The sequence below is a fragment of the Cataglyphis hispanica genome, chromosome 6, assembly GCF_021464435.1.
Source record: "Cataglyphis hispanica isolate Lineage 1 chromosome 6, ULB_Chis1_1.0, whole genome shotgun sequence".
Taxonomy (NCBI): Eukaryota; Metazoa; Arthropoda; class Insecta; order Hymenoptera; family Formicidae; genus Cataglyphis; species Cataglyphis hispanica.
This window is the reverse complement of record NC_065959.1, coordinates 9,715,481-9,787,569: the sequence shown is the minus strand read 5'-3', so window position 1 is coordinate 9,787,569 and position 72,089 is coordinate 9,715,481. Positions and strand designations below refer to the sequence as shown.

The following is a 72,089-nucleotide window of genomic DNA, read 5'->3' as shown; positions in this document are numbered from 1 at the left end:
TACTTCCCTCCATTCTCCTCAGATCTCTGCACTCTGCACTTCCTTCTCCTCTCCTCTAGTCCTTGCTTTTCCCCTTGCACCTGGCCTCCAGGCCTTTTTTCTTCGAGCACCCCTATGATCAACCTCCTCCGCCGCTCCCTCTCCAGGTCCCCCTATTAAAATATTAAATATAATATAGAAAATATTCCAATTACTGACTTCTTTCAAATTTTGATTATTTAAGTGTTATTTCAAGTTTTTGATTTTAATTTCTTAAGAAATAAGAAATCTGTTAAGTTTTTGTTTGTTTATAATAAATGATTTGTTTGTCTATTAAAAAGATATTTTATATTCCATTAAAATGCACGGCCTTATGACTATAAAATAAAACATACATGCTGCACTTTTCCTACTAATACATTATCATGTTTAGACATTTTCTGATATGTAAATTTATTTATGTCAATTATTTTCAGTTAATTTTGATAATAGATTAAAAAAACTAACTTATTTTTTCATATTTTTACTTTTTAACAGATCAAATCTATAGTACTTATTGTTAATAAATATCGAGATAAAATGTAATACAATGTATGCGTATATAGGTAAGCAAAACGCATATGATTCTGCAGAAAAGAAATTGGTGTTAGACAGATAAAAGCAACTTAAAAATTGTATTTAAATTATTACTCAACGATAATTTTACGTAAGGGCGTAGTTATTTGCACATTTAGTCACAATGCACATTTAATCATGATGCTTTAAGAGTATAGATTGATAAGCATATACAGGATGTATCAAAACAAGTATAGCGACCTTAAAGAGTTGTATTCCTGAATGAATTCTAAGACGATTTTTCCTTTACGAAAATTTGATCTGAAGCTTAGTTTTTAAATTATAAAAGGAAATAGTGAGCGAATTACGGGACGGGTACATGGTAGGCAGAGGCGCAACTAGTCGGATGCAGGCGCGAGACACTCGCTGCTGATCGAGCGCTACAGCGTACCTGTTCCGTAATTCGTTCACTATTTTCTTTTATTTATATATATCATCAAAAAAAAAATATATATATATACATTTATGATATTAATGTATATATATACTATATAATTTATTACTTTTCCATTGAAAAAAATTGGTTATGATATTTATGCGTGGAAGGCAAAGGAGTTCCGCTCCTATACTTATATTTTATGTATTTTGTGGCGTAGAAAACGAATCCCTTGAAAAGTAGAAATATACATTTTAGTTTTAAATCAGTAATAAGTTAGATTTAGGTTATATCTTTCAGAAATGAAGCCCCTCCGTAGAACTCCGGGTGGAACTCATTATATCCACGCATATACTTTACAACACGAAGAGATCCACCCATGATTATTGTGTAGATAGGAAAGTATATGCGTGTACACAGTAGATTCCACCAGAGATGGCAGTTTTGTGTTTTGTGTCTGTTGCCAGCGCATGTAAAGGGGACACAAGCGTGAATCGTGTAATACGCAGAACGATTTATACTTGTGTGCATATGGCAGCGGACATAAAACGCAAAACTGGCATCTCTGGCGGAACCTACTGTGTACATGCATATACTTTCCCATCTACACAATAATCATGGGGTGGATGCCATTTAGGCTGCGTTCGGAAGCATCACCCGAGCATCGTTTTATCTTTGTTATTTTCTATATTAAACTATATTATCTTTGTTATTTATTATATTAAAAGTTTAACAAAGATAGGATGATACTCGTGTGCACACGGGTGATGTTTCCAAACGTACCGTTACGGGAAAGCTCCACTTCCGGAAGATATAACCTAACTCAAACCAAATTTTGTAAATATAAATGTAAATAAACACTTTTTCCATGTCTATTCTACACAAATATAACAACCGTAAATAAATTTTATTTTGCTTCCTTAAAGAGGAAACTTTGTTTTCGTAACAAGATTTTTTTTCGAATTTTTTATGCCAATGTGTTCAGAATGTTCTAAAACGTCGAAAAATCATATTCCTAAAAAATGTCTGTTTGTACATATGTATGTATGTACGCGATTTGTTGTGCAATCGCTAACTTCCGTAATTTTTGAGATATATAATTAAATTTTTTTACATGGATAGATTATTATTAAAGAATAGTTGGTATTGAATTTGGTGAGAATCGGTGAAAAGGTCCATTTTTTATAAAATTTTGAATTTTTTAAGAAATATCCGTAAACATTGTAACTTTTGCAAATTTTGAAATATCAGGTTAAATTTAAAAAAAAATTTGTTTTATAGGACGAAGATAAACTTACCCTCCTCTTGCTAAAAATCGCAGAAGTCACATTTAGAACAATAGAAGAAGATAGAGAAAACTGGAAAAAAAAGTGAAAACTGTATTATGTTTCCGTGCAACGATATTATACTGCTTGTTGCTTTAAAAGTGAAGACGATTTCTAGAACGATTTCTAGAACGATTTCTAGTGCAAAAGTGTTTTGATCAACAACGAAATATTAGAATTGAGACAGCTATCAAGTCGTAGTGTGCATTACTGTCAGTTCCGTTCTTTTAAACTGTTTATCAATGTTTCACGTGTTATCTTTTTGTTATAATAAAGTTAATTAAGTGTTTCTTAAATGAGTTTTTATATTTCTGAAAATGTATAATCTATAACGTAAATATATAATCTATAACAATTATATAAAAATAAAAAAAATGTGTAAATTAGAAAATAGTATATTACTTCTTTATCTTTTTATTTTGCTCACAAAGCTTCCTCTATAAGAAAGCAAAAATTGAAAAATCCGCATGTTCAAAGAAGCTAAAACTTTGTGAGATAAAATGATAAGGAAGCAATGTGCAAGTTTCTAATTTGCACAATTCAGTTTGTTTTTTATTTTATTATAAAAAAAAGCATTAAAACTGTGAACATTTAATTTGTTATATTTTCTAAACCAATACTGACTGTCATTTGATTCTTGAAGAAAATTACTCACAGCACTCCCCTCTACACATATCTAAATGGCGATTAAAGGGATCTGTAAGGTCTGTTTTACCGATCAAAACGCGAATATTAAATTAAAATGTTTAATCTTTTTGTTTATTATAAATATCGACAAATCCTTTTCCATAATTAAAGTATATATAATAACGGACTCTGATAAATATGATTTTATATAAAAAGTGAAAAAAAATTACAAAATTACAGTTTTGTTATTGGCTTCTGCCGTCAACATTTATTTAATATAAAAGATTTGTAATCTGCACGTACTTAATCAGTATCCACATAGCGCAGTATGTCCTATAAACATTCATTGTATGTCCATTTTATATCCATATATCCCTGGATCTGAAATGAATGTCTATCATATATCCGATTTGAGACATCCATCAATAACCAATATTAGAACGTCCATAGGATGTTCGGTCTTGAACATCTAATCCATTATAACATAAGATATCGATAGAATATCCTAATTTGATCGACATTATCTCAAACTCAGACTAAATGAGTCATCCATCCAAGATTACCTGAGGATATTTCTAATAATTACATATATACTTCTTTTACTTATTATTTTGTTAAAGTATTTGTCAATTTTATTTTATCTACATTGAAAAGTAAAAAAAAATTTTTGTTTTTTATTGTATCTACATATTAATTGTGCACATGCTCGTACGCACATGCGTGCTTTTGCACATGCATGCGTGTACAGTTGTCGGCCGACTCCTATAATCAGAAATTGGATTACTAGTCGAATAATCCGGCATCATACGATATAAGTCGCATAATTTTTAATCAATTATGTAAATAAAATTATAATTACAATTTTATTAAAAATAATCCGATTTATATCATATTTAGTGTTATTTTAATCGCAAAAATGTAATTAATCCATTACAATTATTTTCAGATATATAAAATGCAAAATATAGAATTTTTATTTTCTATAGTAAGGTGACATATATACGGCAAAAATTACAGATAAAGGGCCTGGCGAGCAAGACTTCGAAACTCTTTACATTTGTCAGCTTGCTTGCTCCTTCATTCTTTCTTGCTCTCTCTTTTGTCAACTTTTCAGCATCGGGATCTTTTCTTATCTACAAAATATAAATCTTTTATAGAATAAAAACTGAAACTTGCATTTTGCATTTTATCAGTATGAATATAAATATAATGGATTAATGAGATTCTTGTGATTAAAATGATATCAAACGGCATAAATCGGATTATTTTTAATCAATTATGATTACTTACTTCATTAAAAATTATACGATTTATATCATATTTAGTATCATTTTTATCGCAAGAATGTCATTAATCCATTATATTTATATTCATATTGATAAAATGCAAGTTTAAGGTTTTTTTTTATAAAATGTTTATATTTAGTAGATAAAAAAAGAACTCCGATGCCGCATTATCCGGATACGTGCTCACATCGTTCGCTCCGGATATATACCTGCGCTAATATGTACAGAGGTACTCTTTTGCAATTTTTTTTTCTTTAATATAAAATAATTGCTAAATTGATTTTATACGTAAAAATATTATTTCTATTTTACGAAAAAATTATATAAAATTAACTATTTATATGTATATTAATATGGATTATTTTGTATAATTAATAATAATTGTATTATCTTTGTATATTAGACATTATATATTATATACAAGGTATCCCTCAAAATATCGAAATTTAAATTTTGCAATGAAATAATTCTGGAAATATTAAATAATAAAAATTCTTTTCAATTTCTTTTAGCAGTATTTTCTTAAATGTAATAACTTTTTACTTTACAACTTACAATTTTTATGATCGTCTGTGATTCGTGCGTCTAATAATTGATAACCGAGCATTTAAAGTTTTACTTACTCTACATACAATAATTAATTGATAAATTATCAAACTTTAATATCAATCTTGTTACTAATAAAATACTAATAAGCTATAAAAATAAAAATATATATACTTTTATTTTTATATAAAGTTCCCAACTTTTTATTATCAACTTGATATTGTTTAATATCAACATGTAAAATATAAATATAATAATTAATTAACCAATTTAATACCGAATTGATCTTATAGTTATTATCTGATAATAAATACCTATACGTATGTTTCCATCTTTATATACAAATTCACAAATATATATATAAATACACACACGTTATCAGCATATTATAGGTAACAAAATAATTTCGGAATGTTGATATTAAAAAGTTGATAATAATAAGTTGGGAACTTTATATAAAAATAAAAGTATATATATATATATATATATATATATATATATATATATTATCATTTTTATATGTATTTAAATCTTATTAGTATTTTATTAGTAATAAGATTAATATTATAACTTGATAGTTTATCAGTTAATTATCATATAGAATAAGTGAAACTTTAAATGCTCGATTATCAATTATTAGATGCACAGGCGATGATATACATCGTAAGTTATAAAATAAAAACTATTAAATTTTAGAAAATACTGCTAAAAAAATTGATAAAAATTTTTATTATTTAATATTTTCAGAATTATTCCAATGCAAAATTTGAATTTGGGACACCTTGTATATAACATATGTGTAACATACAAAGATAATACAATTATTATTAATTATACAGAATAATCCATAATATACATATAAATAATTAATTTTATATAATTTTTTCATAAAATAGGAATAATATTTTTTTATGAAATTAATTTAATAATATAAAAATAATGTTTTTATATTGTAAATGTTTCGGTCATAGAATATTAATTTATAAAGATAAACATTTATAAAGATTAGTTTTCATTTTCATCATTTACGCGATATCTATAGCAATCAATATGTAAGTGTGTATGTATCAGGCAGTAAAGCGGGGAGCACACACTTTTTCATAAGTGCATAACTATAAGCATAAAGAAATTGATTGGTTCATTTTCTTATGCATATATTTGTGGACCAATCAATTTCTTCATGTTTATGGTTATGCGCTTATGCAAAAGTGTGCTCCTCGCTTAAGTTAGCTGTACGCACACACATGCAACAGACGCACGTGATCGGATCAGTGCGCGGCAGGCTCAGTCTCAGTTTGTCGCGTGTGTCTTGTTCATACGCGTAACAAGAGATTATCGCATATTATTTAGCACGTTTTACACATTGAAATTTTTTTTTGTGTACTATTTTTAATATATGATGTGTGAGGACGCAATGAGACGAAAATATAATGAGAAAAGCTTGCCTCTTTTATTATATTAGTATTTTAAAATACTAGTTACCGATACAGTAGTTAGTTAGCCAGAGGCGATTTGTGAGCTGGTTGTTTTTTTATATCAAATGCGTTTTGCATGTGCGCTTTGGTTAAAAAATAAATGCCAGAGGCGATCAATTCGTGAGCTGGTTATTTCACACAAGATGCAATTTGCATGTGTGTAAAATAAATTCCAGAGGCGATCAATTCGTGAGCTGGTTATTTCACACAAGATGCAATTTGCATGTGTGTAAAATAAATGCCAGAAGCGATCAATTCGTGAGCTGGTTGTTTTTTCACATAAAATGCAATTTGTATGTGTGTTAAAAAATAAATACTAGAGGCGATCAATTTGTGAACTGGAGAAAATATTTTGGAAAAATTTCAAAATATGTATACTTATGTACTACTAATATATAAACATTCACATTTATATGATGAAAAAGTTTATAATACTGAGCTCTCGATCATATCGGTTATATCGATATATTAACGATGATAAATATTTATTATCGTATTCATAAAGCTTATCATGATATGCAAAAAAATATTAAGAAAAAATCTCAATGCGAAGATTATCTTTATTGCAGAGACAAAAAGAATATATGATTGTGTCTCACAAGAATAGGCGATGGAGGGGCCTACTCTTTATTTACAATATTCAAGATATTCGAATATTCAATATTCAAAATATTGTAAATTCATTATTTTATCGCGATTGAGATAAATATATAATGTATTGTAAATGTTTGCAAATTTATACTACAAATACATAAACATTTACATATATATCAATTATATATATATATATATATATATATATATATATATATATATAAAATATTATATATATGTATGTATGTGTACAATATATTATATATATGTATACATAACATGTATATATAAAAATATGGACACAAATGTCCAAATGGCATTTCTCTTAAAAAATATATAGAAGAGTACACATTATTATGTAAGCAATATTCAAATTGTGTTCAATACAATAAAGACACGCATATATATTTTATTATCACAAGCTTAGATATGTTTGGATCATGCCAGACGATAAATAAAGCAGTAAAAATATATTGTAATATTCTTATTTGAATATATGGACACAATGCAAAAACTGCGTCTTCTATTATGCATGTTTGAATTAATTTAATACTATTGATAATAGCGGAACTAAAAATGCCGGTATTATCGGCAAATTTAGTTACGTTTAGATGAGGGCGCTAATCGGAGTTCGCCAGTCGCTTAAGGATCCCCTTAATTGCTTCATATTGATCCATTATTATTTTTATTTGTTGCATTTTTTATCAAAAATTAACAATTCGTATCTTGTTAGCTGATAACTAACCCTTTTTTTAAATAATTATGTGTGAAATTAATTGTGTTTCGTTTGTAGATGATTGTAGTGCTTTTATTTTTGTTTGTTAGTTCATAATTAATTTTTAATTAATTATTTAAAGTTTGAAATATACCAAAGTATATTGTACCAAATATACCAATGTAACATTTACTTTGTAAGTTGTGAAGCGAGGTCTATCCTGCCTACGCGGCGAGGTAGGTGTGGGAAGGGGACCAAAGGTCCCTTTGTATTTCCTCCCCGTGTGTGTGTGTGTGTGTGTGTGTGCGTGTGTGTGCGCATGCGCGCGCGAGTGATTTCTGTCTATACATGTATTTTTGTATATTTCAAACTTTAAATAATTAATTAAAAATTAATTATAAACTAATAAACATAAATAAATGCACTACAATCATCTACAAACGAAATACAATCGATTTCACATCTATTTTTGGAATTTTATAGTACATGTTAGCTAGTTTTATGGTTTACAATTAAATAATTAATTAAAAATTAATTATGAACTAACAAACAAAAATAAATGCACTACAATCATCTACAAACGAAATACAATTTATTTCACACATAATTATTAAAAAAAAAGTGTTAGTCGTCGGCTAACATCATACGAATTGTTAATTTTTGATAAAAAATTATACATAAATAAATCATAAAAATAATAATGGAGCAATATGATGCAATTAAGGAGCAATCGTTTTATGCTGGATATAGTTGCAAAAAACTATTGAAAATATATTTTTAAGTAAAAATAATTTATTTTACATTTTTTGTAAATATTTTAAAAAATATTAATTTTAAAATGGGAGCAATTGTGGATTCTAACGGAGCAATTAGGGAGCAATCGTTTGAACTATTAATTATTAAAAAATATGAACTTCCAGTACTAACTTATTTCCAGTGGAGTTCGCCCGTCGCTTAATGATCCCCTTAAAGATCCCCTTAAGTTGATAAAATGTAATCTTTTTATTTACCGAGAGATTTTTATTAAATTTATTAATATTATAAATTGTTTATTAATTATTCATATATATAGGATGTTCCAGATTTTAAAGATAAAACCGCGCAAGTGTGTGTTCTATGAATAACAATAAAAAAAAATGTTATACAAACATAGATTTATAGAAACTTTATTACAAAGTATATACATGCCGGTAATTAGTTTCCATAAAAATTATACACTATAAAATGTTTAAGAAAGGAAATACTTTTGACGTTCCCAATAAACATGCTAAAGCATATAATTCAATATTTATTTTTTGCTTTCAAAATCACATTTCACACTACTGAATTTTAATATTTTTTTATAATAACTTTGATAACACCTTGTATATAAAAGCAATATTATTTATTACATTTTGTGATACATATTTTTTTATTACAAAATAATTAATAATTTAATTACTATAATAATAATAAGTTATTATAATTATTTTTTTATATAAATATAAGACAATTCTGTGCATCAATACACTTTCTAAAGGTAACGACGCACTATTTCTCAACATTGCATGTGGTCAAGTAAACATTCTAAGGTTGAAATTCATCAATTTTGATATTATAAGTCCGCGAATCTGTAATCGTTTCAATACGCTAATTCAAAGACATCGTTATCTGATAATGCTTGCCAGAGAACTTGCCGATCTGATCAGTTTCATATTGCTTGTAGAATTATTTCTTATCAGCATATTATTATGTACAATGGATATGTTATGTTACTTAAAATTTTTCAGCAAAATATATAAATTACGTATTCATACATAAAAGAAGATTTAGAAGATAAATATTTATTTCAGGATTTCAGTTAGTCTATGCATTAAAAGTTAATAACACCATCATGGTAGGAAAAAGTTTAATGATTTTAAGTGCTTTTATGACACAATTAACGCTATACAGTTTTATCGGAAATTATCTGAAATCTGAAATGGAAGATATAGGGATCTCTATTTATCAAAGTGCTTAGTACAGTTTTCCTAGAAAATTAAAAAGAAACGTAATCTTTATTCTTATACAGACAAAATCTCCAGCAGCGTTGCAGGCTGGAAATTTCATCATAGTCAACCTGTCAACTTATGTAAGCATTTTAAAAACCTCTTTTTCGTATTTGTCTATACTTCGTAATAATGCTCGAAGTAGGAAGATGAGATACGAATGAAAGAAATCTATGCAAATTGTAAATATTTGATATGTTTGAAATAACAGAATAGAATACTTTGAAAGTAAAAATATATGAAGAACTGTTTATTAAAATATCATGTTAATAAACTTATAGTAGTTAACCACAGTAGCCTGTTTGTGCCATTTTAATTTTTCCTATGTATTATCAATAATATATATGTTCAGCGTAATGGTCTGCACGATTTTTGAGACGTGTCCAGCAGTTTAAAAAAAAATTATATAATAAAAATTACTCTGTTTCATACAAGCTATCACATGCAATACAAAAATTTGGAAAAAAATTTGTTTCCATAAAAAATTAATATCACTTTGAATTTTTTGACATCATGTAATTATTTTTTCAAAATAATAGGAGATTTCAAGACAAATTCAACGCACAATAAGTATCACTTTTATTGATATTTAATATCAAATTTGCAGCATTATTTTGACATGTAGAGTTACTTATCCGTAACGTAATTCTCTATTAGTTAAATTTGACCTGTAGAATAAAAAAAGGAAATTATGCTATATGTATTATGACTTTTGAACAAATTGAATTTATATTATTTAGACATGAAGAAATTGAGAGGAAGTAAAATATCTATAATCGGCGAGAATATATAGTATAATAATATATAGAACGAAACATGCATAGTTCTGTGCAACATTTTGCACAATAAAAAAGAAGTTTTCTGATGGACAATAACTTAAAGAGTATAGTCATATATATTCTTAGTCAGCAATTTAACATAATCTTGCTTAAAAGCCTAATTCTCTATATTTTGTCATAATGCGTTAAGAGTGTGTAAGGACAAACTAATGATACGGATATACATCTCATTGTTAGACTGAATAAAAAATGAGTCGCAATACCTTCTTTCTATTGTGAACATATTGTGTCTTGATTATCGGCCTCAGTTACAGTCATTACCTCGGCCTGATGGCAAGCGAACGATGGAAGGACGATATCGCATACGCGATGACCCCCTTCAAATTATTAACGTGGCCCATCGGCGTCTGGCCGCTTCAAGTTTATAACGTCTATTCACTAATACGATGCGTCTTAGCTACTTGTTGCATGGTACACATTTTTTTAAATATGATTCCAACGATTTTCATCATATGTGATAGTGCTTGAGAGTATAGATAGAGCAACTTTTACATTGATATTATTATAATATTTTTAACAAAATTTTGCTCTTGCGATGAAAATGTCAAATATTTAAATTTCTGAATGAAAAGCATTCCGTCATTCACATCGTGAAACGCTTTTCCCTCAAAAATGACAACACGTCGAACAAATGAGTTATAAATATATATAGACGTAAGACGTAAGCTGTCGAGAATTGATTACCAGAAATGTTTCTTCGAAAGCTTATTTATTAGCATATAATATATATGCTGTTTACTTCATGATTCTTTCATTCATGCTAATGTCGTACTAATATGACATTGTTTTGACAATATCTCATATAAGGAACAAACTAAATGAACAATACAAAATAACAAACAAATTTTTATTATTATCAATTTCTTAATAAATTATATAATTCTTAAAGTTTAATTTCTTAATTTAATCTTATATTTTGAGGTAAAATAATTTAGGATATTTATAATTTTAATTATTTATTATATTAATAATAATTTTACATTTTTATATATATTAACATTTAAACTATATGTAATTAAATGTTAAGACATATAATTATTTAATTCTTTAATTAATCTCTAACTAAATCTAATAATTTTTTCTACATTATAATAAATGATTAACACAGAAACATTACCAGGTTTCTAAAAAGATTATTATTTATAATTAAATATTAATATTTGCAAAAGAGAGAGCAAGAGAGAAATCTTGAATTGGGGAACATCTTTTAAGACATAAAATAGGCTATTTGAATGAGAAAATATATTGTTTGCACATATCAACAGAGCATAATAGTAATCTTACCTACTATGGAAATTCATATGGGTTGTACCGATGCGGAACAGAACATTGACAGCATCATGTTGATCTTCTGCGGTATACTAGGAGTGCTGAAGACAATATGTTTTCGTATTTATGCAGAAAATTTAACTAATAATTATGGCTCAGCCCGGAATGATTATTTGACAATTAAAAACGCGAAGCATCGTGCCATCATGCGAAGACATGCCTTCATTGGGAGAATTCTGTCCTGTTTCATGGTGTGCTTCTCTTACTTTAGCGTAACGATATATTCGCTAATTCCTCTCCTGGGCGATGATAAAGATAACCAAATAAACATAACGGACGAGGACGTTGTGCTGGAATATCCAATGCCATCAAGATGCGCGTTGGAATATTTCAATGTCTCGGAGAGTTTGCATAGAATTATCTGTCTCTTCGAATTTATCGTGCTAGTACTTACATGTACCTGTAATCACGGTAACATCTATTTATTGCTTTATATGTTTATCCTTGCATTTTTCATGTTAACAACACATAACAGCACTTATTGTTAGAAAAAAATATCTCAGAATTTTAACATTAAATAATTACCTCCATCAAATAATATTTTGTATTAATTTCTTTAATGCGATTTAATTGTTTATTGTTTGGTTAAATGGTACATATATGACGGAATATATAATAAAAGAATAAAAATATATTCATGAAAGAGAGAGAGTATCTCTATAAAAAATGAGATTAGATAGTATGTTGTTAATATGAGTTGTTAATATGAGTTAATATGTAGTTAATATGAGAAATTAAATATATAATTTTATAGTTATAAAACTAATATAAAAATAATATATATAAACATCAAAATCTATATACGAAAACTATTAAAAAAATCTATTTTTTACAAAACTAATGTAAAAAATATGTGAGACAAAATATTATATTTTTTTATTACAATTATGAGATATTATAATAATAATCTGCATCTTTCTCAATAAATTTTCTTTTTGTAAAGGTAACGATTCTTTGTTCCTCAATATTACATTACACATTTGTGGTCAAGCGAAAATTTTAAAGGCCAATTTCATCGACTTTGATGTTTCAAATTCGCAAGTCTATGACCGTTTTAATGCTTTAATTCAAAGAAATAGCTATCTGATAGAAATGGCTAAGAAATTAGCCAATACTATCAGTTTTGTTTTGTTGATGCAATTATTTCTTAGCAGCATTCTATTATGTATAATGGGTGAATATTTTATGCCATTTATAATAGATTTACAAAAAAATCGTGTCATAAAAAGAAAGAGAAACAGAAATTCACATATATCAATATATAGTAAACATAAATATTTTATTTCAGGATTTCAATTTATCTTAGCGTTAAAACGGAATGATGCCGTCATGATGGGGAAAAGCTTCATGGTATTGTGTACTTTTTTAACGCAACTAACAGTGTATAGTTTCGTCGGGGATTATTTGAAATCCCAAATGGAAGATATTGGACTTTTTATTTATCAGAGCGTTTGGTATGATCTTCCTACAAAATTGACAAAAAATTTAATCTTTGTCATTATGCGGGCACAATCTCCCGTCAAGTTGCAAGCTGGAAATTTTATTGTTGTAAACCTGGCAACTTATATGAGCATTCTGAAAACCTCCATTTCGTATTTATCCGTACTCCGCGTAATGGTAGAAACGTAAAATAAAAAATAACGCGTATAATGAAAGAATCTTATAAATTACAAATTGATGGTTTGGAAGCGCGTTTAGAAATATAGGAATCTGTAGAAGCAAGAGTTTATTACAATGTGGTTTTTTAATAAAGCAACTTGTCATGATCATACCATATAACCATCCATTCGTGCCAAATCGCATCAATTTCTTTTTGCGTAATATCAAAACTATATATACTTAGAAAAAAACATGCTGTCTTTGTTGCATATAAAAAAATTGAGAAATGACTTGGTTGTACAATAATAGCAAAAAATTAAAAAAGATGTTAAAATTAAAAAAATATATCTCTTATGTTTATAGTTTAAAAAATCAAATAAATAAATTCCCTTCTCCCAAAATTATTAAAAAAAATATCACAAAATAATATGGTTTTTAATGTTTTCGTAAAAGAAAACAATCTATTTTAAAAGTTGGCTATAATACAAGAGAGAAAGTGAAAAGGTAAACATTGCCCGCAATATTTCAAGTCGATAAAACTCGTATAATATATAAAATATTTACATTATATCATACATTGTATTTGTTTCAAACAGTGCTAGAATTTTTATAATATTAAAATATCCACATTATTATAAAAAAATTATATGTACTTTTTAACAAAAATTTTTGAAACAACTACTATGCTCACAATTCACAATAGAGTTCAGTTTGAATCATTTATATTTAATTTGTAACCATATATTTGTAACGATTTATCTCTCTTAATTTAAAAGGGGATGGCCACTTTTATTTTGGAAGGATACCCTGTATACAAAGTGTCTGATAATAATCGCTCCACTCGTAATATGCAGATAGAGCGGATTAAATCAAACAGGAAATTTTTTTATAATTTTTTTGTATAACGTTTACTAAAGGAATTATTATTGAGTAAAGTCTGGTCAATCATCGCTGATCTTTAGCCGGACGCATGTCGGTGAGCCGCGTGCTTGGTAGTGTGCATGAGCATTCAGCTGTCACAGCGCGGCTCACCGACGTGCCCCTAGTTAAAAATAAGTGAAGATTGATCAGACTTTACTCGATAATAATTCTTTTATTAAGCGTCATACAAAAAAATGGTAAAGGACTTTCCTGCTTTGTTTAATCCGCTCTATCTGCACATTACAGGTGGGATTATTATCAGATACGATTATTATCAGATACTCTGTATATTAATATTAATTACAATACCTTCGACAAATGTTAAAATTAAAACAATTCATAATCGATATTTAATGCGATTAGGATTTTTTTTATTTGCTAAGTATATCTTACAGGACATATAATATTATTTGAAAGAAAATTTTGGTGTAATTTGTTTTCATTTTATATAAAATTTTATTAAGTTTATATAAAAAGCAGTTGACAAAATAATATATGATTTACTAAAATTTTAAATAGTTACATTTCTATATTATCTACATATATGTATTATCATTTACATACATTACATCAAAATAATTTAAATATTTATAAAATGTGCACTTCTTAATGCGATCCAGACACGCCAAGTTTTTATACTTTGGTGTAAGTTTTTATGCGACTTAGAGTTTATGAGAAATTTTCTTTCAAATTATACATCTTGTAAGATATCCTTTGCAAATCAAAGGAATCCTAATCGCACTAAACATTATGAAATGATATTATAGCAACATAAGTACTTAGCTAGTTACAATAATCTCATATATTTTTTTAGATAATTTAACAATTTGTTAACAGTTTAAAATTTTTTTAATTTACATTTTTTAATTTATTGCATACAAGTTTGGATATCTTTTTTTACTTGGTGTGTGTTTTTTACCTTTTTTAGAAAAGTTTTTTTGAAGGTAATAAAGTGTCTTGTGTGATTATTTCGTGATCGAAAGTGGCGGTACAAAGTATACCGCGATCATCGCATATTCGATTAATCGTAATTAACTGTGTTATATATTATATATTAAAATGTCTCTTGCTGTTTGCCGCTAGACGTAATAAATTACGTAAGTCGTTAAAGACTATCAATATAAACAGATCGAGAGCCTACAAGATCACGACAGACATTCATCATAATATTCTACCTCCAGTCTATCATCTATTCAATCATCATTCTTTGTCAGCAATCTAATAACACAATAAGGTACAGTACAATAAAAATAAAACAATAAAATATATGATATCAAATTTATACAATATTCAAATAGTACGATAGTAATATGCCGTGGAATCTTTAAAAGCTGAAAAATTATGAACGATTAAACATTTCGAAAGAATTATAAACGTCTTAATGCTTTTTTTTTAACTATCAAAAAATACTGTATTTTGTACACATTACGTTTCTCTTTTCTCCAAACTGATCCAGAATCCGCCTTCAGGTGTCAAATTGAATTCTGTCTTACTGAAAACAACAGGCTCGACAGTTTTTTTTATTCTTTTCAGGATAAATTTTTGCAAGAGATGAGCTATCAGAATCTTGGTCTCCATGAGAGCAAATCGATTGCCGATACATTTTCTAGGCCCATGTCCAAAAGGTAAATAAGTATTTGAAACAATATTATCTTTGTTTTTTTTCGCTGAATCTTTCGGGATCAAACTTGTTCGGATCCGGAAAGTATTTGGAATCACGATGTAAACCGTAAACGGATATCATCACTACGTTACCAGGTTCGACGATTATACTTCTGCAACTCGGTTGCGACGGAGGCACCTCGTAACTTTTAGTGCAACGTCTATCGGGGAGGATCGCTGGTGGATATTTTCGGAGCATCTCATTAATTACCATATCCATATAAGTCATTTTTGACAACAATTCGTAAGAGATCTCATTATCTTCGGCGAGATGCTGCTGCACCTCATCGCGCAGGCGATCTTGAATGTCTGGATTAACCGCCAGCTCATGAGCAACAAAACACATCAGCGTCGAGGATGTTTCAAAACCGGCTAAGAAAAAGATGAAAACTTGTGAAATGATATCATTCATCATCCAATGTCATTTTGTGAACGTTGGAACCATTTTTATCCCGAGCCTGCATTAATAAGTGAATCATATCTAGTCTGACGATACCTTGCTCGTCTCGAATTTTGATGGTCTCTCCAACAATTCTCTTGAAAAACTCGGCTGTAGACGATGAGCTGAATCCTGTCATACCGAGTAACTTGGCAAAATGCGGAAATATACGCATAAACATGAACTTGAACAAAGTTAGAAATTCGGAGAACGCCTTGCTGGTCTCTATTCCCCTCACGTAAAACTCATTGTTTTGATCTTTCATCGAATTCACGCTTATGCCAAAAGTTGTAGTGATTACGTCAGTGGTATACCGTCTGAAGATCTGCTTTGTCTCGATCGCAACATAGAGTTCCGGATGATCGACCAGATAGACAACGAATTCACGAGAACATTTTGATACTAAATCGAACATGATCTTCATCTTGCTGGCGGTAAAAGAGGGACTTAGCGTGTTTCTCATTTCCTTCCAGCGATCTCCGTGTAACGCGAAAATGTTTTTAATGAATAGTGGGTCTAGATCTTCGTCCAAGAAGCTGTGATGATCGTGAAAATTTTCAAAATCCTTCACCAATACATCCTTGATCAGTTCAGGATCGCGCAAAAACACAGCAGGTGGGGCAAAATCCATTGTTCCAAAATACTTAGCTTCCGGGAAGTAATTGTACAAGAAATGATTATGGTCAGTAATACTCAGACGGCGCAGAAATAGTTTCCAACCCATTATGATAGACCGTAATGCATCGGGAAAATAGGGAACACCTTTACCTTTTCAGTAAAAGTATACATGATGCATTAATGCAACAAATTTCAAGATGCCGATGATGATCAGAGTGATCAATAACAACCCGAAGGATGACGAAAAGAAACGAAAATAATTCCATCGCGAAGTGAAGATAGCGTACGAACGAATGGCTGTGTCTGATGAGACGTAATAAAACGTATAATTACGGACGAGCATAAGCGGATCTTATCATGACAGAAACGAGGAGGGGAGAAGAGGAAACGTCTTTGTCAGTATCAATTGCTGCGTCAATTTGATCGCGCGAAATACGTCAGTCATGTTTTAATTCATGCGCAATAACTTATTTAAACATATCATCACGGATTTTTATCAAAAGTCAAGATTTTTAATGAAGAAAAATTTCTCTTCAATAACAACTTATATTTTTTTCATATAAAAATACTTTGATTCTGTTTAATTCACTTGATTTAATTTGTATTACATTCGATGTCACTTTACATTTGAAGATACTTTCATGACACCAAGTATACTTTTGTATAATGATTCTATACGATTGTGAGATACAAATTGCAATTGCAAACGTATGCAATAAAAATTTTTTTTAAATGTCAATTATTTTCGAGAAAAAAAAACAAAGTAAATAATAAAAATCTATCAAATTCATTGTGATTTTTGCACAAAAAAACATTCAACCGTTGCTATCTACAGACTTATTGATATTAAATTTTTATCCTTCTTTGATATCTTCAGAAAATACTTGTGACGAGAGAAGTATGAGTAAATGTCTTATTGAATTAATATATACAGGGTGATCATTAGGATTGTGTCAAAAGTAAATGGTTATATTCCTTCTCCTCGATTTTAACGGTCATTTAACTAATTAGGTTCCTGTAATTGAGCGCTGTCAATTTTATTTGAGTCATTGTTCAAGCCGATATGTGAGTCTCAGAGTGAATGTATTAAGCCTCGAAGAAAATATATTTCTTATCGAGTGCTTCTACAATAGAAGCAAAAACTATACTGAAGTGTAAAATGAATTCCGTAATAAATATGGATCTAAAAAGATGTGTTTCCTCGGTGAAATCGCGCTATAATCCACATTATGTTGGTGATCTGAGATTTTATTAATTTTTTGATATTTTTTGCTGGTTTATTGATAATTTTAGTATGTATGGCATTTTAAATGATTATAAACATGATTTACTCGATCCATCTTGTACAATGGATAACAACAATTGTTGAATTGATTTCTACAGTCATGTTGGGCAACATATTTGAAAGTTTTCGAAAACAGTTGCAATTTGCCGATGAAAAAACAGTTTAAAAACATATACCATTAGCTCATATAATCAAGTTAATTTTTCGTTTTTTTAATAATGTATTTTTAAATTATTAAAATATTATATATTTGTTTCATACCTAAGGTAATAAAATTTGACAAGTCTCCTCAACAAAATGGCGTTTTATTTATTTTGTTCGGCCTACTTGTTGCGCAGTAATAATCATTTACTTTTGACACAATCCTAATGGTTACCCTGTATAAATACAGGGTGTCCTAGACCACTCGTACACCCGTTTTCTTTCAAAAACTAAGCATTTTAGAGAAAAACGTTTTGAACAAAAATTGTATGGTTTTGAGGGGAACATAAGATGGTGTCATTGGTTTGATCTTGGATGGCATCGTTAAGGTCAAGTTAAGGATACCTTTAATTTCTTAAATGGAAACCCTCATAGCTTATGTCGAGAGCTTTCCAAAACACTATAATAAAGTATTTTTTCATTATGAATTTTTTGAGTTATTTTGTATCTTAATCTAACATATTTTAGTATAAAATATAAAATATCTCGAAAATTATTTAGTGTTGGATAATTGTATCGTAATACTTTTATGTACAGAATAATAAAATGAATCAATTGGTGTAAAGAAAAAATAAAAAATTGTTATAAAAAAATTTATTGCAAATAATTGCATACTTTTTTAAAAAAACAATTATTTTTTGTGGGTGTAGAGAATCGCATAAGACAAACTTACATCAAAGCAAAATATAAAAACTTGCCCGGGTTGCATTAAAACATATTGTCATAAATTTATTTGTATTGGTTCATATTATGTGAAAATTAGTTGCATCAATCATATAATAGAAATATTATTATATTGAATATTTATATATTATATTAAATTTTATTAAGTTTTGTACAAATATATACAAAGTTACTATTATAAATACATATTATGTATATATATTATCATTCACATTTATTATATTAAAATAATCAAAATAACGTACATATTTATAAAATGTACACATTTTAATGATATTCGGGCACGCCAAGTTTTTATACCTTGCTTTGATGTAAGTTTGTCTTATGCGATTTAGAATTTATGAGAAATTTTCTTTCAATAATTATATCCCAAAGCCTTAGATGCGTATATTGTGCATTTAGTTATTTAGAAAATAACTTTTATTTTAGCTATACTATTACTTTAATTATAATGCCATTTATTAAATATAATTTTTCTTAATATTGGAAACAATAAAATAAAAATATTTTATAGGATAAATTTTTATGCTTTTGGCGCATTTTTTGATATCATTATTTTTATAAGAAATTTAAATAATTATTTTATACAAAAATATATTTATTTAAAATGTTATTATTTAAATATAATATTTTTTCACATAGCGCATGTACTTAGCGCTTTTTCTTAAAACTAAAATTTATACTTTTACTTAAACTTATATAAATGCTTCATAACTTTTGAACGGATCGTGACCGCCACTTTTTTCAAGGTTAAGGTCACTCAGGGTGATGACCTTGACATGTCAAGATCAAGGTGAGATTGCCCACTTCATGCATATTTACAATTATATATATATATATATATATATATATATATATATATATATATATATATATATGTGTGTGTATTATCATTTCTTTATTCGTAAAATTGTCCCTATTTTAAATAACTAAACTTGTTATGAAAAAAAAACATAATTAGCTTTTTGAAAAAAATAGATTAAAAAACAAAGTTCTAAGCTGAATGCAAAATTAGCAATAAAACTCTGATATTAATCTATGTATCAATCACAGATAAAAATTTTATAAATCGTAAATAAGATAACTACGAATATCGTTGATTCATTGTTTTCAATTCATGATTGATTGTTAATTGATTTTGCTGACACGCATTTTGCTTACGTATGTATATACATACATACTGACCACGTTTACACTTAGCAACCTAAACGCAATCTGACCTATACCGTGATCTAAAGTAGGTCTTGTCATCAACCGTTTATATCGAAAGAGACTTAGGTAAAATAGAATAAACAAAAGAATAAAATATAAATAATATAAAATTTAAATTTATTTTTAGATGAATTTAAAAAATTAAATTAAAATTATTTTTAGAGATAATAAAATAAAATTTATTTTTAGGAAAACTAAAAACTAATTATAAAACTAATTATAAAACTGAAAACTAATTATAAAAAAGTTGTAGAAAAATAAAAGTTAATTATAAAAAGTTTTAAAAATGACAGACAGATTCAAAAATTGAACATATATTTATTATATTTAAAATAAAATGTAATACATGTGTGTTACATTTTATTTTATTTAAATGTATATACATTTATTATATTGTATTTCGCTGGTTTAACCTAATTTGATAGTTCAATAAAACAACAGCAAGCAAATAAGCTTTTAGGTCACATCGCGAGTGTTCGCGCGTTTACATCGAAAAAGCAGATATCCTTCAGGTCACGTCACTAAAATACAAAGCCTGACCTGAAGTCAGTTCGAGTCGTCTACCAAATGTTTACAGCAAACGGCCTAAATAATAATTTAGGTTGAATTTGAGGTATAGGCCGCAGCCTAAATGCTGTAAACGTAATCACTCTTTCTTTTTTTCTCTCTCTCTCTCTCTCTCTCTCTCTCTCTCTCTCTCTCTTCTTTTCTTTATTTATTCTGTCTTTAGATGATAAAAATAAACTAAAAAATTGAAATACATATATTTTTATACTCATTAATAAAGACAAAGATCTTGTACATCTTGTCATTGTAACATGTAGTAGTAAATACAAGTAACATAGTAACATCAAAATTAATACGTCTGAAACATAATAAAGAACAAAGATCTATTATTATATTCTCGAATACACAATCATAATTTTTGACTATATAAAATCACATCGCAATTAGCGCAAATGTAAGTGACGTTGATTAAGATTATCAATCCGCAAATTATGAATTATGTATTGTCTGTGATACTTTGGCAAAGTTACAACGTAACTCGCAAATAAATTGCAAGCTAGTCGCTCGTAATCAGTTAGAGGGTTGAGCTAATGTTAAAATTGAATTGCAATCATATTGAACCAGCACTTGACGCCCTCGAAAATAATCCGTTATTTGCAACAAATAACGGAGTTAGTAACTAGAAATAGTTTTAGTAACTGGGTTAAGTTGGTTCTATCTTATATACGAATGCGCAAATGTTATTGTAAAGAAGGAACAAAATAGAGTGAGAAAGGTAGATAAAGAGTTAATAAAAATTATTTGTTATCAGTTTTTCCCTATAATAGAATAATACCGATGTAGTCAAGCTTGACAATTTTTTTTCGCTCAAGCAAAATATAGAAGACAAAGCATAGATATACGGATAAAACATTTTTTTCACAAATTAAAATAAAAATCTAATTTGAATACATTTCTATTTCCGTTAATAACACTAGTTTATAAGATTTTATGCCAGAATATTTGCTGTTTCTAGAAATCTAATTTTAAACGCTGAGCCTAAAATTTATTATCAATAAAATTTCTATCAACTCAGATTTTTGAGAAAAAAAAAGTTGAAATCCTCCAAAAACGCGTTTTCTACCCTTTTTGAGAATTTATAGCAGACGAATTCGATATGCAAAAAACATCAGACAGGGCTTAAATGGAAGCTTGAACATTGTACTTTAGTATAAAAATATCGAATTTTTCACCGCAGGTGAAATCGAATCCCAGACGCGCTTTGTTTTTAGGTATAGTCGCATTGTGTCAAGTAAAATGATTGTTCCATACAGTCCGATTGCAGGTAAAAAATACAATATTTTTATATTCAAAAATTTGACCTGATAAATCATTTTGCTTTGCTTTTGATTCAGAGCCGTTAAAAAAAGCTGTTTCCATTTCTGGCATAAAAAAAATGTGAAATTTGTAAACTAATATACTTAACATTCCTTTAAATTTATCATAACTTCTTTTTACACCGTGACTAATAGATATCTCTTAGCAAATCTGACTATTTATAAGGTAGACAACCTTAAATCAGCTTTTTTACAGAAAATGTTTTATTTTCATTTAGTGTTAACTCTCTTATATTTATAATAATAACTTATTTCTACTATTTTATTTCTACTATTTCTACTATTTTATTTCTACTATTTCTACTATTTTATATTTCTACTATCATTAAATTACGATGAATGTAATATATCATTGTACTTATCATGTTACTCATAAAATATATCGATCAGTCTAAATATAGCGATAATTACCTTTCATACTCCAATTTTGATCATTACTCAGTGTAGCATCAATATCACTTAAGTTATAGCACCTAATAAGATATAATGATGTATCGCAAATGAAGGTACTATAAAAATTACACTTGTATAAACGAATATTTTGACTTTACATATTAATCATATTGAGGCAAATTTTTTACAATTCATAATATATATTTTTACTACAATTTTTGCTACGATGCACCCATTTCGTGGTCATTCTATTCCCGCGATCTTTTCTTTACTGTAATACGTTTCTATTACTCGTGACTACGGAACAGTGAAAGGTACAACAGTGTATAGACATATACATTACCCCCATTTCACGTGTTTATCCTATCATCATTTGCGAAGTCCCACATAAAACTAATAAAATATGAATCTAGTGAAAGTAATTGTTTTACTCATCGCGGTTGATTATCCACGATAATAAAGACGATTTTCGCAAATTCGCTTAGAATTTGCAAGATCAAAAGACCTTTGTCCATAACGATCGAGCAAAACAGTTTTGCGAATCGTCCGTTTAGCTCGTACAACTACTATAATGTCTCCGCATGATCTTTGGAATGATGATATCGCGTATGTCTTCTCTACTCATAGAACGCTCATGCAAAAACTCGGTATATGGCCGTTGCAAAAAAAAACGGTATTCACGATCATGCAATGGAGTTTAACAACAATACTGCAGGTATGTTAGCAGCAGGAAAAAAAAATTATAAAAACATATTGCAACAAGTATATAAATATAACAATTCTCAATTTGCAAGAATTAATGTGTCTAAAAAAATTATAAAAAATTTTCATATAAACAGTTATTAAATTTCTAAAATAAATATACATTTACAATATATAATATTTATATATTATTTGTGATAAAGTAAAAACTATAGATTCAACAAGATCTTTTTATTAATTTTGTGCTTTATTATGGAATATTAAATTACTAGAATTCCACAGATGTATTTTATTGATTTTTTTTTGTATATTTACAAACTACATACGTACAAACCGTATTTTCTAAGGCAAAAAGATCATTATTAGTTGACGATATTCAGCTTCCTATTTATGGAACTCCCTGTAAATCATCGTGACGCCAGTACAAGCATAGAAACTATATTGTACTTCACATGCACAATGATTTTGATATTGAAAAATCTCTGTATTATTGCCAATCAAAGAAAGCTTGCCAGGAATATTGACTCTGCTATCAGCGATTGGTTGTCCGCGAAGAATGATGAGGAATCTTATAAGATCATGAAGGAATATGCATTTAAGTCCAGAATGTTCACTTTGGTTATACTATACTCAGGTTTCATATGTACTGCTATTTATATGGTAGCTATTATAGTCATGAATGCGAAACAAATATTTCTACAAAACACAAATATATCAGGTAATATATAATATTTATGTCTGAGAGACCCATTTTGTTGAATCAAAGAAATTTCTTGTTTGGATATGGGCAAACAAATTTTTTAATTGATATAACAAAAAAATTTAGTTGGAAAATTTGGAGAACGTGATGAGATAAATGAGTTTGTTATCGCAACAATAAAATTTTATTCAGATAAACAATTCCATGCAAACAAAATTATTTCTTAATGGAACATTTAACTTTTTTCCTAACATAATTTTCATTAAATAAATCCAAATTACATGTTTAGCCAACAAAATTGTTCAATCAAATAATTTTGTTTTATTTAACGAAATGAGTCCCTCAGTGTGTATTACATTTGTTGAATCATTCTTATATGTATAAATAAAAGTGTGATTTCAAAATATTAACTCACAAAAATAATAATAATTATAAATACCGATTTTTTTGTCTGTAACATTTACATAATAAATCTTATTTTAAAAAGCACGTGATATTATTTTTTGATAAATTTTCTAAAATTATATACTAAAAATAAATCTGTTTCACATTATTATGTGTTATTTTATGCTACTAATTGAATTGCTTTTTAAGACATATTGGGAAATGGAAATAATATGTTCATATGTTCATATAAATCATTATCGCTACTATTGCACTACTACTATACTTTTCAATTTTTTAAAATTTTTAAATCATTTTGAAAAATTTGAAATTATTTTTCTATTAGTATTTTCTTAAATTTTTGTATTTTTTATTAAAAAATATTTATAAATTATGTATATTTGAAATTGTAGTATATAAAATTAAGATATCAAAATAAGTGCCATTTATATTATATTATTATATTTATTATATTATTACTATTATATGTGTTGTTTATTATATTATTTTGCATCTTTTAATGCATTATTTTCTACTTAAATTTATGAAAAGTAACTATATATTAAATTATAATATTGTTATTTTTAAGATTTGTCATTTTTATCTTGTACAGGCAACAACAATACAATAGAATGGATGTTTTTAATCCCATCTGGTGATTTAAATAAAAAGATCACCCGCTCGCAGTACGCAATCCTCATTCTGTTTCAAATTTTTGAAGTAGTCACATTATGTTTAATGCAATGTGTTTCGGATAGTTTTTACGTTAACATTACATTACATCTCACTGGTCAGCTGAAGATTCTTAAAGTGAAATTCAAAACATTTGCAAGCAAGCCCAATACCGTGATAAATAATCGGAAGTATTTGTCCACATTGATTGACAGGCACTGCAAATTAGCGGAACTCAATCAAAACATAGAAGATACCTTTCATCTGATTATACTATTCCAACTCGTCATAATAACACTTTTGCTTGCATTGCTGGGTACTGTATGACAAATTTTGTATCAAGTTTATATTACATCCACTACTCAAAAGAAAATAGGGAACACTTTTTAACCTAAAAATTTGGCTATTTTCAAACCGCTGAAACTCGAATAAACATCGTAAATAAAAAATTAAAAAAGCATTTTAAAGCTTAAAGTTTTAACTTTAATGCACTATCTGTGATGTTTTAAATTTTTATATTTTTCTTGTGTTATGCTTTAAAAATGAACACATTGTTTTGTTCCTAAAATTAAGTACATTTTTACACTCTGCAGCTAGATAAAAAAATTTCTCTCGAATAATTTAATTTAAGCTCCACAAACTACAACATTTTATCTACAAAATGCTTTTTTTAAATTTTTTCTACAATTTTTTTGGACCGAGCTATACAATTTCGAAACTAAACCTTTTTTTTAGGAATAATGTCGATATTCGGAGAAAAATCATTGTAGACAAAAAATTAAAGAATTTTGAAACTTGAAATTTCATCTTTAACGAGCTATCAATGTTTTTAAAAAATTTTTTTATCTTTCTTCTTCCACGCTATAAAAAAAAATACATTGTTTTGTTTCTTAAATTACCTTTTTTTAAATTATCTTTGACACTCTGTAGCTCGATAAAAAAATTTCTCTCAAATAACTCAACTCAAACGCCACAAATTATAACATTTTGCCTACAAAATATTTTTTTTTAAATTGTTTTATGATTTCTTTTACCGAGTTACATGACTTTAAAAAAAAAGTAATTTAAGGAATAAAACAATGTATTCTTTTACAAAGAAGAAAAAGAAAGATAAAAAAATTTTTTAAACCATCGATAAGACGTTAAAGTTGAAACTTTAAACTTTAAAATGCTTTTTAATTTTTACTTGTCTATAATGATTTTTTGCCGAGTATCGACATTACTTCTAAAAAAGACAAGTTTAGTTTCAAAATGTATAGCTCGGTCAAAAAAAATTGTAGAAAAAATTTAAAAAGCATTTTGTAAGGTAAAATGTTATAATTTATGAAGCTTAAATTGAATTATTCGAGAGAAATTTTTTATGGAGCTGCAGAGTATCAAAGTGTACGTAGTTTTAAGGAACAAAATAATATGTTCTTTTTTAAAGCATAACACAAGAAAAATACAAAAATTTAAAAAAATTACCGATAGTTATAGTTGAAATTTCAAACTTTAAAATGCTTTTTTAATTTTTTGTCTATGATGTTTATTCGTTGAGTTTCAGCGGTTTGAAAAGCCATATTTTTAAAGAATAAAAAGTGTTCCCTATTTTCGTTTGAGTAGTATATATTATACGAGTGATTAAATTTTAGAAAGTTATATATTTATTACGTCTAAGGATGACGTTGCACAATAATTTTCATGTTTCTATACTTTAAGATATAATTTTTTTAATGTAATAAATCTTAATTATACAAAATAATATAAATATAAAAAATATTTTAGATTAAAATAATATATTTTTATATTTTAGGATTACGTATAATATTCTGTTTACAAAATAATGATTACATCGAATTAGCGAAAAGTGTTCTAGTCTTGAACTTTATGTTTATGGAGTCGCTGGTGTATTGTTACGGTGGTGACTTTATACAGAAAGAAAGCGAGGATATATTCCGTGCAATGTTCATGATTTCCTGGTTCACGCTTCCTGCTGCGTTGATGAAGGATCTGCACTTTGCAATGATGAGATCAAGCTATCCGTTTCGTCTCACTGGCGGAAAATTTTTCTACGTTAATCGTGAAACAATAATATACGTTCTAAAAACGGCGGCTTCGTATGTCTCAGTTTTAAGGGTGGCACTCAGAAATTAATGTAGATCAATGAGAAAAGAATTTGAAAAAAATATATTATATATAAAAATTATTAATACTATCTAAAATATATGCAAATATATTAAATTATTTTTAAGCGTACGATTTTATTTTTTTACAATTATTGAAATAATTTTTCAATCATCAATCGCTTAAAAATATTATAAATTTTAATCGCTACTTCAAAATAAATACCGAAATCGTGTGCAGCAGCATTATCCGTATTTATCGAGCTTCTGAAATCTTTTTTTCCTTTCACAACCAGTTTCTTCTATTTTATCATTTGTATTGTAAACAAGTATAACTTCATTCTTTTTTCTATTTTAGCTGTTTGTCTTGCTCGATGAAATGATGATAGATTAGAAAAAAGAAGAGAATATTTGCTCGTGAAAAAGAAGATCTGCTATATTATCGTACAATTAAATTGATTGTGAGCATCTTTGCGCTGACACACAATAATATTACATATAGAAAATTGTGCGTATTATTGAATGTTTGAAAGAGACGTGCAATAGGTAAACTTATCACGTCACTTATCTTACCACCCTAACAACCGATCATGATATGGAAGGATGCGAGTAAAGACGATAGCAATTTTTCTCGAGGGGCAAAAGTAAGCCATCGATCCAACCAAATAATATTCAGCACGACCACAATCTTTTTTTTTCGAGGTCGAAACTATCAATCGCCGAACATGAAAACAAATTGGAACAGTGGTATAAATTACAGTTTTTCTATCATCCGATCGATGATACTTGGTTTATGGCCTTTGCACATTGATGCAATTTACTGTTCAATGGCTTGTAATATTTATGGTAGCGGTAAGATAACGTAATTTAACATAAAATAATGTAACATACAACATATAAATTAATTGCCGCCTTAAATGTTAAAAAAAATCATTTACATGCAAATTTCTTACTAGAAATCAATAGAACAAAAAAATTATAATAATTTTTTAAAATGTTTTTCAAAACTACCTTGAGAATTATAAGCCTTTATATGTAAATTTCTGGCCAAAAGTTTGGCCAATACTTGCCTATACACCTACAATTTTTATATTTAACAGGATCATATTACTCCCCAGAAAGCTTTTTTGTTATTAATCGATTAGGTTAATTATAACTTATATTAAATGTTTAAATCTTAGCCGATTTTGGTAAATATGCATATTAGGTTGCACCTCATCGATGACTTTGACCTTGACATATGTTGTCAAGGACATGACCCTGAGTAACTTTTCCTTATAACTTAATCGGCGGTCTCTTCTAAATTTTGAGATATTTAATGTTAAAGTTTGACTTGAAACAAAAATGGATAAAACTCCTGTTTAGGGGAGGCAGTTTCAATAGCCTTGACTTTGACATATGTTGTCAAGGACATGACCCTGAGTAACTTTTCCTTATAACTTAATCGGCGGTCTCTTCTAAATTTTGAGATATTTAATGTTAAAGTTTGACTTGAAACAAAAATGGATAAAACTCCTGTTTAGGGGAGGCAGTTTCAATAGCCTTGACTTTGACATATGTTGTCTAGGTCATGATCCTGAGTAATTCCCAGAAGATTTTAGCCGTCGCTCGTTAGTTATTAAAAAGTTATTAACAATCAAATTATACGATAAGATCAAATAGATAAAACTTTATCAAAGCAGCTCCAGCGCCAATGACCTTAACTTTGACATATGTTGTCAAGGTCACTCTTCTGAGTAACAATCAAAAGGTTTTAGCCGTAGCTCATTATTTATTAAAAAGTTATGGTAATTATTCAGAATCACGACTCCACCGCAAATGGGCTGCAAATTTTTTTGATAACTTTTTATACTGAGTGAATAATGTAAATAACAATTTTTAATCAGGGAAGATCCAACAAAAAAGTTATTAACAATAAAAGTTTGAAATATATCAAAGCGCATGGACAGGAAGCATGCGCACGCGCGCACACACACGGGGGCGAGTGCAAGGAGCTTTTGATCCCCCTCCCACACTCACCCCCCAGTAAGCATGGTGGACTTTGCTTTACAATGTAGCATGTATTTTGTAAATTGTAAAACAAGGTCCAACTTGCTACCGGCGGGGTGGGCGCCGGAAGGGGGCCAAAGGCCGTACTTGGATCCCTCCCGTGTGCGCGCAGGCGTACTTCTTGTCCATACATGTACTTTGGTATATATTTCCAATTTTTATTGTTAATAGCTTTTTTTGGACCTCCCGCAATTAAAAATTTTTATTTACATTATTCTCTAAGTATAAAAAGTTATCAAAAAAATTTGCAGTCCATTTGCAGCTGTGATTCTGAATAATTACCATAACTTTTTAATAATAATAATTACGAGCGACGACTAAAACCTCCTGGGAATTACTCAGAATCATGACCTTGACAACATATATCAAAATCAAGGTTATTGAGGCTACCTCTCCTAAATAGGAGTTTTACCAAATTTACTCAGGATCATGTACTTGATAACATGTCCTTGACAATATGTCAAAGTCAAGGTCATCGGCGAGGTGTCCGCTAATGTAAATAATTACCTTAAATTGCGTCAATATTAATAGCAATAGTGAGTTCAAAGTTTTAACAAATAATCTTGTTCTAATTCAAAAAAATGGGAAAATATAAAGAAATTTCTATCGAAAAACGAAGTGTTATAATCACTTTACATAATAAAGGCATATTATATTGAGAAACGGAAAAATTTTTTTATAATATTTAGTATATTTTACTGCTGCATCCAAACTTTTGGTCGACAATGTATAACTAATATTATAAAAAAAAAATATTATTTTAGAATATTATATATAAAAATATTTTAATATTATATAAATATAAAAATATTTAAATATTTACATAAATAAAGCTATTATTAAAACAGAAAATTTTTTATATTTGATATTAAAATAAAATTTTATATATATTATATACACCTTTACATACATTTTTATAATATAATATATACAATTTTTACAATAAATAAAAAATTACACACACACGCGCGCGCACATATATACATGGTGTCCAGTAATTTTTGACACACTCAAAGTATGAAGATTGAAGATTGGATCAAACTAAAAAAAGTCTCATTTTTTTCTATAACTACTTAATAAAAGAGTTATTATTAAGTAAAGTCTGCTCAATCATCGCCGATTTTTAGCCGGACGCACATCTACTAGTGGTACCATTGTAAAATGCTCACGCATAATAACAGGCGCGTGGCTCACCGATATGCGTCCGGCACAAAATTGGCTCTGATTGACCAGATTTTACTCAATAATAACTCCTTTATTAAGCATTATAAAAAAAAATGGTAAAGAACTTTTCTGTTCAGTTTACTGTGCTCTACCCACTCACGAGCGTTGGTACAATCTTTATCGGACACATGCCTAAATACATAAAAATATAGTAATGTTTATATAATAAACAATTGAAATTTTTATTATTTTTTAAACAGTGCAATTTTATATTTGCTATCCTATAGCCTCTCACGATGATGAACTTGCTGATAGAACCTCTCAAAAACTGCAGTGTTCCCAGATATGATTTGGAGATTCTTCGTTTAATAGAAAGCTACATGCATGCATGGATGAATATCATTTTCCCACGAATTCACATGAGAAAACTCGCAGTTAATATCAATTCTGCGATCAATGATTGGTTGTCTTCGTTCACGAAAAAAGAATTGCATGTGATAATGATAGGATATGCACGTATGGGACGATTAGTCATCCTGACTCAGTTGATCGCTGAATCACTGGGAAGCATCTTATGGTTCGCATCCGTCTTCCTCAGTAATAAAGATAAGGTTGTCTTTAACCGTTATAAAATTATAATTAAATAAGATTGATCAAAACATTGTTTGCTAGTAATAGAAAGAATATGTCATCTTTCGAAAAAAATTAGAATATTTGTTATATTTTTGTCGACATTTCGATAAGTCGTTAATATAGATAACAACACAGCGTAGAATTTCGTCCTTCCATCAACGTGTATATACAAAGGAGTTTCATATTCCCCGTATAAAACAAGTATTAAATGCAATAATTTGAAATTTTTATTTATACAGAAAAAGGACTTCTATATGACCTTGATATATGGTGTAATATAAGCAGAAGCAGAAGCATAAATTTTAGTTTTAAATCAGAAATAGGTTAGGATTAGATTACATCTTCCGGAAGTGAAGCCCCCCTGTAGGAGAGAGGAACATTGTATCCACGCACTTGTACACGCATTGTGTACATTTTCCCATTCACACAATAATTGTGGAGTGAAGCTCGCTTTGCGTTGTAAAATATATGCGTAGACACAGTAGATTCCGCTCTCCATACGGAAGGGATTCCACTTCCGAAAAATATAACCTAATCGAAACCTATTTCTGATTTAAAACTAAAATTTATGCTTTTACTTAAACTTATATAAATGCTTCATAACTTTTGAACGGATCGTGACCGCCACTTTTTTCAAGGTCAAGGTCACTCAGGGTGATGACCTTGACATGTCAAGATCAAGGTGAGATTGCCCATTTCATGCATATTTACAATCATATATATATATATATATATATATATATATATATATATATATATATAGAAAAGAGGATGTACGGGTGGTCTAGGACACCCTGTATATATATATATATATATATATATATATATATATATATACAGAGTGTCCTAGACCACCCGTATATCCCTTTTCTTTCAAAAATTAAGCATTTTAGAGAAAAACATTTTGAACAAAAATTGTATGGTTTTGAGGGGAACATAAGATGGTGTCATTGGTTTGATCTTGGATGGCATCGTTAAGGTCAAGTTAAGGACACCTTTAATTTCTTAAATGGAAACACCCATAGCTTATATCGAGAGCTTTCCAAAACACTATAATAAAGTATTTTTTCATTATGAATTTTTTGAGTTATTTTGTATCTTAATCTGACATATTTTAGTATAAAATATAAAATATCTCGAAAATTATTTAGTGTTGGATAATTGTATCGTAATTTATGTACAGAATAATAAAATGAATCAATTGGTGTAAAGAAAAAATAAAAAATTCTTATAAAAAAATATATTGCAAATAATTGCATACTTTTTTAAAAAAACAATTATTTTTTGTGGGTGTAGAGAATCGCATAAGACAAACTTACATCAAAGCAAGATATAAAAACTTGCCCGGGTCACATTAAAACATATTGTCATAAATTTATTTGTGTTGGTTCATATTATGTGAAAATTAGTTGCATCAATCATATAATAGAAATATTATTATATTGAATATTTATATATTATATTAAATTTTATTAAGTTTTGTACAAATATATACAAAGTTACTATTATAAATACATATTATGTATATATATTATATATTATGTATATATATTATATATTATATATATTATCATTCACATTTATTATATTAAAATAATCAAAATAACGTACATATTTATAAAATGTACACGTTTTAATGATATTCGGGTACGCCAAGTTTTTATACCTTGCTTTGATGTATGTTTATCTTATGCGATTTAGAATTTATGAGAAATTTTCTTTCAATAATTATATCCCAAAGCCTTAGATGCGTATATTGTGCATTTAGTTATTTAGAAAATAACTTTTATTTTAGCTATACTATTACTTTAATTATAATGCCATTTATTAAATATAATTTTTCTTAATATTGGAAATAATAAAATAAAAATATTTTATAGGATAAATTTTTATGCTTTTGGCGCATTTTTTGATATCATTATTTTTATAAGAAATTTAAATAATTATTTTATACAAAATATATTTATTAAAATGTTATTATTTAAATATAATATTTTTTCACATAGCGTGTACTTAGCGCCTTTTTTTTACCTTTTTTTTAAAAAGGTAATTTTTAGGGTATAGAATAAATCTAGATTATTTCAAAATTATTCGTTCCTACTTCAGAAGTCAATATCTTTTGAACGAATCGTTTGCGAGCATACTTTCAGAAGAAAATTTTTTCTTTGTTGTAAGGTCCTAAATTCATATTTTAAATTTGGCCATTTAATTCGAGAACACCCTACATATATATATACATACATACATACATATATATATATATATATACATACATATATATATATATATATATATATATATATATATATATATATATACATATATAAAATATATTCAACACGTGATTTTTAGGAGTAGGAATTATCCTGTCATTTAATAGTAACGATTATAAAGAAATGGTAAAAATGATGGTATTTATTCAATTTTATTTAATACAAACCTTTTTGTATGCCGGCGATATCTTTCAGACTCAAAGCAAATCGATCGTTTACGCCATATATAGCTCCATGTGGCGCCCATTATAGTGAAGGATTTGATATTCATTATGATGAGAATGAAAATCTCTCTTCGGATAAGTGCTAGAAAATTTTTCTATTTCGCACGAACTACTATGATGGATGTCCTGAAAACCACCTTAACATACATATCATTCTTGACATATCATTCAGATGACAGTTGATAAATAAAAAAGTCTTTGCTACTTTCTGCGTTATTGTAAATATAAAAAATGATGTATGTAGTTAAATAAAACAGAAAAATATAATTATATTTCAATATATTATTGTTTAATATTTTCATAGTCAATACACATATTCATTATATATATATATATATATATATATATATATATATATATATATATATATTTTAAACAAGATTAGATTCGCCTCCCTCTCCCTCTAATAATTTAATTTAATTAATATAAAAATTGTGAAAAATGTTTATATTGTTAATTAAAAAATGACACACTAAATTAAAAATTGGATCGTATTTTATATGATGAAATATGTAATAAAGTATACAATTTCAAAAAAAAGTTACTACAAGTCAGCTACAACTGAAACCGAAAGAAAAATAAAATACTCTCTCTTCCCTTTCGTTCTTCATCCTTTCATACAAAAATACTTCCCTCATGTTGAAACAACTGCATTTTGGAAAATAATATAGTATTTCGATAGCATGTTAATATAAGCATCAAAATTGCATCATAATTTCAATAAGATATGAATCGCGAATGCAACTTCTCTACTGCAATGATCGATCCGTATTATGAACAAAAACCAGCATTAGGTAGTAACTATCATGCAACAGTCTCAACTTATAGTTGCAATCATGGAATGGAAGAATGAAATGGCGTACGCTATGACCCCTCTCAAAATCTTAACTGTACCTATAGGTGGTTGGCCTCTGCAAAAATACAATAAGTTTGCTTTAGCTCGCCATATCTTGTCTACTTGCGGGTTGGTATGTTTCTCAATTTTAAGTTTACAGTATGAACATCATACTAGAGCTTCTCTTCTGTTTTCAATATATAAAAATTAATATATAAAAACAATATGTATTATATGATTTTATCGAAAAATCAAGGTTGAACGTTCAAACTAATATTGACGTAAAAAAACGAATATAAAGCAACTTTGCAAAATAAATCGATCTGATACTTTCTATGCAGAGCGTGATGGTGATCGTACAAGGTCTCGAGCTCTATTACAATTGTACCGGTGCGTATGCGAATCTTGATGCTCTTACGCTTTTGGCATGCGGTATTCTTGCTTTGTTAAAAATAATATGGTTCCGCATATACGCCGATAATCTGATTTGCAATTACTCTTCTGCTATGAACGATTATGTCGCAATCGACACCGAGGAGAAGCGCGTTATCATGCGAAAGCACGCCTCTTGGGGAAGGATGATCTCGATTATCGCTTTGTTGATTACTTATATCGATTCACTCATCTTCATCGTTGGACATGTGTCAGTGAGCAGCGAGGAAGAGAAAGTTAATATAACCATTCTAGGTCATCAAGCGGGATACGCTGTTCCGTCGACATGTACTTTGGCGCATTTTCACATCTCGATGAGCATGTATTTAGTAATTTTCGTGCTAGAATATATCTATCTGATGGTCATGTGCACCAGTAATCATGGTAAGACATTAGCCATAATATTATTACATATATGTAAACAACAAAATATTTATACCTCTCCTAAATATTATTTCAGATATTTTTTAAATTACTCATCACACACACACACACACACACACACACACACTCACGCGTGCACGCGCGCGCACGGACACACACACGCACGGACGCACGCACGCACATATACACACATGCACACACATACACACGCACATACACGTGCACATAGGTGTACATCTCGTAATAAATTTTCGAAATTCTGCATTTCTGTTTTAAGTGCATGGTAAATGTTTATAAGAGGATATCAAACTTGAATTGACTTTGACATATATCAAGGTTACCATCTTGAATAAGCACTAAAAAATTTTAGTTGTTGCTTGTTGTTTATTAAAAAGTTATAAACAAAAACTGTTTCACGAATTATACGTAATTTTCTTAGCAGATTGATTGATTTATTCATGCAATAAATTGAACGCATGGGCAAAAGAACTCTTTCTACACTCCCTTTCCGAAAAAAAAACCTAACCTAACTCAATCCTTTTCCGAAAGACATGAAAGAAACATTTTTTGCCTGCGCGTGTAAATTATCACGTTTCAAGAAATGTAAATAAATTATAAAAATGTTTTAAATATCAAAATAGACAATTCGTTGAATAAGAAGTACAAAATTAGATCTTCTATTTTTTTTGTTTAGAAATTTCCACGTAAAATTGTTATACTATTGTGCATGTAGTAAACATTTTCCTCTTACTTAGTAAACTTGTGGCAATATCATTAGACACGTAGTCTCTATTATGAATTCACAATCTTAACATATACTACTGAGCCTCTCTTATGCCTCTTAAAAAAGACTTGGGTTAGATTAGATTTTTTTCGGGAAAGGGGTGCGAAGGGAGGCGCAGAATCTTTCCCCTGTTCATGATTTACTACATGTAAATGAATAAATCTGCTAAAAGTAAGTTCTATTAAATATACATTTTGTGTCCGAAAATTACATGCAATTCGTGAAATATTTTTTGTTTATAACTTTTTAATAAATAACGAGAGACAGTTAAAATTTTGATACTTACTCAGGGTGATGATTTTGACAATATACAGGGTGTCCGATAATTCGCGGATCACCCTTTAAGGGAAGGTAGAGAGTGTTATTCTGAATAGAAAAGTCCTGTACCATTTTGTGATTTTCTCAATATTTAAGAAAATATTAATTTTAAAAGATCAGCCAACGAAGTGCCGCGAAAAGCTCGCGACGCGAAGATGCCTCTCACTGTCAATTGATACTCGGTCCGCGGAGAAGCAATAGGAGGAGCGGTTTGCAAGCGTGCTTCGCTATGGCAACCGAAAGAATTACACACATAATGAAAAGATCACATACATAAAACGGAGCGCGCATTATGTGTGTTTCTTTTGGCTTCCATAGCGAAGCACGCTCGCAAACCGCTCCTCTCGTTGCTTCACCACGGACCGAGTATCAATTGACAGTGGGAAGCATCTTCGCGCCGCGAGCTTTTCGCGGCATTTTGTTGGCTGATCTTTTAAAATTAATATTTTCTTAAATATTGAGAAAATCACAAAACGATACAGAACTTTTCTATTCAGAATAACATCCTCTATCTTCCCTTAAAGGGTGATCCGCGAATTATCGGACACCCTGTATATCAAGATCAAAACAATTTGCGCAAGCTTCTATGTTGTCCTATTTATCTAAATATGAAAGATGTTATTAACCACAATTTTTTTAAGGTAGCGATTCTCTGTTCCTCCACATTACATTGCATGTTTGTGGCCAATTGAAAATTTTAAAGGCCAGTTTCATCAACTTTGACGTTACAAGCCCGGATGTTTACAAACGTTTTAGTGCATTAATTTTGAGACACGATCATTTGATAAGAATGGCTAGAAAGCTTGCTGAGATAGTTAGTTTTGTTTTAGTGGTACAACTATTTATCAGCAGTATGCTTATATGTATAGTAGGTGAATATGCTGTTAGTGTTTCGATATATTTGATAACATACTGCATCGACAAAAAAGTACGAAATGCTAGAAAAATTTATATTAGATGAATATATATCTTTACAGGATTTCAATTTATTGTTGCATTGACAACTAGCGATTTTAGTATGATGTCAAAAAGTTTTATGGTACTTAGTGCTTTTTTGGCACAATTAACAGTATATAGTATTGTCGGAGATTATTTAAAAACGCAGATGGAAGAAGTCGCGCAGTCTGTTTATCAGTGCGCTTGGTATAATCTTCCTGCGAAAGTGACAAGAAACATAGTGTTTATCATGATGTGGAACCAACTTCCAATTAAGTTGCAAGCTGGCAATCTTATTGTAGACCTCGGAACTTACATGAGCATCCTAAAAACTTCTGCTTCATATTTATCTGTTCTACGTGTAATGATGGACACATAAAACTTCTGATACATGAAAAATATTTTATCAATTAAATATTTAGAAAAACATAATAATAGAATTTTAATAAAATTGCTAATTATATGATCAATATACATTCAACTATAGTATTTATACTAAATTGAGAATCGCTACTTGTATAATAATAAAATATAAAATATACATCAAAAACTTTTTGAAATTATTTATTGTTTCAAAAATTGCATTAACTTCTAAATTGTATATATTCTCGCGACAAAGGAAGAATCATTCCAAAATAAAAAATGTTGCATATTAATGTGATAAACATAATTAAAAAATATCAGAATAAAAATAAAAATTTTTTTTTCTTATTTAATGTTTGACTTTTTAGCTTTCATAATAAAAAACTGTGTTTCTTTCAATTTTTTTAATGATAATATCTTGGAAAATAATAGATCATGTAAGTATGAAAATTGTATAACTTTAATAAGATATAAATATGAAAAAATATTGCAAATGATCGACCCATTTATAAACAAAGACATTAATGACTACTATATTCCTAGTTAATTGTGATAATGTCATGGAAAATGATGTATCATATTTTATGATCCCTTTCTTCAAATTCTTAACTACATCATATAGACCATTGTTTTTTGCAAACATATAATAATTTTTTAATTTGTTTGCAATTTAGTACTTTATAATTTTCATAAATGCCAATAATACTTTCTTATAAATGCCAATAATACTTTTTTTCTATATTTTTGATCAAATCAAATAGAATAGAATCAAACGAAACAATTAATGTATCACAAAATATAGTGAAAACAAAAAAGAAGAATAAAATGACTATTATTAAGCAGACCTGTTTATTTGTATAAATCATGTTTTCTCGAAATCTTTACAAATGCAGATGCGGATGTTTTTCCAAATAGTATTTTAGACAGCACTATGACATTCTCTGAAAACCCGAAGGATATCCAGGATGGACATTACGGGGATATCTTATGCACATCTAAACTTTATCTCGCGATACTATACTCAGGATGTCCTGAGGAAGAGCAAATGAAAGCTGAACACTAGTTCTTAGACATCTAGAAGATATTCTGTCAGACAGTTCTCAAAATGTTTTGAGAATTTCTCTAGATGAACATGTTATAGATTCTCTAGAACATGTTATAGATTTTCTTAGACGTCTGAAGAGAAAGATTCTAAAAGTGAAATCAAGCAATTAATTTGATTTGCTAATTCCATTTTAGAAAAGAATCGAGTACTCCCTTTTCCTTATAATAAACAGAAAAAACAAATATATGTGAGTGGGAGGACATAGCTCTATATATCGCTCTATATGGGGTGTCTAATAATAATCGCCACCCGTAATGTGCAGATAAAGCGGATTAAACCAAGCAGAAAAGTCCTTTACCATTTTTTTGATAACACTTAATAAAAGAATTATTATTGAGTAAAGTCTGGTCAATCATCGCTGATCTATAGACGGATGCACGTCGGCAAGTCGCGCGCTTGCTAGTGTGCATGAATGTTTAATTGTCACAGCGCGGCTCACCGTGCGTCCGGCTAAAGATCGGCGATGTTTAGTCAAATTTTATTTAATAATAATTCTTTTATTAAGCGTTTTTTTTATTTAATTCTATTTAATATAATTAAATATATATATTTAATATAATTAACATAATTCTAATTAATATAAGCAAATTCTATTTCCTTAATATTTTATCTATTATTTTTCTTATATAATTATAAAAACTTAAGACCAATTTATATTAAGAAATTTCTAAAAATTATTTTTAATTTTTTTTTAAATATTTTTTTTAAATAAATATATTTATTAAAAAAAATTATTTTTTTAATATATTTATCTTTCTAATAATTCTTCAGGGTGTATGGGATTCTCTGTAGAGATAGCACCTCTTGCCGCAACGGTCGCATCAGCTAGCTAGGTGATCGTTGTTGATAATTGGTCTTTGTGGCGGGTTTAGCTCTCACTTATGGCTATACTCTAGCTCCCAAGGCCACATTCCGGTACACTGCATCGACCTGCAGGTTAAACTAAGTGAGGGTAGCCAGATATGGTACCGAACAGCATCTGTCTCAGATTGAGCGGCTATGAACAGCGTCTGTTCTCCAGATTAGAAGTGGCTGAATATTATCTGAAGAAGGCAACGGGAAAGCACTTCGGACATTTGATTCCCAGAAAATCGCTATGGCGAGGAAACAAGATGGCCCCCAGTCCCGGGCAGCCCTTTGATGGGCAGGGGATCCGAAGAATCTCCCGGCTCAAAATAGTGAAATCCAAATTACGCGTGTCCACCTGGAACGTTAGAAGTCTATTCGCAGCTGGAAAACTTGCGAATGCAATAAAAGAGATAAAGAAGACGAAAATCAAGTTCATGGGAATAAGCGAGCCAAGATGGCCAAGAGGGGGCGCTGTATTACTCGGGGAGTGCTGAGAATGACCGACACCATAGAAATGGAGTGGGGATATTCGTCAAGTCGGAATTCGTCAGGTATGTTAAGAACTTTGTGCCCATCTCAGATAGGATCTCATGCTTCATGGATATCTTTTCGACATCTTGTGCAGATATATGCACCGACATCGGAAAGTGAGTATCACGAAGAAGTCGAAAAACTGTATCAGACTATCAAAAATATACTTGACAGCGTTCATAATGACAGCATCACCATGATTATGAGTGATTTCAACGTTAAAGTTGGACAAGAAAGAAGATCCGATTTAATTGGGGAATACGATTTGGGACAGTGCAACGAGAGAGGCGATAGACTTTTTGAGTTCTGCCAAGAAGCGGAGATGGTGATAGCCACCACATGGTTACTCCCAAAACGTCGCTTATATACATGGAAATCGCCTCTTGAAACTGTAGATAGTCCTACACCAATTAGGAACCAAATTGATTGTGTTAGTGAATAAACACTTCAGAAACGTCATAAACAGAATTACAACTTATCCACAAGCGGATATCGGCTCAGATCACAATCCACTTGTGGCAGATATAATATTAACGCTGAAAACTGTTAGAAGAAGGCAAGTTTGTAAGAAAATTGATACTTTTAAGTTGTACGCTGGCGTAAAAGAGAAAATTAGAAGGGACCTCAACAGCAGGCTAAATCAAATGTCTAAGGACATTAACAATAACAACGTTGATACTCAATGGAACGAAGTAAAACAGATCATTCTCGATGCTAGTACACATCATTTAGGGACACCAGTACGAATGAAGAGGAGACTATGGATGACGACGTCCTAGATCTAATGGAGAGGTGTTGATTGCTTAAGAGCAATCCAGTAGAGTATGGGAATTTGCAAAGCACAATAAGAAAAGAAATCAAGCTAGCAAAACAACGATGGATGAACGAAAAATATGAGGAAATGGAAGATCCCAAAAAAATATACAGATTATCGTCTGAATAGCCTTATGAATCATATATATCATGCTAAGAACATTCCTGCGCATCATTTATGCGAATACAAAATGCAAGATGGACCTAAACTATTCGGATTCAGGAGCGCCTTTGGCACACACTCTTTGACTTCAACATTCTCTTACAAAAGTGCCGTGATCACCGACAGGATGTTTCGTGGACTACGAGAAAGCATTTGACAGGGTGCGACATGACAAACTCATTGAACTCCTCATTGAGATCGGAGTAGATGTGAAAGATGTCCGAATATATACAGGGTGTCCGATAATTCACGGATCACCCTTTAAGAGAAGGTAGAGGGTGTTATTCTGAATAAAAAAAGTCCTGTACCATTTTGTGATTTTCTCAATATTTAAGAAAATTAATTTTAAAAGATCAGCCAACGAAGTGCCGTGAAAAGCTCGCAGCGCGAAGATGCTTCCCACTGTCAATTGATACTCGGTCCGCGACGAAACAATGGGAGGAGCAGTTTGCGAGCGTGCTTCGCTATGGCAGCCGAAAGAAGTACATACATAATGAAAAGATCACATACATAAAACGGAGCGCGCATTATGTGTGTAATTCTTTCGGTTGCCATAGCGAAGCACGCTCGCAAACCGCTCCTCCCATTGCTTCGCCGCGGACCGAGTATCAATTGACAGTGGGAAGCATCTTCGCGCCGCGAGCTTTTCGCGGCACTTCGTTGGCTGATCTTTTAAAATTAATATTTTCTTAAATATTGAGAAAAGCACAAAATGGTACAGGACTTTTCTATTCAGAATAACACCTCTACCTTCCTTAAAGGGTAATCCGCGAATTATCGGACACCTTGTATATATATATATATATATATATATATATATATATATATATATATAAATATATATATATAATAAAGAGTTTGACAACAGAAAGCCGAATTGCGAATTGGTAATTCCATATCACCAGAAATGGATATACGGAGAGGAGTTAAATAAGGATGCATTCTCTCTTTCCTCTTGTTCAAATTATATGCGGACAGAATTTTTAAGGAGGCTATTGACGAATTGGATCTCAATATCAGGGTAAATGGAATGCGCATCAGCACCTTCGAATACGCTGATGACACAGTTATTTTGGCTGAGAGTATCGAGGATCTTCAACTACTCCTGAATCGAATCTCCGTAACTGGTCGGGGAACAGGATTAAGCACACTTTGACACTCAACTCAATAAAAAAATTTCTCTCAAATAATTCAATTTAAGCTCCACAAACAAGATTTTACCTACAAAATACTTTTTTTAAATTTTTTGTACAATTTTTTTTGACCGAGCTATACAATTTTGAAACTAAACCTGTCTTTTTTAGAAATGATGTTGATACTCGGCGAAAAATCATTGTAGACAAAAATTAAAAAGCATTTTGAAGCTTGAAGTTTCAAATTTAACGCGCTGTCAATGGTTGAAAAAAAATTTTGTATCTTTCTTTTTCTATATTTTAAAAAAGATCTCATTGTTTTGTTCCTTAAATAATCTTTTTTTTTAATTATCTTTGACACTCTGTAGCTCGATAAAAAAATTTATCTCGAATAATTCAACTCAGGCGCCACAAATTAGAACATTTTGCCTACAAAATACTTTTTTTTTCAAATTGTTTTACGATTTCTTTTGACCGAGTTACATGACTTTGAAATCATTAGTTTTCTGAAAATGACGTTTACCATCTGGTGGAATTTCATTCTAAATGATTTAATCCAAAGATGCATAAATATGCGAGAGCAAGCGATAATTCGGCAGAGAGGAGATATATATATATATATATAATAGTAGAGATAATATATAATATTAAATGCAGACACAATATTAAGTGCGCGCGCGCACACACACACAGCAGAATAGATTGGAGTCATTAAATACTCCTGGAATGATAAACTGTGGGGTTCTTATATCTGCTATAACACACACACGCACGTACGCATGCACGCACGCACGCACGTTTGTCTACGATGATTTTTCGTCGAGTATCCTAGACATTATTCCTAAAAAAGACAGGTTTAGTTTCAAAATTGTATAGCTCGGTCAAAAAAAATTGTAGAAAGAATTTAAAAAAAGCATTTTGTAGGTAAAATGTAGTTTGTGGAACTTGAATTAAATTATTATTATTGAGAGAAATTTTTTTGTCGAGCTGCGGACTGTCAAAGTGTACGTAATTTTAAGGAACAAAGCAATGTGTTCTTTTTTAAAGCATAACACAAGGAAGATACAAAAATTTAAAAAAATCACCGATAGTGCGTTAAACGTGAAACTTCAAGCTTTAAAATGCTTTATAATTTTTTGTCTACGACGTTTGTTCGTCGAGTTTCAGCAGTTTGAAAATAGCCAAATTTTTAAGATATAAAAAGTGTTCCCTTTTCTTTTGAGTAGTGTATATATAATTAATTCATCATATCGTATTTTTACAAATATTTCTATATCAGACATAATATATCTATACTCCGTCCAACGAGAGAATGACGACGGATCGGACGAAAACTCGTCTATTTTGCGCAGGTCTCCGAAGGAGAGAGACGTATTTACAAATACGGTACAGAATAGCACGCCACTCTCTCCCCACTTTGCCTGTCTATGCGTAGACTATAGTCATTTTCTCGTTGGACGGAGTATAGTATAGATCGAATATTGAGGAATGGGGTAAAAGTGCACGTAGAAAAGGATAAACTCTGTCCCTTGCGTTCTCTCTTACTCGCGCGTAGTGTAGCAAAAAAGAGCGCTATGCACGAAACAGAGTGTATCTTTTTCTATGTAACCTTTACCTCCCACTCCTTAAATAAAGGCAAACGCTTATGTTTATATTCTATATATGATTAATATATAGTTATATTTATATTAAATTATATTTATATTGTCATTTATATTTTTATTAATATTATTATACTATATCTGTACATATTATTTGTATTATTATTATTTGTGTTATTTTTACTCTTATATTATTATTTATACTTATACATTATTTATTTTATATTTATATTTTTTTCCTTTATTTATGTTTATATTAAATTATTTTAACATTTCACAGTTTTGTACACATATATATATATATATATATATATATATATATATATATATATATATATATAGTATATACTAATATAATAATTTTTTTCTCAAGTAATTGCATTTTTTGTTATTATTATTTCTGTAATTATACTTATTATTTCTTATTTTGACCGTAGTATTTCTTAAGAGAGTGTTAGCGTACAATGGAATTTGAATTACGCAAATATTTCCGTAAGGCTGGCGATCTTTAATAATATCTTATCAGTGCTTGTCTTATCTATGCTTATTACAATGTAGTTTACATATTTGTTTTTATTTTCATTTGAAATGTTTCGTTAGTGGTTTGTTATAGTTACTTGAGAATGACGATGTACGACGATTTATGAAATTATCATGCATATTTGTGATATTGCTATCTATACATTTATGAGAATTATTAATTTAATTTTATCTAACCGAATTTGTTAGGTAACAAACACGTGATCTGGTTTCAATAAAATTGAATTTTATATTTGCATATGTTGATTGTGGCTCGGGATAATTTTTGCAAGTCTAAATAAATATTTTAAATGCTGAGATGGCACAACGATTAAGCAACAAGGCAAAATTTAAATCACTTATCACTGTGACAAGCAGTGCCATTGCTTTGTTTGGTGGTATTTCACTCTATCAAGGCAATGAAAGATTTTACAAGGAAATAGTTATTCCTCTAGCTCAGTTGTTAGATCCAGAAATTGCCCACAATCTTGCAGTGAAATCTCTAAAATGGGGTCTTGTATCGAAGCAGACAACAGAAGATTCTAGTTTACTTCAAACTACTGTGCTGGGTTTGCAATTTAAGAATCCAATTGGCATGGCTGCAGGATTCGATAAATATGGAGAGGCAGTAAAAGAATTGCATCAGATTGGTTTTAGTTTTGTAGAAATAGGTAAAATCTATGTATAATAATTATAAATAATATGTGTAATAAAATAATTATCTTATAATTTGCAGGATCTGTGACACCTAAAGCACAGCCTGGTAATCCAAAACCCAGAGTGTTTAGACTACCAGAGGATAATGCAGTTGTGAATAGATATGGCTTTAATAGTGATGATCATGATATTGTATGGGAACACCTTAAGAAACTGAAAGAGACAAATTTTGATGGTATTATTGGAGTGAATTTAGGAAAAAACAAAGAGACAAAAGACGCAGTCCAAGATTACATTGACGGTATAAAAAGATTTATGGATGTAGCAGATTACTTTGTGATCAATATGTCTAGTCCTAACACACCAGGCTTAAGATCCTTGCAAAACAAGAATTTAGAAGAAATACTGACCAGAATAAATGCAGCAAGAGAACTGATTGGTAGCAAACAACCATTGCTTTTAAAGCTGGCACCAGATTTGTCAGATCCTGAACGACAAGATGTAGCAGATGTAATTTTAAGAAAGAAATCTAAAGTTGATGGTTTAATTTTGTGCAATACAACAATCACATGGCCAAATTTGATTAATCCAAATAAGGAAGAAAGTGGCGGTCTCAGTGGTGCACCTCTTGCAGATATTTCTACCGCTATCATTTCTGACATGTATAGACGAACACATGGCAGCATCCCAATTATTGGTGTAGGTGGTATCTTTTCTGGTGCTGATGCTTATGTCAAAATAAAAGCTGGAGCTTCCTTAGTACAACTTTATACTTCGTATGTGTTTAATGGACCACCAATAGTAGTCAAAATAAAAAAGGAATTATGTAAGATACTTGAAACTAATGGTTTTTCTTCTGTGGCTGATGCGATTGGTAAGGATACCAAGAATAGATGAATATATCTTATTGTACATAATTCTAATGCCTTTATATACATGAATAATATATATTGTTCAATGTAATGTATATAAAATGTGCAATAGATAAAAAATATTATATACAATTGATTATATCATAATAAAATAAGATTAATTAGTTATGTTTGATTAAAGTCAAAAGATATGTATTGTCAATATTATGTATCAATCCATTTATATTTTGTGATATATCTAACTGTTGTTATATTAACATCATTTTTTATATACACAGGCTATTTTCCTCTTTATAATTTATGATTTATAGAGACAAAATTCGTTCTCAAATAATTATAAATTATTTTAATAGTAAACAATTAATTAATCATTTTAATAGTAAATAGTTAATCAATTATTTTAATAGTAAATAGTAAATTAATTATTTTGATAGTAAATAATTTATTACTTTAATAGTAAATAATTATTTTAATTTCAATCCTTAAATAATTATTAATTATTTTGTTATTTATTATTTTAATTATAATAATTCCTTTATTTTAATAATTATTCTACTAGCATCGTATATGTCCGTGTCACTAATTGCACCGCTTCTGTCATTTGAATTTCTTGGAGACATATGTAATGTTGATCATCGCTGCTTGGTGGCGTTACCAATACGCATCCTGAATCGCGGTTGTGCGTAGCTATCTCAGTTGATTTCAAGTTCTCTCCCGTATCACCGTCGCAAACGGAACAGTCAGCTGTTGTGTCAAGTGAACATCCTTAACCAACAAATTGCAAGGATATTCGTGTAATCCTGTGCGATTCGGGTATCCCACAAGATATCGCGGTGCCGTGTACATCTCGGCGGGTCCAGCTGGCTAGATTCAATAGCGCGATAAAGGTACGTGTTCCCGCTCCGGTCGCGCACAAGTTGTCTCTCGTCTCAGGAGAGACTGAGTCACGACTCATTCGCACCTGCACAAGTGCTGGTTATCGACGCGCGAGATATCCACGGCACGAGACAAAACGCGACGAATTTGCCGCGCCTTATCTCGCGCATTCTTTTCGCGAGAAAAAAATCGTTCGTCCTTGCAGCGCTCGTTGACGCAAAGAACGACGTAATGCGCGTTTTCCATTGGTAAACAGAATCCTCGATACATACTATTCTCGTTTGTGTACTAATGGCGATTATTCGAAATGCGATACGTGACAGCGAGATTTTTTCACGTTTCTATGACAGTTGCAACACATTTTCGTTGCGGAGAGTCATCGCATACTCTGCGTCTTCGGCGATAAAACTCTCGCGATGGACGGTGCCACGTTTTAAATCATGCACGCAGAATAAGGAACATCTAATTGACTCGCGTCATATCTAATTTATTCGATACGATTGTGCCATTTATTAATTCTAGCTATCTATTAATTCGTTTGAAGACGAACACGTTTTTGTTATTAATCAGCTGATTTTATAAGATCTGCTTTAAGAGCTGTTCGATATAAAAACTCTAAAAACTTATCTTTTTAAAAAAACGGTTAAAAAGGGCATCAAGTATTAGTTGTGAAATATTATTATATGTATTTATAAAATAGTTATTTTAATTTAATCTGCATAAAAATAATGTTATTTTAAATTACTGAAAATAAAATAGAAAAGTATGTAATATTATTGATGTAATCTGACAAGAATAGTCCAATTTCGTATTAATCTTAGCTTATTTAGAAAGGATACTGAAAAATTGAAAAACATCAATTATAAAAATTACATTATCGTTTTTTTCTTTGGATATAACTTCTTTTTATGTATGTAGGAAAGCTTATTTATATATTTAAATTTATATTATATAATTGAATTATTTAATTTGATATATATTTGTTATGATTTATCTCTTTTAGTTTAAAAGACAAAAGGAGGTGGTCACTTTTGATGAGATATCTTGTATATACATATAATTACAAAAGTATATTTTATATTAATTTTGAATTATTTATTTGAAATATTACAGCTTATAAAAAAACTTTGATAAATTATAAATTATAAATATAATTTAATAATATTAATAGATAATAAAATTTTATTTTTTCAATAATATTCTCAAGTGGATTTTGCTTGAACAAATACTTTTTTGTTGTTTTATTGATCACTCAATCACGATAATATAATGGAGTAGTCAGATAAATAATTCATACTTGTAGTGTAAAATGTATTTTATGTATTTCGGGAACTGATTTAAGTGAGATAATGAATGATCATATTGAAAATCTTTATATTGAAAATACCTTACGGAGAAGATACAATCTCTTCTTCGAATCGAGTGTGTCGAAACTGTCGCGTTACATGACTAAGATTTGCAACACACACACACACACACACACACACACACACACACACACTGATTATTCATACGTATTATAATGGCGGTGAAATCGCCAAAGATCATCGTGTTTTGTTACTAGTACATATCATTCCGTCAGAGAAAGCAGCGAATTCGTTTCGAGGAAAAATTTACAAGATATCAACGAATGCGCAACTGACGTGCGACGCCGTGTCTAAAATAAAACACTGCCGTCATTATTTTAAAAGTGTCAATGTGCATTGTAAAACAGGTGAGAATACAGTAGCTACTACTATGATAAAAACAAATGTCTTGCAAACGATATTTTCTTCGATTTATTTTTCAATAAAGAACATTCTCAGCTGTTACATATTTTTATATTAAATTAATATTATTATATTAATATATTTTATAATAAATATTTTTATATTTTTTTCGAATACTAAGATATTTCTTGAAATTCCTATCGGCAAATCTGTAATTTAAAATGAGATAATTTTCTCGTTCAGTTTATACACACGCTTGATTTTAATTTATCGTATATTTTGCCTTCTCTCAAGGATTGCTTTTATTTTTGTAAATATCTTGATAAGCATATATATATTTAGTAAGTATAACATGGTATGAAGGTGAGCATCATTCCAACATTTTCTGACACAAATTATGATGTGCGTTCATCAGGTTCAATTATTTTTATGAATCACAGGACTGATGAAACAAACAGTAGTGAGAATGTTATTATCAGTGCCGTCATATGCGTGTTGCAAGTTTGCCAGAATTACTTTTATTATTTGATTAATATATTTGCGATATTTTGTTTATATTGCGTATTATATATAATTTTATCAATCTTTAAATTTATATAAAATGTATATAAAAAGCAGAACAATATATATTTTCTAAGCAGTATAATATCTTAATTCTGTTTAATCAGCTGTATATTTATTGAAAATTCTATTCAATTCAATTTTTGATTGAATTATTTTCACAAATTTATGTTTGATAATATAATAACATATAAAGACATGTGTTACACGATATAATATAATAGTGTAATAAAAATTTTTTTTAATAAATTGTGCAATTTAATTAAAATTTCAAAATCCTCATTTATTTGCAATGTATAGTTTTATCGCAAAACGTATCATTTTAAATATTACGAGGACTTGTAATAACGTCGTAAGTAATATTTCTCAATATTTTTCAGGATGTTTAAAGAAAGTGATAATGGATTGGGAGGTTGTAACGGCGGACCACCTCGTCCTCGGAGGATATTTCCCCGATTTTCTCTGCGAAGATTATTATATTCCAGCCCGCTCATTGGCCGACGTATCACAAGAACGCCTAGCGCAAGTAATAGAAATACAAAAAGTAATTTCTGGATTTTATTAAGCTACAATGATAATGAAAATGAACTTAATTTTTCAAGATTGAAAATATTTTTTGCGCAGCTAAAGATCAATCAAGCGGCAGGATAACGGACGTCGAAAAAGGAGAGGCTAGAGTAAGCAATGGTTCAAGTCATTTCCAATTTCACAATATAGATCTACAACGTGCTTCCAGCAAAGGTTCTGTACTTTCATCTGCAGGAAAGGTATTAGCAAAATCATAATCATATATATTTTGTAGAGAGAAAAATATATTTCAGTAGATTTATTTGTTGACAAACCATTAAACTTGTTTTACATAATATGTTATTTCAGAGTAATGAGAATGGGCTAATGGAATGTCCATTATGCTTGACTGAGCTACCAATAGAATTCTTTCCTGTTATCCAATCTTGCCATCATCGCAGCTGCTACGATTGTTTTCAACAATATCTGAAAGTAGAAATCTCTGAGTCCAGAGTCAATATTGCTTGCCCTGAGTGTTCAGAACTGCTACATCCAAATGGTGAGTATATTATTCTATATATATAATTTTTTTGTAAATCTTGTGTTTTTTTTATAAGATTTGTAAGCTCTTAACATTCATAATTCTTTGTTACTTTTTCACGTATACAGATATTCGGATGATCTTGAATGATCAAACACAATTAGAGAAGTACGAAGATTTTATGGTTCGAAGAGTCCTTGCCGTAGAACCTGATGCAAGATGGTGTCCTGCTCCAGATTGCAGTTTCGCTGTAATCGCCAGTGGTTGCGCTTCGTGTCCAAAATTGCGTTGTGAGCGACCTGGTTGTGATTCATACTTTTGCTATCATTGTAAAGCACGCTGGCATCCTAATCAAACGTGCGATGCTGCGAGAGCGCAACGTTCTCAATATTACGAGCGTAGCTCTTCTTTAAGTTTCAGTCAAAGTGATTCACAACATAGTAAGTAATAATCGCACATTACAACAAGTAATATTTATTAAACTTTGATATTATAATTATAATTATAATTTGTGATCTGTTTAGGAGATGATATAAAACCGTGTCCGAGATGTCAAGTTCTCATTGTCAAGATGGACGATGGAAGTTGTAATCACATGACGTGTGCAGTTTGTGGCGCGGAATTTTGTTGGCTTTGCATGAAAGAAATAAGCGATCTTCATTATCTTAGGTATTATATTTCGAATAAAGCTGTAAATGCATATGCAACATCCAAACAGACAGGTTTAAACATTCTTCTGTTCTGCTTACAGTCCTTCTGGCTGCACTTTTTGGGGTAAAAAACCGTGGTCTAGAAAAAAAAAGATCCTTTGGCAACTTGGAACTTTGGTAGGAGCACCAATCGGAATTGGTCTCGTAGCTGGTATAGCATTTCCGGCCATGATCATAGGTTAGTTATAATATTTTAAAGAGTCAATATACATATATTACGCTAATATAAAAATATGTTGCCAATGAGTGGATGTGAAAGAAGTATCATAAATACATCTTTCTTTATCTTAGAGTTCGAGTACTACTTGAAAAGATTCGATTCTTTATGAGTATTATTTCAAATCTTGCAGATGCTCAATTTAAAATTCGAATATAATTGTCCTAAATTCGATTACTTCGCAAATATAATATATTAAATATTATTTCTTATGAGTATTATTCGAATCTTAGAAAATGAAACTTGATTATTGGATTCAATTCGGATTTTTAAGTACATATTGAATTTGTTCCCATCACTAGTTGCCACATGAAAATCACACTGAAAAAAAAATATGTTTACAATTAAATTATATGTATATATATATATATATATATATATATATATATATATATATATATATATATTTTATACTCAAGGTATACCAGTATGGGTGGGACAAAAATTATATACGAGATACGAGAAGGCTAACAAGCACAAAAGAAATGCTTTTATTGCTGGGGGAGTTACTGCATCGGTAAGTTTATTATATACTTTTTATAATAATTTAAGAGAGAGAGAGAGAGAATCTGTGTGTTTCAATGTTTGCAAAATATTAATTAATAATCATGTATCTAGATATCATATGATTTTCATAATTAATAAGCATTGCCTATTATTCTAAATAATATAAAATTCCTCTTATTCTTTGAAAAATCTTTGGAAATTCTATAAAATATAAGTAATTCATCGCATGAATACCATTTTTTGTTATTAAAAAAAAAGAAATTGTTTTTTATTGATTTGTTATCTGTACTAATATAAGGAACTATAGGAACTGCATTTGCTATTCATGATAACATCAAGGTATATTTTATCCATACATTTTATACAGAGAAAATGGATAATACTTGATAATAATTGTATATAGCGTTAACAAAACACCGCGTTCTCGCTGGAATAATTGTCGGAAGAAATTTACGGGACGTGTATTCGGGCGGATGAAACATAATTGTTTTATGTTTCATGTACATCTCGAAAATACTGTAATGCATGTACTATAATTTCTTATAATCACGAATCTAATTGATTTTATCTTAGTAATTGTATCACAACTACTTGCCTAAATCTTTAACGACTTGGCACAGTGTAGACATTCATCAACAATTTCTATGTGAATAAAAAACTGAATTGAAAATTCACATTCACAGGAAAAACCTATATCTGTTGATAAGAAATCAATATTTTTATGTAATGCAGTTTCTCTTAAAAAGTTTGCTTCCGATTTTATCTTACTTTCATCGAATAGCAAGCGAATCTTGCACCAGTCATTAAAATATCATTGTAGCTTTTAAAGAGTAATAGTTGTCAAAGCTTACACTAATGTATAATCGAGACATTTATGGTTAAGCATCATTTGATCTTGATCAATCATTTGTCCCGCTTGTCTAGATAGTCTCGTCGCAAAGAGAAAGAAACCGAAAGAATATAAATTATAGCATAAATAGATAGCATAAATTTCTAACGTCCATTATATTCTTCCGACATGCTTTTTTTGCAACTATCTTCTTCGTCGCCCGCTTTTGTTATTGCTGGCTTAAGCCTCCTTTGGGTTGGAAATACAAAGATTGCATCTTTAAGCTACGTATGGGCTATTGAAGTATCTATTGCTTCATGTGAAACTCTTCGCTTCGAGTCACAGCCCTGATAGAAATATTAATTTTTCGGTAGATACGTTAATATTGTAACGGCAGCAATAATTATGGATCGGTTTCGTTTGTCGCGACGACAGCTTCGTCCGTCAGTACACCATCATTATATAGATCTTCAAGGACATCAATTAGTCGTTGCTCTGTGAGGGGATCACCGAGCGCGACATCCACCGATCCGATACAAAGTAAAAGCGCCAGTAATTGAGACTTTCTATAGTCTTTGTCAAGATCCTCTCTGGTATAACCCAAATCCTTAGGAATATTTAGGCCAAGATGCGAGCATGTCCAATTCAGCTTATTCCAGTATGTGTTTAGAAGTGATTCAGTGTGCTTGCGGCGTAACTCGGTGGGCACTGAACTCACCAACAACAATGCGACATCGTTCGTCGGTCGACTGTAAGTAACCATCTGCCAATCGAGAATGTAGCATTCCGCACTTCCGCAAGTATCCCTGAAGAGTAGATTATTGCTCCAGAAGTCGGTGTGGGTTATCAATGCCAATGGGCCCTCCGGAGCGAGAAGAGCCGAGATTATGTCTTTAGTGCGGGGTCGTAAAACTAGCAGAGTCTCGAGGACCGCTTCTAGTCCTGGTCTGCTTTCTAGAAAGTGCGCCAACTGCGGTAAACCGCGCTCCACCAATTGTTGATATGAGTCTGTCGCTTTCGCCGTTTGGAAAAGGAATGGGTAACGCTCGGATAAAGATTCCCCGTCCACGACTTTTATTGATAGGGAATGAGCGTGTATGCGAGCGATGGCATCCAACGCGACCGTCGCTTGATCTAACGTTAGTCCCTCCGAGAATTTGACACTCTCAAAACGCGAAGCGCCTAAGTCGTCCAACACTAGTATCGATTCCGGCGGCACCGGGCTGTCGTCAGTTCCGCCTGCAGGACTGTAATGAGCGTGGTAGCATTCTGGAACCGGTAATATAATCGGTTCCTCCGGATTCGGTCCTAATTGTCTTCGATTGAACTCCTTCAAATCTGGCATCACCTGATGTACAAGTGCGCGATGTCAAGAACACGTCAAACAGAAAAAAAAATTCCATCACTTTGTCGCTTACCTGTGTATAAAATTTAATCTCTCGGAGATCGAATTGACCTTCCGTTACGAAGAAGCGGCTAAACGGATCTCTAGGCAGTTGCTTTATGATAATGGATAATCTGCGCTTATCCGACGGTTTATCCGTCGGATCCGTCGTCGATGCTAACAAATAATTCCCTGTAACGCTGGTGATAGCGCTCAGCACGCTCTCGCTAGTCGTACATCCGGGGCTTACATTAAACTTTAAGATTTCAACCTGAAGAAATTGTTACAGCGATCAGCAGTGTTCAAATTGAATTGTTAATGCGTCAATCATATCTAAGATTTATCGAAATTATATCTAGAGCGCATCGTTATGTATATCATATATTATATCAACATGACTAACCGCTCTTCCATCGTGGTACTTCGATAATACGCTCTCGAGCCACTCCTTCTGGACCTCCCAATCCGAGACAATTTGCTCCTCCCCGCATGAAGTATCGGTTTCGTCATCCAAGTCTGACATGATTCCCTCCTAGTTCGTTGTCCCTTAGGTTTTATTCTATTCTCCTTTGCAATTAGCGCTGGTCAGTATTGCTCGGGCGTTTCTTCACTCAACCAATTGGTCTACCCTCTCAGCCAACATTAACAAGGCATGTGCGCTGCCGAATGACGATATTCCATCGATGTGCAGCGGACTTTATTATATATACATTTGCTCAATTATACTATACGCGTACGTATATGTGTGTCTGCCACACCGTGAAATCACCGTCGCTGAATGAAACCCTCCTCGTTTCGTGTCGCTGCCTCTTCCCGGTTACGTCCGCCGCCGCCGATTCTGCGCCGATTCGCGACGGACTGGCATAGTTCGACGACCCGGCATGAGAGGAGTGCGGCTACCTTGACTCGACACGCCCTCGGTACCGCTTCTTTCTAGATCTAAGCGCCTTGAGCGCGCGCTACTTAATTGATGCGGTGCGACGTGGACCTCAAGCTACTGGCCGACGCGACGCATGTTCTATTGTCGCTTACCTTAGGCTTGCCTGCCGCCGCAGCAGGGTGGGACGAAGAGAAGATAACGACATACGCGCATGCCTACTCCCGATCAATATCCTCTTCCTTCTGCCCCTCCCGGATCTCTTCTCTACGTCTCTACCCGCGTGTCTCCTCTCGACGCTGCGCGTCTCTTCGTTCCGGAATCTGTCAGAAAATCTGAAAATCGCGCCTTTCCCTGCATTCGCGCTATCATCGGCTATGTCGATGACTGACAACGCCATTGTTCTATTTCTATCCAATTATAAGAGACAAGACATGACAAGCGGGGAAATGTATACAACATATGGAAATGCATCGCGCATATAATGGCTTAGTTTTCCGTTTATGCTCTATAGCTCATTGATAAATGAAAATTTAAAACCGTGTCAACGAACTAAGACAAAAATTATAATTTTGATATTCTACTTATAAATATAAATTATATACATAGTTATATACTTCTAGATATAATGATACGATTAGTTATCGTTCCGTTGTGGATAAGACCGGATATATTATGTCATAAATGATCTATTTAAATTGATTACATTTTTTTGTCGATAATAAGATTCATAGTTTTATCGAGTAACATTAAGTGAGATAGATTTTTATCATCGGATTTTCTTACATCGTAAAATTACATCGACCTTCGATGTATCCAATTGCTTCTATTTATATTACTTAACGGGTATCGGCTACATTATTTACAGCACAAGAGAGAAGGAAGTCTTAAAGACATTAACAATATTATTTCTATATAAACACTATACTTTGATCGTAATTTTTTGTTGTCATGACAAGCGACGCGTTATGAGAGAGTATAAAAGTTTTTCCAACAAGAAGAGACACTTATAATTTATCGCTATAATTCTCCGCAGGTTTTAGTATCACCAATATTGGCAGGATTAGCTGTGGGTATCGGTGTACCCATTTTATTGTTTTACGTCTATGGAGTGGTTCCAGTATCGCTCTGCCGAAGCGGAGGCTGCGGTGTCTCCACGAGTGGTACCGGAGTACGTTTCGATTTTGACGATGAAAACGAGTTGATGGGGGCTTTAGGTGTCCGCAACGGTGGAGGTAAGCATGCAATATTTGTCTATGTATCGTCAAATTAAATCTTTAGCCACTATTCATATCTTCTGTCGAGACCAAATTATCAGATCCCATTTACAAATCGCTGCAATATTGCAGATGCGGCATCGATAGACGTTGCGAGTCATCGCGGCGGCAATCCTTCAATAGGGGAAGCCTCGCTTTCATTGGGTAGCGGCAGTCAGTTGGAGAAACTGGGTCGAGAAAATGATCGCGAAAGTGCTAGCAATGTAGCCCTCGCAGGCACTAGTCTTGCAGGAAGTATAGCTTCTAGCGTACTTCCTGGAGGTCAAAGGTATGTTACTCTTCTCTCGCGCGGATTATGATAATGTGTCTTTTTGTTTTTGTAATATAATATATTACACACAACATATCTGATTACGTATACAGATTGGAGGTCCAGGCTGACGTCACGTCTACGCAACGCTTCAGTTCATGTAGCGAGACCGCTTCCGCAGCTACTAGTTTATCAGAAAAATCCGTAAACGCTTCCATTGCTTTAGACGATGGCGCAGCCTCCACAAGAGCCTTGGCTGGTTCAGTTCTTAACTTTAAGGTTTATTATACTTCATTTTCATATATTAAATTTGATTTAAACAAATTAAAGTAATTTATAACTGGCACTATATTTTTATTATCATCTCTCTTTTACACATATATATAGATCGATGGCAGTTCAATCAGTGGTGGCAGAAGCACAGAAGGAGAACAGGCAGTTAGCTCTACTAACGGCGGTCACATGGACTCTGCTGGACAAGCTACTTCTTTAAGCTCGTTAGAAGAAGTGGCACCTGGTTTAGCAAAACGCACTCGTCGTAAACTCACATTTGATCGTCAGTGCAGCGATTCGAGTAACTGGACCATGTGCGGGGAAGATGGTGGTTCAGAACGAGTACGATTCGATGATCACGTCAGTGTAATAGAAGCGGATCAAGAGAGAGTAGTAGGTGGCAAATTGGAAAGTTGCGGAATGAATAATCGTTCAATGGGAGGCCGTAAGCGAAACAAAGATGCAGAACCAGAAACGGATTCTCAAAAGATATCCAAGTACGAATCATGAAATTAAATGTCACAGTTCGTGAAATTATTGCATTCGTTTATCAATAATGTGTTTGTTTAGGAATTTGAACGGTGAGTTAAACGTCGAGAGTCCTGTAGAAGACACTTCGCGGGAGCGCGTCAACGTGGCCACTTTAAGAAACGTATTTTTTCATACTTCAGCGGTATCTACGGATCGCGAGAAACGATTATCTGTTATAGAGGAGCCGACATCAACTGTATCGCAAATTTCCGGCAATCGAATATTCACGCCTTATGACGAAGGGCAAAGCCTTAATAGTACAGACGAAAGCTTACATTGCTAAAAAATTTAAGACTGAGCCTGTGGGTGTCATGATATACACATATTTCTCAAAACGTCACGACGTATGTATACGTGCGTATATACATTGTTGAGTGTGTATATATGTATTAAATTACATAATATTGTATAAGGCGCTGAATGAACGCGATAATTGTACATAACGACGTACACAATATGCATATACTTTGAATATTACGAGGGAAGAAATAAAGTAGGGTAAAGTAATTTTAGTGATCGTGTGCATTTGCGCTGTGATTATACATATACTAAAAATTGTGAGCATACTATATATATACGTATTGGCCTCCAATTCGTTATAAACAATGAAAAAAAAAGATCAAATATACAAAATTTTTTTCTCGCAAGTTAATTTTATAAAATGATGTTTTATAATATGATTTAGATTTTCCGGACTATTAAGAATCAAACGCGAATGATAGTAATAATAGTATAAGTTTCAAGAAAACTTAACTTTTCTGAAATTAAATGATTGTGTTCAGGACACAAATGTTATTTGGTACGACACCAAGTTCTTAAATTAAATCTCTAAACTAAGATCCATTTTTAATTCATTTTAAATATCTCATAACCTGCTAAAGAAGCATAAGCTAGAAAAATATTGGGAGAAATCGCTGAATCAGGAATTCGGATACCAAGTAAAATTTATGCCCTGCACACAACCATTTAGTTTCAAAAAAATAATTTTTCTTGAAATTTGAACTATTATGTATTGGCTCTTAATAGCCCAGAAAATTTAAATTGTGTTTTTAATTTGAGAGCCTTATCAATTCTTTAATATTTATACTTTGATATTTTATAATTTATGAAGATATTGTTACTATGCAATAGAAAAAATAATTATATTATCTCTATGCCTAGAATAATATTAATCTTATTTAATCTTATTAATCTTATATTATTTAATAAATATTATCAAAATCTGGTTTGTAACGAGCGGGCGGACGATACAAGCTAGGGAAAAAAAAATATACAAAGATGAAAGTTAATGTCGCAGATTATCGCTGCATTTTATAAATCGAATTCTGCTCATTATGTCTTTAAGTATTAGGCATTCTTATTTAATCTATCGGCCAATATACATATAAAAATATTTGAATATACATATTTCACAGAAAACCTGTCTGTCCTTGCTGTATGAAAATATATGTAATATGACAAATAGCCTTACTTCTATCAAACATCCTGTCACACAAACATCAGTTTTATACATTTTATTCTTATAAATCGAAAATAATATAAATCAATTAGTAGCTTTGCAGAAAATAATTTTGGATATAGATCCGCACATGTAGGAAAATCAGATTTTAAATTGACACAAACTGCCGTACTTCTTTACACATAGATTACAATAGTGTATTAATTATATTTAAACAAAATTTAAACATTTACAACATTTAAATATATTTGAAATCAGTTATGTATATATTTAAATAATAAGTAAATGTATTTGTAATATACAATGGTATTCGCATATTGATTTCAAAAAATTACATAATTATTAAATTCTTATTTTTTTTTCCAAAAAAGTTATGATTTAAAATATCTTTACAAAATTATATATATCATATTTTGTGTATGAAAAAATATCCATTCAATATTTTATTAATTATACATGGATATGAATATAAATTTCTAGTCCAAGACTTTTTAGTATATTTTCATTAAAATCTTATATGAATGTGTACAAATGTATTATAATTCAATATTATATCATGCAAAGAGATAATTATAGTTTCCAAATATATTTCTTTCTCCTTTTTTTTGCAAATATTTATTATCTAATTTTTTTTAACTATATATATATTCTAGTATAATAGTTGTTAAATATTTGTATTACAATATAATATTGTTTCTTTTTTATTAAAACAATCAAAGCATGTGCAACCAAATTAATTGAAAAATAATTTTAATTTGAATTACAATATTATTTAAGACACTTAAGCATTTGCAAGTGATAATTAAATATAAGTATGATTCCTGTCTTGTCTTTTATACTACTTTTATTGCATAAAAGAAACGCAAATGTTATTTAGAATTATTATCTACTATATCTTTTTTTTTTAAGATGGTAGTATCTACAAATATATAAGATTATATAATTTAATTTATCTGTATTTGCCTATATCATTATTATTATACAAAACAAAAATATTTTTTAAATGTACTATTATTATGATTTACATATATATAATAATTGTATATATTTCTCTAAAAGCCAAAATAAACTAGTATGACAGATTAAAAATAAAAATTTTTTTTTTCCTATAAAGAATTCAAAGTATTGCTCTAACTTGATATTAAATAATGTATATTTTTAGGTTAGGTATTTTTAAGATTTATCTAATTTAAATTTAGTATTATTATATATATAGACATATTATAGATAACATTTGATATTATTCATTCAATTATTAAAAAAAAATCAACTTCTTTTGTATATAAAAATCTTATATATTTTTTATCATTTATAATGATCGACTTAAAAATAGAGGAGATTTTTTAAATAATTCATCTACTTTTATTTTAAATAATTCACTTTGTATAGGTTCATTTAATTGGCAAAGTGGATTTTTTACTACATATTCCAAATATACCTAAAATGAAAAATATATAATTATATATATAAATATGTATTTTCTGTATTTCCATTAGAAACAAAAACAAATATAAAATCTTACTTCTCTATATAATTGTTGCAACAATTCTCTGGCATTCTGGCTTGCATTATCAGTATTTAAGACAAACTTAAGACTTGATGGTGTTTCAAAGTAATGAAGTGTATATTTGCTGGTCTTGTAATATAAAAATCCCTCCTTAGGGTCCAACGGAGAGATTTTATTCACAAATGATTTTATGGAAAACAGCATTCCATACATCAATTTTGCTTCCTAAATTTTATAAATATATCTCTGATAATTGTTAACAGGATTATTATATTAAAGTTCACAACACTTAAGAATATCACATAATTGATATTAAAAGAATAGTAAAATAGAAATGCAATATATTATTTTTTACATTTGTACACATTTTTTTTTCTATCATTGTTTAGTCTTTGCAAGTGCTTCAAAATTTAAGATTTTTAATATATAATAATAACAAATAATATAAGTTGCTATAAATTATAACAATTTATTATTAAGTGTCTATAATGTATTAAATTAGATTAGATTTTAATTAAGAGATATAATGATTACATCTTCGATCCCATTACCTCTTCTTTCGTTATTCCTGATTTATTTAACCTATTCCATTCAGCATAGTATAATAACATTCCAGTTTTCGAAAAGATATACAAGTTATGAATCGTCATGGCTGCCTTCCTTTTATGCCGGAATCCATTAACAATCCAATTTCACTCTTTAATCATTGTTTTGACGTTTCGATGAAAATATCTTTCTCTCTGATCTTAGGACCAATTTCACCACCTTCGGTTAGATTAACCGACGACAGGGTGACAACTGAAATGATAAGAATACTTGGTTTTCATTCACCTCTATTTTCTGTTGCCACCCTGCTGATTTTAACCGTCGGTTAACTTAACCAAAGGTGGTGAAATTGGCCCTTAGCATAACAAGTCCTCTAGCAGCACAACAGATAACAGATAGCGAATGGGCCCGGATGAAGGCGCGACCGGCAATTCCGTGCAACACTTTGCCCCTTACCGACTAAATTTGCCCCTGGTTTGAGTCTGGGCTAAACGTTGACTTTATCAAAGGACTTTGCCCCTGGTGCGAGTCCAGATTAATTCATCATGAAACAAATAAATGACCGGAAATAAGTTAGCGCTGGAAGTTCATATTTTTTAATAATTAATAGTTTAAACAATTGCTCCCTAATTGCTCCGTCAGAATCCACAATTGCTCTTATTTAAAAATTAATATTTTTTTAAATATTTACAAAAAACGTAAAAGTATTATACATAAAAAATATTCCTTGTACGCAACAAAAAGTTGAAAAAATGTGAAAGTTGAAAAAATATTTATCTCTAAAAAATAACATAAAAAAATTGTTCTCTAAAAAATAAAAAGTTTAAAAAAATAAAAACTAAATGGGAAATCAATAATTAAGCCAAGTAGAAAGAATTTAATTTGTGAAGATTTATAATTTTAAATAATATTTGTCATAAAATCAATTTTGCATTTATAGAAATATTATGGATTCTCTCAAAAAAAATTAAAACGCATTTTATTTTTATTAAAAAATTACATTTATGTTTCAAATAAATATTTTGTATAATATAGAAAATAGCATTATTGTATTACGGTTTTTATTAAAGATAGTAAATCATAATATTACTTAACCCTTACTACAATAATGTTGATCACATCGATCACCAATTTTGAATTTAAAAGTCCATGCCAAATATAGATCGATTTGTTTTAAAATTAATCATAATCTTTCGTTTGAAAATATCAAACAAATAAATCCGAATTATAAAAAAAATTAAAGTATCACAAAATAATATGGATTTTGACATCTTCGTAAAAGAAAATAGTTGTAATTAATATTTTTCTAAATGGCAAAAACTTTTGATTATGAACATTTCCTGAAATCAATTGCAAGAAACAAAGAAAAACGAGTAATTTGCAAAAAGAAACAAAGAAACAGATAATATTATTCTACAATTTTTAGTAAATAATTTTTAAATGAATAAGTGGATCTAAATTAAGTTTTGTACAAATATTTATTATAGAGTTTTTTTAATATATGTGAGAATTTTTATTTCATTGGTAAAATTTTTTCAAATTGTCAAATTTGTCATAATAAATGCGATTTTCCATAAGAATAATAATTTTAGACTTAAATAATTTCCAAACTGTTAAGATAATTGTGTTCAGTTTTTGCACAGATATTTAGAAGAAATAGTAGAACAGTCTATGAAATTTTCATGCTTATTTTGATATATGACACATACATCCTTAATTTGCTGCAAATTAAAATGATCATAATTCTTGATCGCTTCAGTGAATCAATTCAGGATTTTTTTATAAGTTTTTGAACATTATGCAAGAACATTCTGTAAAATTTTGGTTAAATTCCTAATATTTCAAAAATAGATACGAAACATCCTCAAAGATATATGCTTGACAATTGTGAAAAAGATAAATAAGCTATTACATGTAACATTAAATAATGATTTTGATGAAACATTTTATTATTTATTTAAAAATGAAATCAATAATGTAACGAAACTTTTTTTCATGCAAAACGATACAGCGAAGAGGTAAAATGCTTTGCTTTCACTTTGCATTCATTGGCTTAAAACATATGACTTTTATAGGTTGGTATTTACTCTTTTACTTTACTTTTTTTCTATAATCTATATTTATTTTGTATTTTAATATTTCTGATTCTATTTTCTCACTTATATATAGCATATGTTTCGTCTAATGATTAATTAAAATAATTTATTTATTATTACTTTATTGCACATTCTTTAAATTTAATTGATATATAGTTATTAGAATCCAGCGTTATGTATAGGTATACATACCGCTCGTCGTAACCGTTATCATTTGTAGAGTGCTTCTGTCAAAATTCAAAACTTTGTCGCGTCTAGCAACCGCAAACTTTTGGGTTGTCTTTTCTCGTTGCGCACTTATATTTGCTCAATGTTTTTTAATTAATTTCTCAATAATTATTATACAAATCGCAAAATGGTACAGGACTTTTCTTCTCGATTTTATCTGCTTTGCTTGCATATGAGAGATGATAAGGTTATTATGAAACACTCTGTAGATATCTTTGGTAGAATCGTAGAATGGCACTTTAGAAAAAGATGAAGAATAATCACGCTATCCTTACTTGTTACTTTTATGCTGATGAGATGACGTAGTATTAATAGATATAAAGTATTAATAGAGACCTTGTGGTATTGTAACAATTTAATTAATAATTCAACTTTACAAATTGTGTCGGATTGCACTAACAATTAATGATGAAAGAAGAATAAGCAAGAAAAACATTATTGCTCCACAAATTTAATAAAATTTGTTTATTACACTCTTAAAAAAAAAATTATACATAGGAAAAAATTTTGTCTTAAGTAGTATTTTTTTATAAATATCAAATTGGAAAATATATTAGAACAACATGTAAACAATTATTAAATAAATTCATGATGACTGAAATATGATTTTTATTTTTTTCAATCAACTTCTAAGATTATTTTAATTAAGATTTTTCCTGCTTTGTTTTTATTAGTACAATTTGGCACAATTTGCAAAATTATATTATTTGTTATAGAAATGCAAATTTTTGCATTTCTAAAATATTTCAAATTTTTATTGCACAAAGACCAATAATCTGATAACACTTTCTTTTTAGAATAAATTGTACTTATATAATTCGATACAATTGATGAAAATTCAAAAATCGCAAAAAATTTCTTTTATTTCTTTTTTCTTTTGATATAAATTTTTTTATTCCTTTTTTCTTTTGAAATAAATTTTTAAACAATTTTCACAATTATCTACACTTTCTTGTTTATACGATAGTTATAATGATTAGCACAATCCCAGACATCACAAAAAGACCAAAAGATAAAAAAATGTCTGAAGGACCATAAGTCTTTAAATTCATTTGTTAAACGTTTTTTAGGAATATGTGCTGTCTGGGATATATCACAATTTACAGAAATTTCATAAACGTATTACAAGATTATATATTTATTATTATCCCAATTGTTTCCAAATTTTTTTTTAACTAAACAGAAGAAGATATCAAGATTTTTCCAATTTAACACAGCACAAATTTGATTTGTCAATTTATCTCTTCCCTCCCTCCTCCCTCAAAAAAGTTTAATCATGAAAAAGTATAATTTAATTTATAGTAAAATTTAACTTTTTTTATATTTTCAGTGATGTACTTTTATTTATTAACCTCACGTTTGTGGCATAATTAGCATACATTTTAATACAATATAATACAATTAATAGAATAATAACAGCAATAGGCTCAGAGTACTAACAATTAAATGAAAAAACAGGCAAATAAGAGCCAAAGGTATTGATGTGCAAATTTATTATCGTTAAATTTTAGTAATAAATGGGTTTTAAAAATATATGTTTTGGACTGTTTCTGGCCCATCTTCAGCATAGATATAAATATATGTATAAAAATTATATTGATATTTTAAAAGATGATATAATATTTATTATTGCAGGAAAATTTTAAAATTGATAATCAGAAAGAAAGACTCATTAAAAACGGAGAGTCTGTATAAATTAGTAGACAAGACGTCTAAACGTCATCGACACACATATATTCATCAGTGGTTTACAATATAATGATGGGATGACGTAATAATGACCAATATTGATCGGTCGATGCGGTCACAAAAACAACGGTCATAAAAAAAGTCATAAATAAAGATCAAAAGAACGAAAACCATACTAGAAAGACTGGAAAAATACGACTTAGTTGAGCTTTGAATTCAATTTAAGCTTTAAATTCAAATTCAAATTTAATTTTGTAAATCAAATAATTTTTAAATTTTTGGTACGTAGAATTGCATGCACTAATTTGTACGGACTCTACGTGGGTTTTAATGAATCTTCCTTTCTGATCAATCCTTCCTTATCAATTCTTATTTTAAATTTGTCTTTCATATGTCATACCGTCCTGAACGCAAGTTAAACGTTATCAAAAATTGCACTTTTTATACGTGTCGCATATGTAAAACATACGAAAATTTCATATTTTGAATTTTAATAATTAGAAAAAATAATAAGAAAGTGATGCAAAATTAATACAAAGTAGAAGAACACTTTAGGAATTCTATTTAAAAAAACCAAAATTATTGATTATGGATTAATGATTGTTTAGTTTTAGAAATACAATAATAAAAAGATCTCACGGTATTATTTCATTCTTGTTGTTCACCAAAAGTTAAAGAAAAACATGATGCTTGCGAACGTTGCAGGCGATTTGCGGTTGATTTGGTCATAGCGTACAGAATGTCCAGAAGTTTTTAATCGGTAGATAGTGGGATGTTTTAATTAGATTTTATTGATTCAGAGTAAATTTTGGAGTGTTGCGAGACAACTACCTTAATTGACAATTAATAGAAATTTAAATATAAATAGTGCGAAACTAGTGAGTACAAATTTTGCTTTGTTTTATTTTCCAAAACATACTTTAAATTATTGAATTGCGGTTTATGATACATAAACCAGTAAAAATATAACATTTGATATTGAAACAAATATAGCACAAAAGATAATTAATAAAAATACAAAATTCAAAATTGAGGAATAACTTTTAAATTCATATCTAAAAAGATTCTTAATCAAAATAGAAATATATATAAAATAATTATAAAAAAGAACACTATTATATCATTAATAATATACGCAAAACAATGGTTAACACTATTCCTACCGACACTTCACGTATACCTATTCCTACCGCGGCCGGTCAAATGACCGGTCTTTCACAACTTATATTTTTCAATATTGAATGCAGACCAATAGCCAGTTTACCAGTATAAAAATATATTTTCTTTTATTCAAGAGTACATAATCTACATTTTATTCTTTTTCGTCGCATTTTTTACAAATGGGCTTCTCAACTGTACATTTTCCGCATACGTACTTTTTACATTTTAGACAGATTTTGTTCGTCTTATTATCTTTACAATACCTTATCTGACATGTTTTCCGTTCACGGGAACCTGTATTTGTACTTGCGATGGGTATTGGTTGATTTTCTTTGCCGAGCTCTTGTTGGTATTCGATGGCAAGTTCTTCTGCCAATTGGAATAGAATATTACGTTTACTATACCCAGTCGGGCCTGATGTTTCCCTAAAAATATTATGACCAGGTGCTCTTCCAGGATTAGACCCTATTTTTACTTCCTGCCAAACAGTTCCGTCCATCGCAATTTCGCTTGCCTCTTCCTCATTCTCACTATCGGAACTAACTAAAAATCTCCTTCTCTTTCGTCGTCTACGTACGTTCGAAATATTCTCTTCGTTCTCATCGGTGTTCGAGTCGGTTTCAAATGGATCATAATTTTCCGTATTGTCATTTTCCATATCCAGAATTTCCTGATCATCTTCAGAACATTCTGCATCGATATCATTTATTCTCTCTAATAATACATTCGCACTCCTCAAACGTCTTGACATTTTGGGGTAAATATTCAACGGAGAAAATAAAAACTAAAATATGAAAATGTAAATCAAAATAGATAAAAAAATGAATAAAAGATAAAATGTGAAACTTACTGCGACGTATTGTTAGTCTTGTTCACTATTTTGAAAATTGCACTTATAACACGTAATACGATATAAAATATTACAAAATAATAATAAAAGACTGCCAAGTATGCTCTTTGTGACTTTCACGTTTCGATGCACTCTGTTCGTGTCGCAAGACTATACTGATTTGAATTCGTGAGAAGACGTCTATACATTTCCTTCAGTTATAAGTTTATTTATTTTACGTCATAGTAGATAAGATGGCGTAAGAACATTCGAGGATCTGGACCGTATCGGATATCAATCAAGCAAATAAACACCGCTAACCCGATAGTCGAGCGAGAACTGTAAACACTTGGAAGTGCCGTAAACCATTTTCTGGAAGGCACTTCTCGGATAAAATCGTGCCACAACTACATTACCTTTCGTTTGTAACGACTTTATAGTTTTGGCATTGAGTCTTAGAGAGAAACTATTACAAAAATGTATAAATCGTACTACCGGTCAAATGACCGGTCGTGGTAGGTAAGACAGACTACAAATATTTCTCAGAAAATAAACAATAAAAAAATAAGTGAATATTGAAAAATGTATCATACATATATATGAGGAAAAGTCGTAAAGTTTAAAGGCGATTCACTTACGTTGAATGTAGGAAATTCCAATTGAAAATTTAAAAACGGTCATTTGACCGGTCCTGGTAGGAATAGTGTTAAAACCGGTTTAGAGTACCATTGCGTAAGACACACTGACGTATGAAACTATTTTTCATATTAAGAAACTTAGTTGTATTTTTAGAAGGTTACTAGGAAAATAATTGGTTATTATTTGAACCTATTGTTTTGGATATTATTTTAATCAATCGATTGTTCAATTTATCAATTTGAATGTTCCATAGACATATAATGATATGTCTATGTAATGGAATATCTGTGAAAAATGGATTGTAAAAAATTAATATTAGGATTCTTATATAGCATTTTTATTTGAATATTATGTGCAAAAAAAATCTTTATTTATGTTTATTTGTAAATAAATAAAAACGCAATATTTTATATGAGATATTTTTTTGTACATAGCGGATGAAGTCGTTGTTTCAAGTCTCTTTTCTTTATTTCGAGAATAAAAAAGATTACATAGACAAAAAATAAAAAATACATATTTCTTCGATTTCTTAATAATTTGTTGTGATAAAGTTTTGCAAATATGCTTAAAAAATTTACGAAAATGTGATTTTAAGATAAGAAAGAAATTATTATACACAATTATTGCTATATTTTGCACTCGAGATCACTGTCAGAAATTCTGGCAAACCGGATACATAAAATAATTATTTTTGGATAATTGATTCTCATTTAGAGAAATGTGAATAACAATTGACAGTTACAAATAGCCAATGTATATGACATCCTGTTATAGGATATTGCCCGCAGGATCACCATGTAAGTTAACAAAAATTACAAAGTAAATCTCTGTAACGAATAAAAAACAAAAATATGAAAATGAAAATGATGTCTGAACTAATGACATTTCGTAGAATCTTCCACGATATGTTTGGCTAAATTTAGGCATTACTAACGTTTCCTGATACTATATAGGGTGTCCCAAAATCATTAAATATCCTTTTAATAACAAATTTGTTTGAGTTTGCTGATTTAAAGTTTATTTTTTCTTAGCAAAAGTTGAAAATTATTATTTGCAGTTTTCCAATCTTTATATCAGATATTTTTATAAGTAAAATTTAAATGAAAATTCTATTAAAATAAATTTCTCTTTCTCTCTCTGTCTGAAACTAACTGAATAATGTAGTTTTATTTTATCTAGTTCCTTGGAATTGAATTCAAGATTTCTTTTTCGTTTAATTGCTTATAACTTATAACTTATTAATATTCGATAAAAAAATTGAAATCTTTAAATTGACCAAAAAAATCATTGAAAATACATTCGCTTTTAGAACATCCTATATATTTTTAGAACCGAAAGAATATTGAGTTATATTTTGTAAAACGTTTTATATAATGATACGAGACATTGTATAATGACTCGTTGTAAAAAAATATAATCATATATTATTTATATTTAAATATTTAATTATATATTAATTATATATTAATTATATATTTAAATATTAATTATATATTTAAATAAGAAGTTATAAGAATTTTGGTATAAAAATTATAGCACATTTCTAAATTAAGATATCAAAAACAAATTAAGTTATTTTGCAATCATGATCTTATTTGATTTTATTTTCGTGACTTCGCACAATACATCCGCACGCTCGTTTACTATTACAAATAAACAAGAATTTATAAAATCTAATTTTCATGTAACATACTCGATCGAGTTATTGAATTTCCAATTACTAATATTCTGTCGATAAAAGTATTGATAACTAATTCTGTCGAGAACAGATTTTATAAAGTGTCTGCTATGAATTATATTGACAAAATATAGCTACAAAAACTTTTTGAAACAGGTTTTGTTATTTACATGATGTTGCCAAAAAACATAATAAAATTTGCGAATAAAACATGACCATAAGTAATGGTAACTCTCAAACAGACCTTGGCACACTTTTAATATAATAAGATAAAAATTGGAATCACTTTGCATTTAATTTGGGAGCTTATTTGATTTCTATCAATCGAATGTTAATAGATTCTGCAAACAGAATGTAAGCTTATTAATGCGAACACATTTGGTGACACAATCTGTTGTCATTTCTGTCCAAATCTGTTGACAAACCGCTGCTAATATTTTTCTTATTACAATAGTAAAATGTTAAATTGGTTAGGTAATTTTTTTATATATGGCGCGAAGGACATTTATCCCGATTATCTGGTTAATATCACGTCAGGAAAGGAAATTATATAAAATTAACTAGGATGATGTAGTATCATCACACATTATAAATTTATTCTCAGAATAATATTTTAGTCAGCGTAATCACAATAATTCTTAGAATATCCGATTATATTGCAATATAGATTTTTGTGATTTCCGCAATAGATGGTACTTATCTTTAGATAAAATATTTATTCTGAATAATTATAATATAAATATGAATACTTATATTTATTATCAAAAGGAAAATATCACGCATAAGTTTTATTTACAGGATATAAATTTTACATAATAATCTCCAAAAGACCGCGTATTTAATTATATATCTAAGAAAATTAACTATTCACGATTTTATTACGCGGTTGAAATAAGACAAAATTAATGCTCAAGAATACTAACATTTTCTCAATGGATGTCATTAAATGATGTCAGTTTTATTCTTTATTATCGCTTTTATGTAATATAACGGTCAATGTATCAAATGAAAAAAACAGAAGCAGAATATTAAATCAGAAAATTTATTTGTTTGTTGAATTTTTGTTTCAATTTGCGATTTAATAAAAAATAACTTAATTTTTCTTCTCTCTCCCCCCAAAAAAATTATTATTTTTCGTAGATATTTTTATTCTATATTCGGTTTCTAAATTATTTTATATCATATTACAATTTTAAATAATTTGAGATTACAGTTTTAAATAATTTGAGATTACAGTTATAATGAATTTTTTTTTTAAATGTCAAAAATTTTAATAATATAGTTAATTTTGAAAGTTTTAATAGTTTATAATTAATTTTCTCTCTTTGGATTTCTTTTTAAAAACTGTATTATAATCAACAATTAGCAAACTTTTCAAATAATTTTGTAGAGTAAAAAATTTTTTTTAATAGTTTATCATACAAGTATTACTTATTGTTAGTAACGAAGCCCGAATTAGCATTTACCATTGAACATTAATAACAAAATTTGAAGATTTAAAAACGTTCATGTATTTTGGAAGCATTTTTTATCGTTATTGCAATTATCTAAATTAGCAACTATTACATAATAACGTATATATTGGAGAGGTATAGCGTATATATAATTCCCGAGTATTTCCCCACTTTGTGGTCCGCCTGAAAAAAAAAAAAAAAAACATTGAGTGGAATATATATATATATATATATATATATATATATATATATATATATATATATTGGTTGCGTCATTATATCTCCTATAAAAGCTCAGAACATCTCGAGAATACCAGTATTTACTTGATTGCAAATCTAATCTTCGTCCCGTTAAAGAAACAAAAATCGAATATGAAGGCAATCATTTTTGTACTTACTATTACCATTGTTGCCGTTCTGGTAAGATTACTTTTTTATTAGAAACAATAAATATTTTTTATTTTTTATAGATACACGCACACATAACACATAAACACACACAATTTGAAAATCATTTTTCTTAAATAACTTTTATATTATATTTGTCGATTTTAATGATTTGTAATAATTTTTTTTATGTTAACTATAAAGATCTTTAGTGTGATAGTTTTTTTCTCGATAATACATCGGAGAACCAAGAGACCATCTATAAGCTTTTTAATTTATAAAACTTTGAAGCCGGTAGATCTTTTTTATTTTTATATATATTTTTAGATCTTCTACATTTTTTTCTAAAAAAGATATTCTTGTTTCATTTTATAAAAATTAACTGTTTTGAGAACAACATATTTAATCGCTAGTAAATAAACTTTTATTATCACTGTAAACAAATAAGAAATGACACTGGAATATTATGACGGGTGCAGCAATTGTTAATCATGTGTACGGGAATAGAATAAAGGGAAGTCGTATAGAACATTTTTTTGTAGCTTTGATTAATTTTTAATTTTTGAAATTTTGTTCTATTATCTGATTAATGGTTTATTTTTTATCGATCAAATGTGTTTTTTCGAAAACAATTAGTTTTCATAAAATAAAACAAAAAACTTTGAAAAAAGATGTGAATTTAAAAACATATTAAAAAATAAAAGAAATTTATCGACTTCAAAGTTTTATAAGTGAAGAAACTTATAAGATGGTTTGCTCCTAGTTCTTCAATCTGATATCAAGAAATTTATCATACTGGCTATTTTAAAGAACTTTACTTAGCATAAAAATGTTACAAATTATTAAAATGTACAGAATAACATAAAAAGTTTAAGAAAAATTTAAGAAAAAAACTTCTCAAATTTTAAATTTAAAAACGAATATCTTGGAGATAGAGAGATACGTTGTAAAAAAAGTTTTATAAGATGTTATTTTATAGAGTTATTTTTACCTGTTCTAATTGTCCATATTTATCGGGACAACCTCTATATAAATCTTTATTATATATACATTATTTATTTTATTTAGAATATATGCTTCAAATTTCCATCTTTTGCTTTTCAGTATTGTTGTATATTGTTGCAAAACAAACGGATCGCAAGAATGATCATTTGTTGTGATATATGCTGCATCAATAACTCGTTGCTTTTCTTATATTTTCTAATTATAAGTATAGTTTATAATAATAATAAACGGTATTTTTTGTGTTCTGATAAGAATTTTCTATAAAAATAATCTAATATTATTAAATCTAGTTATCGGTCAATTTATTGACCCATATTCATAATATACATGTTCCATTCATCAATTTAGAAAATGTATAATTTAGATGTTTCTATATAATTGAATAATGAATAATGTGATGATATATTATTATGTTGGAAATATCCATTCTGATATTAAAAAGTTTATTTTACATATTAAAAAATTTATTTATTATTTTATATTAAAAAAATTTATTTGTTTAAAAAGAAATAAGTAGATAATAGTTTGTTTTGA

At 29.4% G+C, this 72,089-nt stretch overlaps 9 protein-coding genes and 1 pseudogene across 11 annotated transcripts in view; 6 read left to right on the top strand and 4 right to left on the bottom strand.

Moving 5' to 3' along the window:
- Positions 1-10,674: 10,674 nt before the first annotated feature.
- Positions 10,675-13,362, top strand: LOC126850691 (odorant receptor 9a-like). The gene is made up of 4 exons (XM_050593939.1): positions 10,675-10,815; positions 11,670-12,144; positions 12,677-12,907; positions 13,022-13,362. The coding sequence occupies exons 1-4, from the start codon at positions 10,675-10,677 to the stop codon at positions 13,360-13,362; spliced, it is 1,188 nt and encodes a 395-aa protein (XP_050449896.1).
- A 2,310-nt stretch (positions 13,363-15,672) lies between these two features.
- LOC126850682 (cytochrome P450 9e2-like) lies at positions 15,673-17,442 on the bottom strand (annotated as a pseudogene).
- Positions 17,443-23,201: 5,759 nt separating this feature from the next.
- Positions 23,202-25,415, top strand: LOC126850605 (uncharacterized). The gene is made up of 3 exons (XM_050593747.1): positions 23,202-23,345; positions 23,699-23,966; positions 25,030-25,415. Exons 1-3 carry the CDS (start codon positions 23,202-23,204, stop codon positions 25,413-25,415), a joined length of 798 nt encoding a protein of 265 aa, XP_050449704.1.
- An 8,954-nt stretch (positions 25,416-34,369) lies between these two features.
- LOC126850693 (odorant receptor 13a-like) lies at positions 34,370-37,601 on the top strand. The gene is made up of 4 exons (XM_050593941.1): positions 34,370-34,501; positions 34,710-35,184; positions 36,928-37,158; positions 37,264-37,601. Exons 1-4 carry the CDS (start codon positions 34,370-34,372, stop codon positions 37,599-37,601), a joined length of 1,176 nt encoding a protein of 391 aa, XP_050449898.1.
- A 6,564-nt stretch (positions 37,602-44,165) lies between these two features.
- LOC126850690 (dihydroorotate dehydrogenase (quinone)-like) lies at positions 44,166-45,866 on the top strand. Its single transcript, XM_050593938.1, has 2 exons — positions 44,166-44,970; positions 45,036-45,866. Exons 1-2 carry the CDS (start codon positions 44,619-44,621, stop codon positions 45,851-45,853), a joined length of 1,170 nt encoding a protein of 389 aa, XP_050449895.1. The 5' UTR covers positions 44,166-44,618; the 3' UTR covers positions 45,854-45,866.
- Positions 45,867-46,379: 513 nt separating this feature from the next.
- LOC126850674 (E3 ubiquitin-protein ligase RNF19A-like) lies at positions 46,380-58,341 on the top strand. 3 transcript variants are annotated; one of them, XM_050593907.1, is made up of 13 exons: positions 46,380-46,715; positions 49,355-49,500; positions 49,599-49,741; positions 49,851-50,040; positions 50,151-50,462; positions 50,547-50,691; positions 50,774-50,910; positions 51,369-51,466; positions 55,583-55,781; positions 55,896-56,091; positions 56,187-56,352; positions 56,461-56,843; positions 56,917-58,341. In XM_050593907.1, the coding sequence occupies exons 2-13, from the start codon at positions 49,356-49,358 to the stop codon at positions 57,158-57,160; spliced, it is 2,358 nt and encodes a 785-aa protein (XP_050449864.1). In that variant the 5' UTR covers positions 46,380-46,715; position 49,355; the 3' UTR covers positions 57,161-58,341. The 3 variants fall into 3 exon arrangements, with proteins under 3 accessions (XP_050449864.1, XP_050449862.1, XP_050449863.1); XM_050593905.1 differs by having other exon boundaries at positions 49,355-49,518; XM_050593906.1 differs by lacking the exon at positions 46,380-46,715 and adding an exon at positions 48,150-48,418 and having other exon boundaries at positions 49,355-49,518.
- On the bottom strand, positions 51,781-55,573 carry LOC126850684 (uncharacterized). The gene is made up of 3 exons (XM_050593923.1): positions 54,073-55,573; positions 53,704-53,940; positions 51,781-53,633 (listed from the first exon to the last, which is right to left on the bottom strand). Exons 1-3 carry the CDS (start codon positions 54,190-54,192, stop codon positions 52,689-52,691), a joined length of 1,302 nt encoding a protein of 433 aa, XP_050449880.1. The 5' UTR covers positions 54,193-55,573; the 3' UTR covers positions 51,781-52,688.
- A 164-nt stretch (positions 58,342-58,505) lies between the features above and the next one.
- On the bottom strand, positions 58,506-60,778 carry LOC126850706 (trafficking protein particle complex subunit 1). The gene is made up of 3 exons (XM_050593963.1): positions 60,395-60,778; positions 59,859-60,068; positions 58,506-59,774 (listed from the first exon to the last, which is right to left on the bottom strand). Exons 1-3 carry the CDS (start codon positions 60,491-60,493, stop codon positions 59,646-59,648), a joined length of 438 nt encoding a protein of 145 aa, XP_050449920.1. The 5' UTR covers positions 60,494-60,778; the 3' UTR covers positions 58,506-59,645.
- A 4,793-nt stretch (positions 60,779-65,571) lies between these two features.
- Positions 65,572-66,884, bottom strand: LOC126850703 (uncharacterized). Its single transcript, XM_050593960.1, has 2 exons — positions 66,414-66,884; positions 65,572-66,347 (listed from the first exon to the last, which is right to left on the bottom strand). The coding sequence occupies exon 2, from the start codon at positions 66,312-66,314 to the stop codon at positions 65,715-65,717; it is 600 nt and encodes a 199-aa protein (XP_050449917.1). The 5' UTR covers positions 66,315-66,347; positions 66,414-66,884; the 3' UTR covers positions 65,572-65,714.
- Positions 66,885-70,457: 3,573 nt separating this feature from the next.
- Positions 70,458-72,089, top strand: part of LOC126850707 (general odorant-binding protein 56a-like) — a 3,927-nt gene continuing 2,295 nt past the window's right edge. Inside the window, exon 1 of the mRNA XM_050593965.1 lies at positions 70,458-70,583. Coding sequence (XP_050449922.1) covers positions 70,536-70,583 — 48 coding nt within the window. The 5' untranslated portion in view covers positions 70,458-70,535. The remainder of the gene's footprint in view (positions 70,584-72,089) is intronic.

What these genes read in the sequence shown, in the direction of transcription:
- LOC126850691 (XM_050593939.1), top strand. Translation starts at nt 10,675, where the DNA reads ATGGCAAGCGAACGATGGAAGGACGATATCGCATACGCGATGACCCCC. An exon ending in TCTTAGCTACTTGTTGCATG is followed by an intron (nt 10,816 to 11,669) that starts GTACACATTTTT and finishes ACATATCAACAG; the next exon opens with AGCATAATAGTAATCTTACC. An exon ending in TACATGTACCTGTAATCACG is followed by an intron (nt 12,145 to 12,676) that starts GTAACATCTATT and finishes CTTTTTGTAAAG; the next exon opens with GTAACGATTCTTTGTTCCTC.
- LOC126850605 (XM_050593747.1), top strand. Translation starts at nt 23,202, where the DNA reads ATGTCTCCGCATGATCTTTGGAATGATGATATCGCGTATGTCTTCTCT. An exon ending in GTTTAACAACAATACTGCAG is followed by an intron (nt 23,346 to 23,698) that starts GTATGTTAGCAG and finishes GATCATTATTAG; the next exon opens with TTGACGATATTCAGCTTCCT. An exon ending in TTTGGTTATACTATACTCAG is followed by an intron (nt 23,967 to 25,029) that starts GTTTCATATGTA and finishes TATCTTGTACAG; the next exon opens with GCAACAACAATACAATAGAA.
- LOC126850693 (XM_050593941.1), top strand. Translation starts at nt 34,370, where the DNA reads ATGGAATGGAAGAATGAAATGGCGTACGCTATGACCCCTCTCAAAATC. An exon ending in TCTTGTCTACTTGCGGGTTG is followed by an intron (nt 34,502 to 34,709) that starts GTATGTTTCTCA and finishes CTTTCTATGCAG; the next exon opens with AGCGTGATGGTGATCGTACA. An exon ending in TATGCTTATATGTATAGTAG is followed by an intron (nt 37,159 to 37,263) that starts GTGAATATGCTG and finishes ATATCTTTACAG; the next exon opens with GATTTCAATTTATTGTTGCA.
- LOC126850690 (XM_050593938.1), top strand. Translation starts at nt 44,619, where the DNA reads ATGGCACAACGATTAAGCAACAAGGCAAAATTTAAATCACTTATCACT. An exon ending in TTTTAGTTTTGTAGAAATAG is followed by an intron (nt 44,971 to 45,035) that starts GTAAAATCTATG and finishes TATAATTTGCAG; the next exon opens with GATCTGTGACACCTAAAGCA.
- LOC126850674 (XM_050593905.1), top strand. Translation starts at nt 49,356, where the DNA reads ATGTTTAAAGAAAGTGATAATGGATTGGGAGGTTGTAACGGCGGACCA. An exon ending in AAGTAATAGAAATACAAAAA is followed by an intron (nt 49,519 to 49,598) that starts GTAATTTCTGGA and finishes TTTTTTGCGCAG; the next exon opens with CTAAAGATCAATCAAGCGGC. An exon ending in ATTTCCGGCCATGATCATAG is followed by an intron (nt 50,911 to 51,368) that starts GTTAGTTATAAT and finishes TTTATACTCAAG; the next exon opens with GTATACCAGTATGGGTGGGA.
- LOC126850684 (XM_050593923.1), bottom strand. Translation starts at nt 54,192, where the DNA reads ATGTCAGACTTGGATGACGAAACCGATACTTCATGCGGGGAGGAGCAA. An exon ending in AGTACCACGATGGAAGAGCG is followed by an intron (nt 53,941 to 54,072) that starts GTTAGTCATGTT and finishes CAATTTCTTCAG; the next exon opens with GTTGAAATCTTAAAGTTTAA. An exon ending in AGATTAAATTTTATACACAG is followed by an intron (nt 53,634 to 53,703) that starts GTAAGCGACAAA and finishes CTTGTACATCAG; the next exon opens with GTGATGCCAGATTTGAAGGA.
- LOC126850706 (XM_050593963.1), bottom strand. Translation starts at nt 60,493, where the DNA reads ATGACGATTCATAACTTGTATATCTTTTCGAAAACTGGAATGTTATTA. An exon ending in CAGGAATAACGAAAGAAGAG is followed by an intron (nt 60,069 to 60,394) that starts GTAATGGGATCG and finishes TATAAAATTTAG; the next exon opens with GAAGCAAAATTGATGTATGG. An exon ending in TGCAACAATTATATAGAGAA is followed by an intron (nt 59,775 to 59,858) that starts GTAAGATTTTAT and finishes TTTTCATTTTAG; the next exon opens with GTATATTTGGAATATGTAGT.
- LOC126850703 (XM_050593960.1), bottom strand. Translation starts at nt 66,314, where the DNA reads ATGTCAAGACGTTTGAGGAGTGCGAATGTATTATTAGAGAGAATAAAT.